At 31.7% G+C, this 72,089-nt stretch overlaps 1 long non-coding RNA gene across 38 annotated transcripts; it reads left to right on the plus strand.

Moving 5' to 3' along the window:
• The first annotated feature begins 19,015 nt into the window (after positions 1-19,015).
• Positions 19,016-57,287, plus strand: LOC127729697 (uncharacterized). 38 transcript variants are annotated; one of them, XR_007994768.1, is made up of 21 exons: positions 19,016-19,043; positions 33,814-33,893; positions 34,203-34,278; positions 34,635-34,710; positions 34,985-35,061; positions 35,368-35,444; positions 36,378-36,446; positions 36,745-36,820; positions 39,001-39,080; positions 39,389-39,464; positions 39,821-39,896; positions 40,203-40,279; positions 40,588-40,664; positions 42,024-42,103; positions 42,597-42,665; positions 42,964-43,039; positions 44,500-44,579; positions 44,889-44,964; positions 45,704-45,780; positions 47,096-47,164; positions 54,648-54,726. It is a non-coding gene; the product is annotated as an uncharacterized LOC127729697 (long non-coding RNA). The 38 variants fall into 38 exon arrangements; XR_007994772.1 differs by having other exon boundaries at positions 54,654-54,711; XR_007994770.1 differs by lacking the exon at positions 54,648-54,726 and adding an exon at positions 47,455-47,533.
• The last annotated feature ends 14,802 nt before the right edge of the window (positions 57,288-72,089 follow it).

Here is a 72,089-nt window from a genome sequence, read left to right on the forward strand (position 1 = left end):
CTAAAAACTTTTGGTTCCAATTTCAGCATGGAGATTCAGATTTTTGCCGATGGAGATTTTAATGAGGAGGACTTAGAAAACAGAGTAGAATTCTTTTATACACCAACTACAATGCAATGTCCAATTGATGGCTGTAATGCCGGTCGGTTTGGTTCAAAGGCTAAATACCAAAGACATTGAGATGAGAAACACTTGTTTTTAACTATTAATTACAGTTGCCCTGAGAAATTGTGTAAGGCAGTATGCAGAAGAAAAGCAGATATGAAACAACATCTTAAAAAAATTCATGACATCGGAAATACACTGAAACTGGAAACCCAATTAACAAGCTGTAAGAAAGAGGTCAGAGAAAACAAAGGATTTGTTGATCCTGGTGTTTTCATTTTTCGTGGCCGGACCAAACTATCAACCACTTCAACCTCTACCACATCTTTATCGACCAATACTGTTACCACTATGGGTAACACCAGTACACCATCTTTCACCATTACACCATCTTTTACCGTAAATGTTCCACCAAAATTTCCTGAAACACAAAGAAGACCGCCACTATTACCACTTCCAGACCTTCCTATAATTCCTGATCGTACACCTTTCTCAGTAACATCTAGAATTTCTCTTCAAGAGTATAAAAGCAGAAGCCAACCAGAAACAACTACAGAAAATGCCTATTCTGGGCATCCTGCTATGGTAGAGCCAAACAACCACTCTGGTTGTACCTCAATCGTAACAAGTAGTGAAATCCAGACAACAGAGCCAAACAACCAATCTGGTTGTAAGACAACGTTCACAAGCAGTGAAACCCAAACATCGTTAACAGATCTGCCTCCATTGGTATTACCACTGATTCCAGAGACCCGCCCGGAAGTCGAATCACTTCTCCGGTGGTTATGTAATTCCATGGATATGATAGGACGGTTGCGAGAGTCGGCAAAACAGAAATTAGAGGAAATCAAAGAGTCGGGAAGCAGACAGCAAGAAAGAGAAATCAGACGGAAATTAGAGGCAGAAAACCGAGAGCTTATGAGACAAATCGCTGAGAACAGGTGGAGGAATGAACTTTTCCAAGATATTGCCAAGCAATAGACAAACTTGATATTTAATATTGTGATGAGAACTTATTTATTATATTTATTGTTGCATAATTTTATTTAAATAACTTAATTTATTTCAGGTTGAACATTGTTATAGAAATATATCTATTTGTTGTTATTATTGAATATTTTATTACTTGTTGATATTATTGAATATTTTATTACTTGTTGATCTATATAAGATATAGAATTCTATGGTAGGCTAAATTTTGATTGCATATTGTGTTAACTTTAACTTTATTGCAGATAGACATTGAACAATACATACTTAACCAGTAATGTTATACATATATTGTTAATTACTTGTGTAAATTTAATAATTGTTTTAAATTATATGTTTTAGGTTATATTCCTGCCACTTTGGACTAATGTGTTTTTGCACATTAGGTCTTAAGAGGGAGGGAGTGTGACGGTAGTCATTTTGCTGTTAGTCCATAAACATTTCAGGGGTTTGGTTAACTTTTCTTTTCTTTTATTCTATCTCCGTTTTATTAATAATTCTTGTAGTTCCGGCCATTTTCTTTCCCCCGCCGGGCCACTTCCGGTGTCCCGGTAGCCAGGCCGGGATTATGACGTCAATTGGGGATAGAAATACGTAAGCTCTAGGGTTTGGGGGAGTGCACTTTTGGGATTAGAACGCCAGTTGATAGTTGACTTTATTTTTTATTCTACATTTTTATCTAAAACATAGTTATATCTTACTACCCAGGTAAGGACTAACGTAAACTTGACCATCGTATTCTTGATAGTTTATATTTATGACTTTAATACTGTAAATGTGAACTAAATACATGTTAACAGCACGTAATAAACATATATACTTTAATAATCGTCATTTTATTAGAGAACCTGGGAAAACTTTAGGCAAACGGGAACAGGTTAACACTTATCTGTTACAATTGTTTATATGATGCCCAACTGATTAGCATGATTGCCTTTTGTTACGTAGTCTTAAGGGATCAAAATCGGGATAAGACAAAACATGTCCGGCTGGCACAAATATTTTTTGGAAGCCCTGTTGTAAGGTGTACATCTCTGTCTGGCATTGTTCATCTGTCACTTCGATCTCATTTTCATGGTTCATTGGTCAATGTTTAGTTTTCTTGGAGAAATTATAAGCAATAGGTCAACTATATTAAGTGTATTGAATGATTGTTAGGTGTACATGTATTTCTCGTTTGGTTTATCTGACCTTGACCTCATTTTCTTGGATCGTGTTAAGTTTGTGATACTTGTAGTAAAGCTTTATAATTAGGACTATCAAATCAAAGATTAGTAAAGAAGGCGAGACATTTCAGCCTGTGCACTCTTGTTTTTCATTAAGCACTGTTAAAGTCAGAATGTTGCTCCCATAGGCTTGATGTAAAAAAAAAAAAAACAACATAAAATAAAAAAAAAAATCCCTACCTACCTACCCTTACTTATTTTTAAATGTAAATGTAACCACACATACTTTTTTATTTGGCCTTACCTCCTTTCCGAACATCCACTTACAGGACTTACTTTTTGTATTTGTTGTTAATTTGTTCTTGTCCTGAATATGCATGAAATATTTGCCACTGGACGTGAAGCAAAAAATGTACCCTTTGGCTTAGAATTTAAGCATAATAAATGGCTAGTGTTTTGACCTAAAAATTACTCTTGGCTACTGTCAAAGTTGTGTATCTGGAAAAGTTTTGACAAAGCATGGACTAGATAATTGAAATTCGAATACATTTTCTGTTTTAGAAAAAATGAAACTTAAGTTAAAAAATTCATGAAAATAATGGTGATAGTCTTTTTTTTCTAAATGCCTTCACATATTTAGCTGATGTTAACTATGTGAGTCTACAATGATGATGGTTAATCAGTCTTTTTAGCTTATCTGGCCAAAAACTGTTCTTAATAGAGGAATTCTGACGTGGGGGGGGGGGGGGGCAAAATGTTCAGAATATTGAGCTCTACCAATTGTTCCATGGTGTCAAAACTGTCATGCGAATTCTTATAGAAGTTTTTGCCCTTTAATGAATTTTTTTTTATCATTTTTTTCATATTTTCCTTTTATCTTGAAAACTATAACAGATGGAGAGAAACTTTAATCTGCAAAAAGGATCAGCAAGACAAGATCTATGAATAAGTATGCAGAGTTGAAATCGTCATTCAACCCCATAATAGATTTATTGCCCTTTGATGACAATTTTGACCATTTTTTTTTTGGCAATTTTGCCTTATATCTTTAACATTATAATAGATAGATAGAAACTTAAATAAGCAAAGATGATCGGAAAGACAAGATCTGCATTTAATACAATATGGAGGAAATTTTCTGACGTTTCCTTATTGGAGTTATTGCCTTTTAATGACAATTTTTTTTCTCTGTTTTTTTTTTTTTTTGTATTTGCCTTATATGATGTAATTAAATTATTATAGATAAATAGAGACTTTGAATAACAAAAATAATCAGCCAGGCAAGATCCACAAATAAGTCAAATTTTGTCGATATAGTGAGTCGACTGTCACTTTTCATAGGAGTGATTGCCCTGAAATGAAGATTTTTTAACCCTCTTTTGTGTTTTGAGCAAAAAGTGAAGAAGACAGAGGGAAACAAACAGACAAAATGATCAGCTATACAAGATCTTTTACTAGAATCCTTTCCACTTAATCTACTGGGGCAAACAGATTTTAACTTCTTGATTGAAAAATGTATCCGATGACCCGGCCATCCAACCAACATGGCCGCCATGGCTAAAAATAGAACAAAGTTGTTTACTATAGAAGGCTAGAGGATGATTGTAAAAATAAAAATTTTACAATTTGAAAACTAATTATTTTTTTTAATGAGGGGTCTTCAGTTACTATTGTAAACAGATATAAGATGTGGTATGAGTGCCAGTGTGACAAATCTCCATCTAAGTCACAATTTGTAAACCATTATAGGTCAAAGTACAGCCCGAGACTCAACATGGAGCCTAAGTCTACAATGGGATGACCTGATTTTTTGTCGAGCCTGCAACTTTTGTCGCAGAAAGCTCGACATAGGGATAGTGTTCCAGCGGCGGCGTTAGCTAAATTCTTAAAAGCTTTATATTTTAGAAGGTGGAAGACCTGGATGCTTCATACTTTGTATATAGATGCCTTATGTTAAGAAGTTTCCGTCTGTCACATGTCCATTGTCCTTGACCTCATTTTCATGGTTCAGTGACTACTTGAAAAAAAAGTTGTGATTTTTTGTAATGTTAATTTCTCTCTTATTATGAGTAATAGGATAACTATATTTGGTATGTGTGTACCTATCAAGGTCCTCATGCCCGTCAGCCAGTTTTCACTTGACCTCAACCTCATTTCATGGATCAGTGAACAAGGTTAAGTTTTGGTGGTCAAGTCCATATCTCAGATACTATAAGCAATAGGTCTAGTATATTTTGTTTATGGAAGGATTGTAAGGTGTACATGTCCAACTGGCAGGTGTCATCTGACCTTGACCTCATTTTCATGGTTCAGTGGTTATAGTTAAGTTTTTGTGTTTTGGTCCGTTTTTCTTATACTTTATGCAATAGGTCTACCATTTTTGGTGCATGGAATGATTGTAAGGTGTACATGTCCAACTGGCAGGTGTCATCTGATTTGACCTCATTTTCATGGTTCAGTGGTCAAAGTTAAGTTTTTGAGTTTTGGTCTTTTTTCTTATACTATATGCAATATTAAGTCAACTATATTTGGTGTAAGGAAATATTCTATGATGTACATGTCAGTGTCGCAGGTTTTATTTGACCTTGACCTCATTTTCACGGTTCATTGCTCTGTGTTAAGTTTATATGTTGTTTTTCAGTCTGTTTTTCTTAAACTATAAGCAATAGGTCAGCTATATTTGTTGTATGGAAGGATTGGAAGGGGTGGGGGGGGAGGTTATAATTTCTGCTTGATATTTTCCATTTTCAGAATTTTTAATTAGCTTTTCTATAAACCATCATCATATTGTTTCTTTCGGCATACTTATATTGGGTGAATGCTTCCCTGTCCAATTTTTTTGAAGGTCGTTCTAGGTTTAGTTTCTAAATACTCTCTCATTTTGAGCTGATTTATAGTATGTGAGTCTATTTTAAAGAGTAACAGATCAAGGTTAGGTTTGATATAGTTCCATTGATTTTTGCTGAAATTACGGGCTTAGTGGACTATGTGAAAATAACATGTATAGACACTTTTTTCTTAACTGGGTCAATATCTGCAATTGTTTTTCCATAGGTAATGGTAACGTTTTTTCCTGTAGCTCAGTCCATATCGTAAACTTGGATATGTATGATAGCTCGTTTCGAAGCTGTGACATTTTCACATATGTGGTTAAATTTTCGGGGTACGAAGTGAGATTACTTTTTCCGTAAATTAGCATACCCCGAACATCCTTTCGTGATGCGGCTCCTCGTGGTAAAAAATCCGTTTTTTAACACAATAAGTTCTTTGAAAATTTAATACTTTGAACACATTTAATAGCTCCATAGTTTTTACACATTTATTCTATGTTCCTCTACTTTCCTAATCACCACAAATGGTTAACAATGGTTAAGCTCAGTCATTTGTAAAAAATAGAAACATGTCCAATATCACTACACAGAGATTTTTTGTTTACACACAACTTTTGAGTTCCTCATTTCAAGGCGCATTAGGGATATTGACCCAACTATCACATATTGAGCTGATTTTCAGTATGTGAGTCTGCTTATGATGAGTTGCAGATCAAATTTATGTTTAGTTCTGCTCTGCTGATATTTGCAGAAACAAAAAGCTTTGGACTTACAATATTTTTTGAAAATAAGTTATACAGACATATTTTGGTTCTGCTCCACTGATTTGTGCTGAAATATTGGGCTTTGGACATTGAAAAATTTTATGTGAGCGGGGCTGTTCATGTTGTTCAGACATGTCTAGTATTTAAAAACATTTTTATGGCCCTGCAACAAAGTTGTTGGGTCATATAGTTTTACCCTTGTCCGTCATTCCATCATTCCATCATTCCATCATTCCATCATAAACCATTATATGCAATTTTTCGCTCACCTTTCTAAGACTTTTGCCATCACTTGGCATCCATCGTCGTCCTCAATAGGGTGTGGACTATTTTGAACATCTCCTCTGAAACTACTGAACCAATTCCAACTAAAGTTAAGCTGAATGATCCTTAGTGTATCTAGAAAAAAGTTTGTGGTATATTTTCTGTTTCGTCAATGCAACCATGGCTAAAAATGGAAAAAAGTAAAATCACAAAAATACTGAACTCCGAGGAAAATTCAATCGGAAAGTCCCTAATCACATGGCAAAATCAAATTACAAAACACATCAAACGAATGGACAACAACTGTCATATTCCTGACTTGGTACAGGCATTTTCAAATGTAGAAAATGGTGGATTGAACCTGGTTTTATAGCGCTAAACCTCTCACTTGTACGACAGAACATAGGGGTAAAATGCAGTTTATGGCTTATATCTCAAAAATTAAAGTATTAAGGGCAAATCTGACATGGGGTAAACATGTTCATTAGGTCAAGTTCTATCAGCCTTGAAATTTTCAGATGAATCTTACAACCCATTGATGGGTTGTAGCCACTAAATTGGTCATTTTAAGGAAATTTTGCAGTTTTTGTCTCACCTTGAGTGACGGAGTCAAAAAGCTAGACATAGGTATGCTGTTTCCGGCGATGGCGTCAACAATGTATTAGTTTGTGATTAGGTCTAGTTTAAGGTGAACCACTAGTGGTTGGTCAATGATATTTGGTATGCAGTTGTATTAGCACTGGCACATCTCATTTCAATGGAGATTATTTGGCTCTGCTCCCATAGTCATGGTCTATTGACTTTGAATTTTTTGCTTAGTTTGAATGTATTAGTTTGTGATTAGGTCAGTTCAAGGGGAACCATTAGTGGTAGGCCAATGTTAATTGGTATGCAATTCTATAAGCATTAGCACATCTCATTACCATGGAGAATATTTGGGCCTGCCCCCTCAGTCATGGTCTATTGACTTTGAAACTTTTGCTTAGTTTACCTGTATTAGATTGTGATTAGATCAGTTTAATATGAACCGCTAATGTTAAGTAGATGATATTTGGTATGCAAATTTATTGGCATTTGCAAGTCTTGTTTCCATGGAGATTATATAGGTCCCACCCCTCATCATGGTTCATTGACTTTGAAGCTTAAAATACTAAATCCCTGGGATGTGTTTTAGTTGATTTTAGTCTCTGATGCATGATTTCTTATTATTAACTGTTTTGACTTTTAACTAGCTGTCAGTAACTGCGAGTACTCTCAAATCGTACTTTCTTGTTTATTTGACCTGTTGATACAAATTGTAATGCTTTTTTGTTATTTAATGTTATTCAGGGTTATATCTGGTCTATATACCAGCTTTGATAAGTGTTTGTTATTACTATAAATTTTCACTTCGTACTATGAACATCAAAATTATTTATTTTGTAAAAATATTTCCTTTCTCTATTGGAACTGTACACGTATACCTAACAACAAAATTATTTTCATTTACCTGTGTTTAAAGTTATTGCAAATGGCTGATATTTTTGTTCGAGCATATTGTTTTTCTTAAATTGTTTAACATTTCATACCGATATAACAAGTTACTTTTATTATTCTTCCCTTAGTTTATTTATTTTGTATTAACATTGTATCATAGGTCAAATTTAATTGTTCAGTGTGTGTTCACTGGTGTTAATATGTCCTTTGATTGAGTTAAGCTATTTTAGTTGATATTTTATAGTGTGTCTTTCTATGTTGTGATGTTACACTATTGTTTCAGAAAAAGGGTGAAGGTTTGGTACCATTAAAAAGTTTAAACCCGCTGCATTTGTTTGCACCTGTCCTAAGTCAGGAATCTGATGTTCAGTAGTTGTTGTTTGTTGATGTGGTTCATAAGTGTTTCTCGTTTCTCGTTTTTTATATAGATTAGACCGTTGGTTTTCCCGTTTGAATGGTTTTACACTAGTAATTTTTGGAGCCCTTTATAGCTTACTGTTCTGTGTGAGCCAAAGCTCCGTGTTGAAGACCGTACTTTGACCTATAATGGTTTTTGACTTGGATGGAGAGTTGTCTCATTGGCACTCATACCACATCTTCTTATATCTATTTGGCATAGTTTACAAGTCAATGTTTGTGTTTAGGTTTGTTGAAAGGGAACGACTTGTGATAAGTCTATGGTATTTGGTATGCAGTTGTATTAGCATTGGCACATCTCATTTCCATGGAGATTGTTTTGCCATGTACCTTCAGTCATGGTTCATTGAATTTGAATATTTGCATAACTTACATGTTAAAGTATTGCTATTTTAATTTCAACATTTGCATTATCAAAAGTAAAAAAGGCGAGACATATCTCTGTGTTAACAGTTTATTGGTTATTATCTTGAATACTATTAGTTAGATAAAGATAAACTATAAACAGCAAAAATGTTCAGCAAAGTAAGATGTACAAATAAGTTGTATTATGACCAAAATTGTCAATTGACTCCTTAAGGAGTTATTGCCCCCTTAAGGAGTTATTGCCCTTTAAGGACAATTTTACACAATTTGATTATCATGTTTTCTAACTTTGAAAAATCTCCTGAAACTACTGAACCAAATTAAACCAAACTTAAGCTGAATGATTCTTAGGTTATCTAGAATAAAGTTTGTGTTTTATTTTCAGTTTTCTCAGAAAACAGGGCTGACATGTCTAAAAATTTATTTTCAGTTTCCTCAGAAAACATGGTCGCCATGGCTAAAAATAGAACATAGGGTAAAATGCAGTTTTTGACTTATATCTCAAAAACTAAAGCTTTTAGAGCAAATCAGACAAGAAGTTAAAGTATTCATTAGATCAAGGTCTACCTGTTATGAAATTATCTGCCAAATCGGGTATCTGATTTGTAGGTTATTGCCCCTGAATTGATGATTTATAGGAAATTTTGCAGTTTTCGGTTATCTTGAATATTATTATAGATAAAGATAAACTGTAAACAGCAATAATGTTCAGTGAAGTATGATCTACAAATAAGTTTATAAGACCAAAATTGTCAATTGTCCTCTTAAGGAGTTATTGCCCTTTAAGGACAATTTTTCACAATTTGTTCATCTAGTTTGCTTACTTTAAAAAAATCTTCTCATTTGAAACTGCTGAATCAATTTCAGACAAACTTGGGCTGAATGAGTTTCAGAGTATCTAGTATAAATTTTGTATTTTATTTTCTTGTACATCAAGAAACATAGCCACTATGGCTAAAATGGAACATAGGGGTAAAATGATTTTTTTTTGCCTTTAAGATGCTAAGAACATTTAAATGGCATTTCTAAGCCACTCATTAATATATATTGAAAAGCAAAAATAATCATTGATGAAAGATTTAAGGCAAAAATTACAGGTGAGCAATTCAGGCTCTTGAGAGCCTCTTGTTTCCTTAACGCCTTCAGATATTATGCTGATATTTGGTAGGTGAGTTAACCATGATGAGTTACAGATCAAGTTTAAGATTGGTTCCGTTCTGATGATTTTTGCTGAAATAACGGTTTTGGACTGAAAATTTTTGAAAATGAGTTATACAGATTTTTTTTTGTATATATGCCTTCAGATATTAAGCTGATTTTGACTTTTTTTTCAATACGCCTTCAGATTTTGCACTGATTTTACGTGAGTCTACAATGATAAGTTACAGATCAAGTTTTGTATTTCGTTCCGATATGCTGATTTTCATGTCACAGTTTCAACACATCTTGTTAGATCTGCAGAACAACCACTTCCTGTTTGCTTAAATTTAACCTAACTCATTGATCAAGGAAATTTTTTACCAAACTAGTATTGGTTTTGAGAACTGGATACTATTCATGCATGTTTGTGTCCACATATGTTGCTGAAATTCAACTTTTTGAGACGGGGCCATTCATGTCGTTCAGACACTGTGATTTAGTTTGTATTTTTCTTAAGCTTTGAAATATAAAGCAACTTAATTTATATACAAAATTATTATAGGAAAAAACTATAATTATCAAATAATTGTTCAGAAAACAATTTGACAAAGTGGCTTGGTACTTAAAATGCTTCATGGGGCCAAAAAATATATCTTTTGCATGATTAAAATTTGATAAATCTTCATTAATCAAGGCTTCTGAACAATTATTAAATATGATGGTACATGTATTTGTTGAAAAGTGAATAAATAATGAATCGATAATAATTTGTTCATGGAATATATTTTTTTGCAATGGAGATTATTTGGCTCTGCCCCCTCAGTCATGGTCTATTGACTTTGAATTTTTTGCTTAGTTTGAATGTATTAGTTTGTGATTAGGTCAGTTCAAGGGGAACCATTAGTGGTAGGCCAATGTTAATTGGTATGCAATTCTATAAGCATTAGCACATCTCATTACCATGGAGAATATTTGGCCCTGCCCCCTCAGTCATGGTCTATTGACTTTGAAACTTTTGCTTAGTTTACCTGTATTAGATTGTGATTAGATCAGTTTAAGATGAACCGCTAATGTTAAGTAGATGATATTTGGTATGCAAATTTATTGGCATTTGCAAGTCTTGTTTCCATGGAGATTATATAGGTCCCACCCCTCATCATGGTTCATTGACTTTGAAGCTTAAAATACTAAATCCCTGGGATGTGTTTTAGTTGATTTTAGTCTCTGATGCATGATTTTTTATTATTAATTGGTTTGACTTTTAACTAGCTGTCAGTAACTGCGAGTACTCTCAAATCGTACTTTCTTGTTTATTTGACCTGTTGATACAAATTGTAATGCTTTTTTGTTATTTAATGTTATTCAGGGTTATATCTGGTCTATATACCAGCTTTGATAAGTGTTTGTTATTACTATAAATTTTCACTTCGTACTATGAACATCAAAATTATTTATTTTGTAAAAATATTTCCTTTCTCTATTGGAACTGTACACGTATACCTAACAACAAAATTATTTTCATTTACCTGTGTTTAAAGTTATTGCAAATGGCTGATATTTTTGTTCGAGCATATTGTTTTTCTTAAATTGTTTAACATTTCATACCGATATAACAAGTTACTTTTATTATTCTTCCCTTAGTTTATTTATTTTGTATTTACATTGTATCATAGGTCAAATTTAATTGTTCAGTGTGTGTTTTCACTGATGTTAATATGTCCTTTGATTGAGTTAAGCTATTTCAGTTGATATTTTATAGTGTGTCTTTCTATGTTGTGATGTTACACTATTGTTTCAGAAAAAGGGTGAAGGTTTGGTACCATTAAAAAGTTTAAACCCGCTGCATTTGTTTGCACCTGTCCTAAGTCAGGAATCTGATGTTCAGTAGTTGTTGTTTGTTGATGTGGTTCATAAGTGTTTCTCGTTTCTCGTTTTTTTTTATATAGATTAGACCGTTGGTTTTCCCGTTTGAATGGTTTTACACTAGTAATTTTTGGAGCCCTTTATAGCTTACTGTTCTGTGTGAGCCAAGGCTCCGTGTTGAAGACCGTACTTTGACCTATAATGGTTTACTTTTATAAATTTTGACTTGGATGGAGAGTTGTCTCATTGGCACTCATACCACATCTTCTTATATCTATTTGGCATAGTTTACAAGTCAATGTTTGTGTTTAGGTTTGTTGAAAGGGAACGACTTGTGATAAGTCTATGGTATTTGGTATGCAGTTGTATTAGCATTGGCACATCTCATTTCCATGGAGATTGTTTTGCCATGTACCTTCAGTCATGGTTCATTGAATTTGAATATTTGCATAACTTACATGTTAAAGTATTGCTATTTTAATTTCAACATTTGCATTATCAAAAGTAAAAAAGGCGAGACATATCTCTGTGTTAACAGTTTATTGGTTATTATCTTGAATACTATTAGTTAGATAAAGATAAACTATAAACAGCAAAAATGTTCAGCAAAGTAAGATGTACAAATAAGTTGTATTATGACCAAAATTGTCAATTGACTCCTTAAGGAGTTATTGCCCCCTTAAGGAGTTATTGCCCTTTAAGGACAATTTTACACAATTTGATTATCATGTTTTCTAACTTTGAAAAATCTCCTGAAACTACTGAACCAAATTAAACCAAACTTAAGCTGAATGATTCTTAGGTTATCTAGAATAAAGTTTGTGTTTTATTTTCAGTTTTCTCAGAAAACAGGGCTGACATGTCTAAAAATTTATTTTCAGTTTCCTCAGAAAACATGGTCGCCATGGCTAAAAATAGAACATAGGGTAAAATGCAGTTTTTGACTTATATCTCAAAAACTAAAGCTTTTAGAGCAAATCAGACAAGAAGTTAAAGTATTCATTAGATCAAGGTCTACCTGTTATGAAATTATCTGCCAAATCGGGTATCTGATTTGTAGGTTATTGCCCCTGAATTGATGATTTATAGGAAATTTTGCAGTTTTCGGTTATCTTGAATATTATTATAGATAAAGATAAACTGTAAACAGCAATAATGTTCAGTGAAGTATGATCTACAAATAAGTTTATAAGACCAAAATTGTCAATTGTCCTCTTAAGGAGTTATTGCCCTTTAAGGACAATTTTTCACAATTTGTTCATCTAGTTTGCTTACTTTAAAAAAATCTTCTCATTTGAAACTGCTGAATCAATTTCAGACAAACTTGGGCTGAATGAGTTTCAGAGTATCTAGTATAAATTTTGTATTTTATTTTCTTGTACATCAAGAAACATAGCCACTATGGCTAAAATGGAACATAGGGGTAAAATGATTTTTTTTGCCTTTAAGATGCTAAGAACATTTAAATGGCATTTCTAAGCCACTCATTAATATATATTGAAAAGCAAAAATAATCATTGATGAAAGATTTAAGGCAAAAATTACAGGTGAGCAATTCAGGCTCTTGAGAGCCTCTTGTTTCCTTAACGCCTTCAGATATTATGCTGATATTTGGTAGGTGAGTTAACCATGATGAGTTACAGATCAAGTTTAAGATTGGTTCCGTTCTGATGATTTTTGCTGAAATAACGGTTTTGGACTGAAAATTTTTGAAAATGAGTTATACAGATTTTTTTTTGTATATATGCCTTCAGATATTAAGCTGATTTTGACTTTTTTTTTCAATACGCCTTCAGATTTTGCACTGATTTTACGTGAGTCTACAATGATAAGTTACAGATCAAGTTTTGTATTTCGTTCCGATATGCTGATTTTCATGTCACAGTTTCAACACATCTTGTTAGATCTGCAGAACAACCACTTCCTGTTTGCTTAAATTTAACCTAACTCATTGATCAAGGAAATTTTTTACCAAACTAGTATTGGTTTTGAGAACTGGATACTATTCATGCATGTTTGTGTCCACATATGTTGCTGAAATTCAACTTTTTGAGACGGGGCCATTCATGTCGTTCAGACACTGTGATTTAGTTTGTATTTTTCTTAAGCTTTGAAATATAAAGCAACTTAATTTATATACAAAATTATTATAGGAAAAAACTATAATTATCAAATAATTGTTCAGAAAACAATTTGACAAAGTGGCTTGGTACTTAAAATGCTTCATGGGGCCAAAAAATATATCTTTTGCATGATTAAAATTTAATAAATCTTCATTAATCAAGGCTTCTGAACAATTATTAAATATGATGGTACATGTATTTGTTGAAAAGTGAATAAATAATGAATCGATAATAATTTGTTCATGGAATATATTTTTTTGCAATATTAGCACGATTTAGATTAGTTCAGAGCTTTACCTCGTCTGTCAGGTGTGAAAAAACATGGGTAAAAACTAATCAACGATAATTTGTTAATATCTCCCAGGAGGATAAATTGATATGATCAGTCTAATTTTTATTTACGCTCAAATGTTTTAAAATTTTGGCACTCAAACATCCTATTTTTTTTTGCTCAAAAGTCCATTGCTGAACGAGATACGGCTAGTGTTTTTATACACCTGTTGACTGTCTGTCCCTCCGTCGTCAACATGTACTTGGACAATAACTGAAAAACGCTTTAACCAATTTGCATGAAACTTTGAAGAATTGTTTATTTCTATTGGAGTGAGGTCCCTTTAGATTTTTGTAAATTTTCGATTTTATGTTTCGGTGTTTTGGGGTTTTATTCATTAAAAATTGGGGATTTTCCAGTTTTTTTCAGACAATAACTCAAAAATGTTTTGAGGAGTTTTCATGGAACTTTGCTGAATTGTTTATATCTAATGACCTGTCTCAGCTCCCTTTTGATTTTTATAAATTTTAGATTTTACTTTTGAGTTTTATATTCATTAAAAAAGTAGGATTTTTTCCAGTTTTCGGACAATAACTCAAAAGTGCATGAGTAGTTATCCTGAAACTTTATATCTATTAAAATAAGCTCCCTTTTAGTTTTAATATGACAATGAGGAGTTCAGGAACATTATTCTTCGAAATAGCAACGGACGTATCATGGATCATGGCACAGCTCTTTATTCTAATTTTATAGGTTTACAGATTTTTGATTTGACTGATTCAGTTCAGTTGTTTGGGGGAAAAAAAAATTTACAGGACATAGATATGTACTGTATATAAATAAATGTATTTCAGCTTGTAAAAACCATGTTTTTTGCCAGTTTTTTATATCCAAAAGGAGGACACAATTTCATGCACCAATAAAACAAGAAAACCTCAATTTGTCTCATGGTCATCTTCTGTTACTTTTTAGCTCACCGTTCCGAAGGAACTGTAAGCTTTTGCCATCACTTGGCGTCTGTCTTGGTCCGTCGTCGTCCGTCTGGTGTGAACTATTTCAAACATCTTCTCCTCTGAAAATACTGAACCAATTCCAACCAAACTTAAGATGAATGATCCTTAGGGTATCTAGAATAAAGTTTGTGTTTTATTTACTGTTTCTTCTAATAACATCGCCGCCATGGCAAAAAATAGAATATAGGGGTAAAATGCAGTTTTTGGCTTATATCTCAAAAACCAAAGCATTTAGAGCAAATCTGACAAGGGGGAACCCATTGATAACCCATTGTTGGGTTGCTGCCACTAAATTGGTTATTTTAAAGAAATTTTGCAGTTTTTGGTTATTATCTTGAATATTATTAATGATAAAGATAAACTGTGAACAGCAAAAATGTTCAGCAAGGTAAGATCTAAAAATAAGTTCATATGATCAAAATTGTCAATTGACCCCTTAATGAGTTATTGCCCTTTAAGGACAATTTTACACAATTTGTTTATCATGTTTTCTAACTTTAAAAAATCTTCTTCTCTGAAACTGATGAACCAATTCTAACCAAACTTAAGCTGAATGATTCTTAGGGTATCTAGAATAAAGTTTGTGTTTTATTTACTGTTTCTTCAAAAAACATGGCCACCATGGCTAAAAATAGAACATAGGGGTAAAATGCAGTTTTTGGCTTATATCTCAAAAACCAAAGCATTGAGAGCAAATCTGAAATGGGGTAAAAATGTTCAAAAGGTCAAGATCTATCAGCCCTGAAATTTTCAGACAAATCGAAACCCATTGTTGGGTTGCTGCCACGAAATTGGTTATTATCTTGAATATTATTGAAGATAAAGATAAACTGTAAACAGCAAAAATGTTCAGCAAAGTAAGATCTACGAAAAAGTTTATATAACCAAAATTGTCAATTGACCCCTTAGGAGTTATTGGCCTTTAAGGACAATTTTACACAAGTTGTTTATGTTATTTAACTTTAAAAATCTTCTCAAACGAATCTAGTATAAATTTTGTATTTTATTTCCTTGTACGTCAAGAAACGTACACTATTGCTAAAATGGAACATATGGGTAAAATGCATTTATTTGGTTTTGAAGAAAATATGACAGATATAATGAACATTTAAATTTTTAAGCCACTCATTAATATATATTGAAAAGCAAAATTAATCATTGATGAAAGATTTAAGCAAAAAAATAACAGGTGAGCGATTCAGGCTCTTAAGAGCCTCTTGTTGTTAAGCTTGTGACTTCTGTAACAGAAAGCTCGACATAGGGATAGTGATCTGGTAGCGGGGTGAGCTAACTCCTAAAAAGCGTAATATTAAGGTAGAAGACCTGGATCCTTCATACTTTGTGTATAGATGCCTTATGTTAAGAAGTTTTCTTCTGTCCTATGTCCATTGTCCTTGACCTCATTTTCGTGGTTCAGCGACTACTTGACAAAAAAATGTTTTGACTTTTAGTATTCTTAATTTCTCTCTAATTATGAGTAATAGGATAACTATATTTGGTATGTGCGTACCTTGCAAGGTTCTCATGCCCGTCATACAGTTTTCACTTGACCGCAACCTCATTTCATGGATCAGTGAACAAGGTTAAGTATTCATGGTCAAGTCCTTATCCGAGATACTATAAGCAATAGGTCTGCTATATTTGGTGTATGGAATGATTGTAAGGTGTACATGTCCAACTGGCAGGTGTCATCTGACCTTGACCTCATTTTCATGGTTCAGTGGTCAATTTTAAATTATTGAGTTTTGGTCTTTTTTTCTAATGGTCAACTATATTTGGTGTATGGAAATATTTTATGATGTACATGTCAGTCTGGCCGGTTTTATTTGACCTTGACCTCATTTTCACGGTTCATAGCTCAGTGTTAAGTTTTTGTGTTTTGGTCTGTTTTTCTATTACTATAAGCAACAGGGCAACTATATTTGTTGTATGGAAGGATTGCAAGCTGTACCTGTCTGCCTGGCATGGTTCATCTGATCTTGACCTCATTTTCATGGTGCATTAGTCAATGTTTAGTTTTCTTGGTTAAGTCTGTATCTTAGAAACTATAAGCAATAGGTCAACTATATTTAGTGTATTAAATGATTGTACATGTATTTCTTGTTTGGTTTATATGACATTGAACTCATTTTCTTGGATCATGTTAAGTTTATGTGATAGTTGTAGTAAATCTTTATATTTTGAACTATCAACATAATAAATGATTAATAAAGAAGGCGAGACATTTCAGCGTGTGTACTCTTGTTGTCTCACATTAATGGAGTTAAAAAGCAAGACATAGGTATGCTGTTTCCTATTACGGCGGCGTCAACAATGTATTAGTTTGTGATTAGGTCAATCTATTGGGAACCACAAGTGGTAGGTCAATTATATTTTGTAGGCAGTTGTATTAGCATTGGCACATCTCATCTCCATGGAGATTATTTGGCCCTGCCCCTCAGTCGAAGTTGCACTTGCATTTGTTTATCTGGATCATATCTAAATTTATGGTCTAGTAAACAAAATCATTGTTAAAATTAGGAATAAGCTTAGTTTCCATTCTTTTCCAACATTTATATATATACAAATTTGATATTTTATTATAAAATATATATTAAATCCAATAACTAGCAGAAAATTTGAACAACCTAAGGTTTAGAGTAAGCAATGTAAAGGTAATGCAGCTATCTCTGCAATAACCAAACAGTATTCGATGTGAGAAATAACTCTAATCACATTGAGGTTATTACTTTGTGTGATAAACATTGATCATTGTTTTATCCAAAGTCAGCTAACTTTAATTTTCATGATTTGGTTTTGCATAAAATTACAAAATTGCCTTCTTAATAAATATTTTTCCAATCTTATTTCTGTTAAGTTGTTTCAAATGGGGGATGTCCATTATAAAACATTTAAAACTAGTTTAAGATTATTTTTAATTATATTTATTTCCATATTTAAGACATTTATTTCAATGAGTTATTTTATGTGTATGTTTTCTCTTAACATGTTTCTTTGTACAAAATTTTGATAAAAATGTTTTTTTTTCTATTTTTTTTTTCTTCAGCATTTCTTTAAAATGATAACATAACTTGAAGAAATTCAAAACTTTTCCAATATTACATTACCCATAGCCATGCTTACATCAATTAAAGATAACTTTTTCATTTTTCAGAAAACTGGTTATATGATGTAGGATGCCATTTCTTTTAACAAAACATTGTAACAGCATGGATCCCTATAAACACACTTAACTTCTAAGTGTATCCTACATCATAGACCATATATTACAATGTAATGTATTTTTACAAACTTGTAAATCAAATTTTGATTGAAAATAATTTTACTCATCTCTACTCTGTAGATACTATATATTGCACAAACACTACACCAGGACTGAAGACTTGTGACAAAATATCCAAGTTGAATGGGACTAGGGACCACTGGAACTAGCTCCTTCAAAGAACTTTTTCATTATTGACCTCTTAAGTGATGTCTTATGATGAAATCATGTTTTTGATAGTTGCATTGATTAATGTTCATGCATTAGAACATTGGATTGACTTTGACCCACGACTTGTTATAGTTTCACCAGAGTATAAATGAGTTTGCTCATTGAAAGTGTATAGAAGATTTTATTTTAATATTTAATCTGTTTTTCACCAATTTGTTTACATTTGATAGCAAGGCTAACGGCTGGTGCACCAAAATAGATTTTCATAATTGGCTTGTTTCTATTTCCAGTGATTTAAAAAAAGATTAAATTCTGAAAAATTGCAACAGCAAATAGTCTCTATTTAAAGCTGATATTAAGTTATCGTTTTTGTTAAAGATACAGCCTAAATATGTTGCACTCCTAGACAGAGAAGATGGATTCATGGCAGATAGGAAGAGTCAACATGTAAGTATTTGGTCATTACAATTGTACTTAGAACTATGTTAATATTTGGAAGTCAATAAAATCTGTTTTCACTGAAACAATAGCTTAAAATTTTATTACAAATTGGTCTAAAATATCTTATTCGAATTTCAAATGTGGTATATTTTAATAAGAATGAAAGAGTAATTGTAAATTAATTGTCCATAATTTAAGATTTGACATAAAACATGAATCACATTAATCTTTTTAATTTTTTTAACAGCCATTAAAAATTCTCTATCTAAAGCTGATGCTAATTTAATTTTTTCTTATGTAACAGATACAGCCCAGATGTGTTCCACTCCCACACAATAAAGAGAGTTTTATGGTAGATGGGACATTAGGATGTTTAACATGTAGGTATTTAGTCATTAAAATTGTACTTTAAATTAGACTATGTTTATATGTGAACACTGGCAGACCTATTTGGAAAATCACCGCGATTTTTGTAAAAACTCTGGTGTTTTTTGGCTAATCTCCGTGAAACGGATAATTATTAGAGGTTCATCGTAAATTTGCTGTATTACAGGATATTTTGCATGTTATCCGGAGATTTTCCGTGTCGGCGGGAATTAGCCGTTTGTCCGATAAAACTGGTGTGTATTGAGTCATTGATAGAACCACTGATGCGTGAGCGACGGTTATTAATAGGTCGTTGTATAATCCGTTATGCGTGAGCGACGGTTATTAATAGATCCTTGTAGTGTGGTACAAATTATGATATATAGATGTTTACAGAATTAAAAACAAAGTAACTATAATCATTTGAGATATAAGGAATTTTCAAAAATATATCATATAATGTTTCTGTAAATTTAGAGATAAACAGATTATATATATCTGAGGATTAGATGGTTACTTTTTTTTAATTATATGTCAGAGGCCGCAGATCATTTAATTGCTTCTAGAACCGTTTATTGAAACAAAAATAAAATGAACGGCCAGGGGAAAGTCTTTAGTAACCTTAGTTGGTATCCGGGGTCAACTGGGTTGAGTTCAATATCGTAGCAGCTACGTAGCGGCTATGTAGTTACTATCAATATCTATGTAGCAGCTAATCTATAGCTACACGTTCAATAGTAAAAATCTACATAGCACTACGTAGCCGCTACGATATTGAACGCAACCCTGGTAATACATAGAGTCAGACCGTCGTTGCATAATATGTATATGTATTTACACACAATGCAGTGCATTCAAACTCGATTTCGCAAACTCGTGGGTTGTCTTTTTAGACAAAAAAGTTCAATTAAAAAGATATGAAAGTTGCGTACATGTATACAAGGAATTGTATATTTAACGTCAATGCCTGTCTTGTAAACTAATCTGTTACACTTTGAAATGTAAATAAGTTCTATTTAAAAGATTGGACGGTTATTTCACATGAATAAAAGTTCTTCTGATCATTTTTGTTTTACAATGATTTTTGAAAGTGCGATCTTAAAACTAAGTTTGTCCGGACTTGCATGGAATATTTGCCACTGGAAGTTAAGCAACCAACAATCAATCATCTTAAAATAAAATAAATATGCCTGAGCGATAATATTCTTAAATTTTTTAATGTGAAACACAGTTTCTTCATTTATTAGAAATCACTTTCAGGTCTAATGGTAAAGTGAATATACATTCCGGGATGAGATTAATTTACTATAATTGGCAAAGAAAAAGAAATGATATTACGTTTCTTTTAATTAAAAATTAGACTGCAACAAATGTAGATCGAACATTTTTAATAATGAAATAATGCACGTCAAAAATTTCGCTCACAATAGAGATGTTAAAAATAGATTTTAACAATTGTGTCACTGCACGAGATTTTCCAACGGCGGGAAATATGTAGCTATAAACACAGGTGATGTTACTGACCGATTGTGGAATGTCAATTTAGGGTTAAATTTGATGTGTAATGATTGACATTATTGTGCGAGTTAGGTTGAGGCTCTAGAAGGTTCATTTCAATTGATAACCAAAATTATAAAATCAAGTTTTTTTTTCAAATCAACGTTCAAGTGTAAAATTTTGTGGGAGGGAAACTTTATTTTGTTTGTTTTTTAGGGGCACAGGGAGTTACCATAAAAATCTATAGGAACATTGAATAAAACAATTTCGAAGGTCACAACTTGTAAACTAATGAAAACAATGATAAACACTGCTGACAAGCGTAAACAGTTGTACATTACTTAGAAAATAGAGAGAGTGAAAAAAAAAGGACGTTGATGATGGTTACTGTTCATGTTAATTTTGAAAGATCGTGGTAACTGATTTCTGGGATGGTGGTACTTGCCAAAAGGTTGTATAAAAGGACAAACTAAGTACAATTTTAGCCGTGATATATGGGGCCCCTCACGCTTGAATTAATTTACGTTACGTATTTCGTCCTTTATTATGACCTACAGTTGATCATAGTTGAGTACTACGTATCGGTCAGGGGCGGATCCAGACACTGTGAAAAAAGGAAGGGTGTGCTAGCCAGGGTTTCTCAGAAAAAAGGGGGTGCTAGTACAGTTGGCCTAATGTATTTGAAGGCCAGGATTGGAAGATTATCAGACATTCTGTGGCTCAATTTTAATTTTATTTTCTAACTGTGAAGTGCTTCCTAAGCCGTGGCCTGGAGAACCATACCCAATTTTTTAAAAGGGTGTTCCAAAGGCATATTAAAATACTTCCAGCATTATACAGGTCCTGAGGTACAATTTCTTGGGGAGGAGATTTCAATTGCTGTTATGTGGGTTAATTTTTTGTTACTAGGAATTTTCGTTTTTTTTTTCATCAGATTTGCCCCAATTGTCTATTCTGTTAAGGTTTCACAAAAGTCAAAATATATAACACTTCATAAACATCTGAACTTTGCCTGTATTTTTCAACCTACAATGAATAAAGTCCTAAACTATAAGAAAATATCTTCATTTAAACATACTTAAACATATGCACACCGTGTAAATTGTAAATAAAATTGAAATTGTTATGTTGTGGCCAACCCGGTTCTTGGGGTGAACACCAAAATTTCCAAAAAAAATCTGGAGGCCTATTCTGATCATATTCTGATCCCCAATTTGATGAGAGAAAAAAATATTGTGGTCTGGCAGTTGACAAAAAAAATCGGAATTCCAGAATTCCCCATACCGTTTATTTCGAGAAAAAAATGTTTGGTGCATGGCAGTGGGGAATAACGTTGTGTTCCGAATTATTTCCGACTCAGAACAAACCCCTAACCCTTTGAATTTAAATGTTGCTCCTATATACCTTACTATCGTGAATTTTCAATGTTTCATGTATATTTCAGGTCAGATCCCAGGGCATACTATGTGTTCATAATTATAAAAACGTAGAAAATTCATGATTCATGTATGTGTAATATGTCTCAAGAAAATGGATTGAAGGCATATTAATTATCAAATTATTTATTTGTACAAAAAAAACACATAGGCAATGAAAACCGTGTGTGTGCCAAGAAAGGTCAATACGTAGGACTCAACTCGGAGGCTGGTTTAGGGGCAGGCTGTCCAGATCCCTCCTTATGGAACTACATATGGTTAATTTTGACTTTTATTTACTTGTTTCACTTACCCGAATAATTCAGTCGTTATATTCCGCTGATCTACAATTATTTCATTAACAAGTATATAGAAGAGATCGATTACGGAGAGAGACTGAATTTTTCGGGGTTAGTTCCACTCCGACCTTTTTTTAGTTTATACAATAAAGCAAGTCTATTTAATCCATTTCTCCGCTGTTTTCGTAATATATAGCACTTTCGTCATACTTAGGTTAGGTTTCAAAGAGATGATCATTAATATGAACATGTCGGGGTCTTTTAGAGCTGACAATGCGGTATGGGCTTTGCTCATTGTTGAAGGCCGTACGGCGACCTATAGTTGTTAATTTCTGTGTCATTTTTGGTCTCTTGTGGAGAGTTGTCTCATTGCCAATCATACCACATCTTCTTTTTTTATATATAATAACAATATCATAATTACAAATACTAATTCTCCTTACGTCATCCGAGAATACACGTGTCTTTTCTTTAGGCTAAAGCGCGAGTAGATGGTAAGATATATATATGGAATTTTGAAAGGACCTTGACTGGCTACACAGCCCTTGCACGATCTGATCGATGGTCAGAAAGATGACCGGACAAGTTCTAAGTGCACACAAATGGTCACATGTCATGAATATCCATGAACGTACAACGAACTAAATTTTATATACTGTAAATTCGGAAATTATTGCGAGGTTTTTATTAATGCGAAAAATGCTACTTGGTGAGTATCGCAATAATAAGAACTCGCATTCTGATAACTGAAACATAGATTGGTAAGCAGTTTTTTTCGAAATCGCAATAATTAAACTCGCATTTTTGTCCATGCTTGAAAAATCGCAATAATAAATGCACGCAATAATTTCTGAATTTACAGTATACGAATCCTTGCTGTACCACAGGTGTCCTTGTGTAATGAAATTTTAGGGTATTGGTGCATAGTCAAGTGATTAGATAAACTTGGATAATCAATGAGAGAGAATGAATGACCATTTTAAGTTAATCCAGGGACTTTCTATTGATTGTTGTTTGCTTTATGCTGCATTAGCACAAAAATGCTATATCGCGGCGAGAGCTTATATTTTTACAATTTAAGGTATATTTTTAAAATCAGACAAAAAGGTCCTTCAATAAACTAAAATTCTAGACTAAAGGGACTTTCTATACTAACGGGATAAGATAAGATAAAACTTTTTTTTATTAAATAATGAAAGCTTTTTCAGATAAAGGGAGTGTCGGACATAGTTTTAACTCTAAATGAAACTGTTCTTTTATTCATAAATAATAAAACATAAAATTAAAGGCATTTTAGACCCTTCCTACAAACGGAAAAGATGAGCATGAAAAATAAGTGAAAGGGGGGGGGGGGGGGGGGTAGGGCATAAGTGACTGGTTACGAATTAATTTTAATAGTAGTTCACCGTGCAAGAAGTTTTAAAGTACTTATGGAATAGTGTGACAGAAGCGGATTTAGAGGGGGCCAGGTACCCCTTTTCTTGAAAAAAAATTTGGTTGATTATACATGTATTGGGAATCACTGAAGCATGACTGAAGCGACCCCCTCTCAGGCAGTCAGTGCATATGAAATTTCTGGATCCGCCACTGGTGTGCTAGCTTATAAATGATATATTTTTTACTTCCTTTATTGTTTTTAATCCTTACTCCGTCTTTGTGAAATAATCGAGACTTCATCAGGTATACACTCGGAGAAATAAAATATTGAAGTGATTTGAGTACCGATATATGAAATGTCTCCTTGGTAGCTGGTATCCCTTGTGGGATTAATAAATTGAACTCATGTGTGCCGGAATAGGTAATTCATATATTTTATTTTTTATTATTTGTCAACTTATGGTACGGTAATAACTTTTATTTTTTTATTTTCCTTTTTTTTTTCAATTTCAATTTGCCTTTCGTTCTGTGAACAAAATAACACGGCTACACATTTTAAGACAAAACACACTTATAGTTCGACTAACACTTTGACTTATTGTACTCACTTAGTATCAGATAAACGAGATGCATGCTCCTTAAAATCATTTCAGATATTCTATGGAATTTTTAATTCACCAGTAAATCAGAAATGTCCATCTTAAACATTTCTTTTTTCATTGGATGTTATATCATTTTAAATATCTAACAAGGCACATAAAAAATTCTAGTTTTTTTGCGATGTCCAATATTACTTGCGATGATGCGTAGCTGCATGGAAGTTACTACATGAATTACATCATTTTGATTATCTTTGAAATCACTCACACGTGGCGGTGTACACATTACACTCAATATACGACTTAAAATACCTGGGGCAATTTATACTTCCGTTTATTGTCCCTTTACTAGCCAGTGATTGATTGATTGATTGTTGGTTGCTTAACGTCCAGTGGCAAATATTTCATGCATATTCAGGACGAGAACAAGTTCACAATAAATACAATAGGTAGGTTCTGTAATAAATGAAGGGATTAAGGTCGGAGAAATTTAGACTGCCACGGGAAATGAGGGTATATTGGATAGGGACAAAAATTTAGCCTTGCAACAGGTCACCTACGGACCCCTCAAAGAGTTGTTGCAAGGGTTCTTAACGTGCAAAGAGCGTGGCACTCTCTTTACACGAGGCATCGGATTTAACGTCCCCATTCTGACCGGACGTGGCTGCAAATTTGTACATCCCGCACAGCCAAACGGACGCCCCACTTTAGCACGGGTTTTACTGCCGGTCGGAGGAAGACCAATGGTGACCATACTTCTATTCCCCAGTCACCCTTGGGGGGTTTACTAGCCAGTGTACCTGTGTAAGGTTATAGATGTAATTTTACATCTATGGTAAGATGTATCTCTGACTCCAAAACAGTCGAGTGCGAATCCCGTATTTTGACAAAGAATGTTGGAGGACGAAAAGACAACATTCGAAATGAGATTTATGTATAAACTTTATATTATGCATATATACCATTGAAGCAGCCTCTGATAAATTGTCATCTAAGACGGTATAAATTAAAATTCTGTTGACATGGCACGAAGAGGAGTTGAGAAATATGCGACACATTTTATTCAATGTCCTCACAAAGGTAGTTTATTTTACATGTTCTCGGACATTAAATATATTTCTTGTGTGACAGTTTGCTGACTGTTAACACCATGTTCAATTGATCTTAATTGACAAACATTTTGATAAGGTTCCATCATTCGAAAATAAGTTATTAAAATCTCAGTAGGTTAAAAACTACTAAATTTTATCACACAGAATGCAACAAATAAAGGTTACAGAAATGGGCTCTACCACTTCACACTTTGGCAATTGAAAATAAAATCTAATCAGTCAAATTCTCAGTATCACAACTTCATTTAACTGCAGTAGATATTGTCTTTCAAGATAACTGAATAAAATAAATATTCTTTAAACAAGAGTGTAGGGAGTCTATTTCCTACCGACTCGCATGAACAATTTTCATTTTTTTTATATACTGCCTGAATGACATGACTCGAGAAATATTTGTCACTGGACATCAATTTAAAAATTAAAAAGAAAACAAAGAACTCGAAATTAAGGATCTGTATGACACCGTACGGCCCTTCTCAGACAGTGAGCAAAACTCATACCATATAGAATTTATAAAATGCCCCGACATGACATAATTTGGAAAAATTAAAAAGACAACACCTTTAAAAATTAAAAGCTCCTGACTTGCCAGGACAGTCATAGAATGAGGAGGGTTTAAACCTATTTGAGATAGCTCAACCCTCATGCGGTCACCAATCCTGGAATGTAAGACTGAGAAAATCCATATCCTTTGCTTTATAGGATAGGACTGGGCCTCCCCCAACCTGGACAGTGAGGTAATAACATGCACAAATTGTGAAAATTAAAGTTAAAATCAATAAGAATCATTGGATCTAGTGTAACGCAGTTATAAACAGTCAGAGAAAAATCATGAACTTGTGTGATACCAAAATATAGTACATAAAATCGAGAGAAAAAAGGCACGACCATAAGTATGCATTAAAGCATGCTATGTATGTAGCAGGGAATTTATGTTTTTTTTTGTTCACATCTCATCCTTTTTTTTTCATTCATTTCCAATGTTTGTCGACTTGATATATAGCCTGGTTAAGGATGTACTTATGTGATGTTTATGAATTTGTGTATAGCTTGTTATGTTTCTTTACAAAAGCTTCTCCGACTTATAGTATCTATCTATCTATACTACTTAAACGAGAAGACCTCATTTTGTTAGTCGCTTCTCTTCCTTCCACAATAAATTAATCATCATGACTCTGTGTTCTATAGGTTCCATGCATAGTTGCATTTGTCATCTATTCTTATGATTCTACTGTTTGGGTTATTTTAGGAGAAATCAATTTAGCAGTGATCGCCGTGTAGAAGAAACTTGGAATTGATAGTTTATATCAAATATACTTTATTGATAATAAATGTATGTTCATAGTATACAGAAACGCCAAAATAATAGTATTTAACAGAAAACAAAAAAAATAACGCACATTGGAGAAAAGGGAGAGGGCTTGAAAAAAATTGTCCCGTCTCCAGGAGTCCCTATGAATTTTGATACCTTTTCTGAAATTATCCAGATTTATAAAAAGAGATGGACCATTTTGTACATATACCATGGGGAAACTTCATGCAAAGCATTATTATTTATAGTTTAATTGTCGAGCCTGCGACTTTTGTCGTAGAAAGCTCGACATAGGGATAGCGATCCGGCGGCGGCGGCGGCGTTAGCTAACTTCTTAAAAGCTTTATATTTTAGAAGATGGAAGACCTGGATGCTTCATACTTTGTATATGGATGCCTCATGTTACGAAGTTTCAGTCAGTCACATGTCCAATGTCCTTGAACTCATTTTCATGGTTCAGTGACTACTTGAAAAAAAAGTTCAGATTTTTTGTAATGTTAAATTCTCTCTTATTATAAGTAATAGGATAACTATATTTGGTATGTGCGTACCTTGCAAGGTCCTCATGCCCGTCAGACAGTTTTCACTTGACCTCGACCTCATTTCATGGATCAGTGAACAAGGTTAAGTTTTCGTGGTCAAGTCCATATCTCAGATACTATAAGCAATAGGTCTAGTATATTCGGTGTATGGAAGGACTGTAAGGTGTACATGTCCAACTGGCAGGTGTCATCTGACCTTGACCTCATTTTCATGGTTCAGTGGTTATAGTTAAGTTTTTGTGTTTTGGTCTGTTTTTCTTATACTGTATGCAATAGGTCTACTATATTTGGTGTATTGGATGATTGTAAGGTGTACATGTCTAGCTGGCAGGTGTCATCTGACCTTGACCTCATTTTCATGGTTCAGTGGTCAAAGTTAAGTTTTTGAGTTTTGGTCTTTTTTTCTAATACTGCATGCAATAGGTCAGCTATATTTGGTATATGGAATGATTGTAAGGTGTACATGTCTAGCTGGCAGGTGTCATCTTACCTTGACCTCATTTTCATGGTTCAGTGGTCAAAGTTAAGTTTTTGAGTTTTGGTCTTTTTTTCTAATACTATATGCAATAGTTCAACTATATTTGGTGTATGGAAATATTTTATGATCTATATGTCAGTCACGCAGGTTTTATTTGACCTTGACCTCATTTTCAAGGTTCATTGCTCAGTGTTAAGTTTTTGTGTTTTCGTCTGTTTTTCTTAAACTATAAGCAATAGGTCAACTATATTTGTTGTATGGAAGAATTGTTAGCTGTACATGCCTGCCTAGCATGGTTCATCTGACCTTGACCTCATTTTCATGGTTCATTGGTCAATGTTTAGTTTACTTGGTTAATGTTAAGTTTATGTGACAGTTGTAATAAAGCTTTATATTTAGGACTATCAACATAATATCAATGATTAGTAAAGAAGGCGAGACATTTCAGCGTGTGCACTCTTGTTGAATTTAGTAGAAAAAGAAAATTTGGTGAAAATAAAACCAAGATTTTTTTAGAAAATCCACAGATTTTAAGACCAAGATTTTTATACGATTCCAATTTTTTTGGGGGGGATCGTATAATGGTATGATGTGGTTGTTGTCGTCTACGTCGTCCGAAGACACATTTGTAGTTTCTGGACTATAACTTGTGTGTAAGTGTATGGATCTCTCTGACATTGTACCACAAAGTTCCATATCACAAAAGGAAGGCTGGGATTGAGTTTGGGGGTAATTGCCCAATTCATGAAAGAATTCGGGGCCATAAAAGGGCCAAAAAACATTTTTTTTAGTTATTCTAGTTTTTCAGACAATAACTTGTGTTTAAGTCACTGTATGGATCTTTCTGAAATTGTACTACAAGTTTCCATACTACAAAGGAAAACTGGGATCAAGTGTTGAGGTTATTGCTCCAAAGGGCGGGGGGGGGGGGGGGGGGGGGGTGGTTGTGAGTTCAAAAAGTTTGCAGGTTTCCAATTTTTTTAAAGGGGTTTAATTTTTTTTCAAAATTTTTCAATTTTTAAAATATTTCAAAAGTTTCAAGAAGAAATCTTTAATTGCACAGTATTGCCCAATAGATTTGAAAGACCTTTACACATGTTTTGGTGAGGGGGAGGTCTTTCAATCCTAATTGTCTTTTAATTTGTAAGTCATCTGTTTTTCTCTATTCTTCATATTTTTTTCTCATTATTCTATATTCTTTATTTTCTTGGCGTCTATTTTTCTTTACTTTTCTGGTCCTATGTTGTGCACTTTTTGTCCATTTGTGTTCTCTATTCTTCTATAAATCCTATCCAGACCCTCACAAACATACATAATCAATAAGTTCCGCTCCTATTACCTAACCCCACTTGACATGGATATAGATAATTGTCATCCATGGGGTTTTCTCATCCGTTTTGAATATAACATTGCTATTAAAACGGGTACGTTATAAAAAAAAGAAGACGTGGTATGATTGCCAATCAGACAACTCTCCACAAGAGAAATAACACAGAAATTAACAACTATATGTCACTGTACGGCCTTCAACAATGAGCACAGCCAATATTGTATAGCCAACTTTAAAAGGACAACATACTAGGAGTCCATTACATCAGATATAACATATAGAGATGTATAAATACGCAGTCACGTATACGTCCGATGCTAAATTGTTGACTTTGTTGGAAGGCAAAATGAATAGCCCTATACCGACTGGAACTAGTATATATATAACTGAAACTAGATGAAAATCAAGGAATCTACACATGCTGTAATAGCAAATCTGAACGGAACCAAAACGCATGTTTGTAAAAAAATAAATAATATACAACTTACATTTCAGCAACTGTTATATTAGTAATTATTAATGATGTAGTTCGTGAATAAATTGTCCTACACAGTGGAACAAATGGACAGTCTAAGTACGTTAATGTCTGGATTAATATTTCTGCAAAGACGTTGTCATTTTATTGTTTCCATTAACCGACTTAAATAAAAATCAAATTATAACTTTGTAATGATTATAAATGTTTACCTTTTGAAATAAATTTTGGTTTATTGAATATATTTACGGGAAAAAAAGAAGAACTCAAATGTTTTATTTCCATGTATTTTATGACATATTAAAAAACATCTTTGTGTAAAAGAAAAATCGAATCACATCAAATTTTGATCGGCCGTAAAATAAACTTCACATCACTTTATTTATATCACAAATCAATTTACAAAAACTTCTCAACGATGTCATAATAGAAAGCACGAGTGATCTATCTGGCAGACCAACTTGTGGCTAATGATTGACAGGTATGATTAGATCTTGAGGCTCCTATGGGGAACGTGGTGTCGAAAGGAAAATAGAAGATTATTCAATTATAAATTTTAGAACTCGTACGAAATGTGATCTGATATGGAAAATTTTGAGTTCTTTTAATAGCACAAAGAAATAAGACGTTAGAAGGGTAACAATTGTGTAACTATAAACCAATGACTCGTATGTAATTCACGGGAAAGATTTTATCAAAAGTTTGTTGAAAACTTTCAATTTCAAACCTTCTTGGTTGGAATGAATATGTTCGATTTATATGCAAATAGGTCTTTATTACATAATATATTTAAATTATCTTCATTAATTACAATACAATATATAACATGTATCTATGATATCCTCCATAACGACTAAATATATGTACAGGTAAAATTAAATTCTGATCAATCGGGTAGATTGATTTACGACCTTCCACTGGTATTGCACAAGCAATATCACAGCAGGTGTTAAATACACTAGGACAAGTGTCAGATCAGTTTGACATCCTGCCCGATTACGGTATCTTCCGGAGACTCTATTAGTACAAGGACTGATTTTTTTTCTAAACATGACAATTGTGAAGAATTTTTTAAAGTGAGAACAAAGTTTCTGACCCAAACTATTGATTCACATTATGAATCTATCATGAATAGTAGATTAGTTTACGTTTTTTAACGTATATACGATTTCCATTCATATATTAAAACAATTGTAGTTGTCTATAGCAAAGATAACACGTGTATTCATCTTGTTCATTGGTCACATTAATATAGATTTTTCTTTAATGAACAATGACAACATTTGATATTTAAATCGTAAGTAGCTTTATTATCAAAAACACCGTTTTATCTCGACCGAAAAGGGAAATAGGATAGTTTTTTTTAATCTGACTGTAAACATTGTATATATCACAACGATCTATTAATAACCGTCGCTCACGCATAACGGATTCTATAATCATCTATGTACAACGATCTATTAATAACCGTCGCTCACACATCACTGGTTCTATCACTGACTCAATACACACCCGTTTTATCGGACAAACGGCTAATTCCCGCCGACACGGAAAATCTCCGGATAACATGCATAATATTCTGTAATACAGCAAATTTACGATGAACCTCTAATTATTATCCGTTTCGCGGAGATTAGCCAAAAATCGCGGTCATTTTCCAAATATGTCTACCAGTGTAATAAATATCAGTTTTCCCTGGAACAATAGCTTAAATAAAATCTTATTTCAAATTAGTTTACATATTTCTTTTGTTGAAATTTATAATCTAGGAAAGTAAATTTTAACATGAATGGGTAGTAATTAGGTCTTTTTTCTGTGGAAAGACCTATTGTATTTGTTCTGATTATTATTTTAATTTTTTTTCTTCTTCTTCCGCCAAACCCTTTTCTTGCAGTATACATTTGTGTTGCAAGATGTCGCTTAGATATTTTGAATATGATATCGAACAGTTATTGCGCTTTTTAAACTTATCTCTTTAAGGCGAAGAATTTTTTATTGTTAGAGTTATCTCCCCAAACACTGTTTTTCTTGTGAGTGTATCTCCCCCGTAACCAAAAAAGATAAGGACAAAATTCTTTTTCATATTTGTTGGTTACATCCTCAGAAATTTTTGGCCGATTTGGATTGAAGCAATCCGGTGAAATTTTATAGGAGTTATCTACCTTTATCAATTAAATTTGTCGTTATGTTTTTGTAACTCATAAACCGTAAGCTGTATAAACCAGTGTTCTCCCCAGGCCCTTAAAGGACCGCGGGCCCGCAATGTATAATTTTCTACCGTGGTGGTATCGTTCTTGCCGCGATTTATAATTTTTCTCCGTGGTGCTAAAATTTTCGGTAAAAAAATCGTAAATCGGTAAAGTTTTAAGCGACTTGTTAAACCTTTTCCGTGGGGTATAAAATTTCAAATGAAAATTGACCAGTTCAAACCAGTTCAAACAACTTGATTGTTTACACCACGTGATCGATTTACCTTTTGAGGTTAACCTTGATGATTGGATTTAATCGATGTACATGATTCTTTTGTGTTTTAATTAATTAAGAAATCATAATTAATGATCAGACTTGTGAGGGACAAGCAGACATTTGTTAATTAATTCTATTACTCCAGCCTTTGGTTATAAATAATTTGCGTATTTTAAACGTGTTGGAGTTACTTCCCCTGAATTAGCTTATTACAAATAAGTGCTCCTAAAATATCATCTATCATTGAAAATAGAAATAAAGTACAAATTTAATGCAAAATTATATAAGAATGTTACCTTAAGGATAAAAACTTTCTTTGAACATACCAAAAAAAATATATTGCAAATTATTTTTGATAATCATACTTTTATTAATGCACAGACATATTATTATAAATAGGTAGTATTTTCTAATTGGTAACTGATTTCGGTTAAAGTAGTCCCAGTCTTTAGACACTGATTGGAACTCAGCTTGATATGATATATGGGTGTACATATAGATGATAAAATTTACTTCACATGTCTATCTACCATGTAACACAATAAGATTCTAATAATAATTGTATTGTTGTTTAAAAGAATGCTAAAGCTATGGAAAATAGTTTTTAATTTACTAGAGGTTCTGCATTTAAATTTAATCTTGTTTACATTTAATTGTTATGGTGTAATCTAATAAAAATGGGGAAAGTGTAGTGTAACTTCAAGTATCAGGACAAATTGGCTTGATCAAAATATAAAAAGTGACTTAAGTTTAAAGACTAATAGTGCTTTCGTTTATTTATTCTAAAAAGAAATTAAAGTATACAAACTGATTATTGATTTACTTCTTTTTTTACCAGTAATTTTTTGACCCAAAGTCTACATAACACAGTAAACAAAACAAAGACAAAAAGGTAATGACACAAAAACTAACAAGAAAAAAAAAAGCAATGCAACGCGACACAACATGTTGTACAAATCATTTTGACACGCGTTACCCTGGTGCTATCCAAAAATCCTGGGGAGAACACTGTAAACCTATAGTCTTTATTTGAGGTCCTTGGGGCCTAACTTATAAAATGAGGTCAAGGTCATGTTCTAAATTTGGCTTTTGCTTGTTTTTGCATTTCCTCTGATATTTTTAACGTTATATATAAAGAACTAGTGCTAAATGTTTGTTTTATTGTGATGAAGATATGATACATTTGGTCTGAAACAATCCAGTGACATCCTATGGAAGTTATTGCCCCTGAAATGTTTAATTTTAAGGTAAATTGATTATTACTTCAGATTGGTACATGATAAAGCAATAAGGTCTTTTAGAAAATGTTAAGTAACATGTGACCTTGAAAAATATCAACCGGAAGTGACCTTGAGTGAACCGGAAGTAGTCATTTTTGCACTTATTTTATGTAAAAATACATAGAACCCATATATTTTCTGAATGGTCATACATTAACATATCATTTGAGACCGGAAGTGACATTTTATAAACTGGAAGTAGCATATCTCCCTTATTACTTGCATAAGTATATACAAACTATAAATTTTTGGAATAAGAGTGAATAAAGCTATCGAATGAGACCGGAAGTTGACAATTATCTCCGTTATTTCAGGCAAAAGTCTATAGAAACATATTTATTGAATCAGTATGAAGAAACCTATGATTGGATGCCAATAGTAGCTTTGAGTAAACCAGAAGTAGCTTCTCAATTATTTAGAAAATTGATGTGGAAAGACCTTCAATTGTTCTTTGTTTGAACAATTGGTTTTAAATTGTAAATATACTTGTGTCCAATTTAGGATTTGACATAAAATATGAGTGAAATTTATTTTATAATTGATTGCAACAGCCAATAGTCTCTATTTGAAGCTGATACTAATTGATGATTTGGTTTTGTTAGATACAGCCAAAATATGTTACACTCCTTGACAATGAAGATGGTTTCATGGTAGATTGATCACACATCTGGATACGTAGCATGTAAGTATTTGATATTTTAATTGTACTTTAAACTATGTTTATATGGTTTGCAGGTATCAAAAATCTGTTTTCCCTGGCACGACAGCTTAAATTAGATTTGATTACAAATTGGTTTTAAATTTCTTTTATTCAAATTTATACTCTTATGAAGATTATTTTAATGATCATGTATAGAAATTGTTTATATACTTGTTTTCAAATTAGGATTTGTCATAAAAAAAAGCATCATATTAATTTTAAATTAATTGCCACAACCAATATTCTCTATGTAAAGCGGATACTGATTTAGAATTTTTGTTTTTGTTACAGATACAGACTAAATATGTTACACTCCTAGACAATGAAGATGCTTTCATGGTATATAGCACACGAAGATACATATCATGTAGGTATTTGGTCATTATAATTGTACTTTTAACTCTTTTTATATGTGTTAGGTAACAAAAATCAGTTTTCACCTTGAACAACAGTTTGAAATTTTATTACAAATTTGTCTAACATTTCTTTTATTCAAATATTTACTGTAATAAGTTAAGTAATTGTAAATATACTTCGGCTGTTATCTGCTCTATGGTCAGGTTGTTGTCTCTTTGACATATTCCCCATTTCCATTTTCAATTTTAGTCTCAAATTTAGGATTTGACATAAAACACGCATCACATTAATTTCTGAATTGATTGAAACAGCAAATATTCCCTTTTTGAAGCTGATACTAATTTATAATTTTTGTTTTTGTTACAGATACAGCCTAAATATGTTACACTCTTCGACAATGAAAATGGTTTCATTGTAGATAGCACATTAGGATTTGTCACATGTAGGTATTTATTCATTACAATTTTTTTCTTTAAACTAGGTTTATATTTGTGAGGCATTAAAAATCAGTTTTCACTGAAACGACAGATTGAAGCTTTATAACAAATATCTTATGAAGTATATTTTAATAAGAATGTAAAGTTATTGTAAACATACGTCTCCAATTTAGGATTTGACATCAAACATGCATATCATTAATTTCTGAATTGATTGCAACAGCAAATAGCTTTGATTTTGAAGCTGAAACTAATTTAAAATATTTATTTTTGTTACAGATACAGCCTAAATATGTAAGACTCCTATACCATGAAAGATGCTTCCATTGCAGATAGCACATTAGGATTAGTCACATGTAGGTATTTATTCATAACAATTGTTCTTAAAACTATGTTTATATTTGTTTGGTATTTAAAATCAGTTATTCCTGGAACAACTCTTTGAAATTTTATTAGAAATTGGTCCTTCATTTTATTTATTGAAATATTCACTGTAATGAGATATATTTTAATAAGAATTTATGGTGATTGTAAAAATTCTTATCTCCAATTAAGGATTTGACATAAAACATGCATCACATTAATTTCTGAATTGATTGCAACAGCAAAAAGTCTGTATTAAAAGCTGAAATTAATGTATATTTTTTTTGTTTTCATTACAGATACAGCCTAAATATATAAGACTCCTATACCATGAAAGATGCTTCCATTGCAGATAGCACATTAGGATAAGTCACATGTAGGTATTTGGTCATTACAATTTTCCTTAAAACTATATTGATATTTGTTGGGTAATAAAAATCAGTTTGTTCCTGAAACAACAGATTGAAGCTATATAACAAATTGGTCTAAAATTTCTTTCATTCAAATTTATACTCTAATGCTGAATATTTAAATAAGAATGTATAGTAATTGTAATTATAATTGTAACATATTTAGGCTATATCTGTAACAAAACCAAATTATCAACAATTTACTTTTCTCTAATTTGGGATTTAACATAAAACACGCATCACATTATTTTTTGAATTGATTGCAACAACAAAAAGTTTGGATTTAAGCAGAAACTAATTTATAATTTTTGTTTTTGTTTTACAGATTATACAGCCTAAATATGTAACACTCCTATACCATGAAAGATGCTTTCATTTTAGATAGTACATTAGGATGTTGCTCATGTAGGTATTTGGTCATTACAATTTTTCTTAAAAACTATGTTTATGAGTGTTAGGTAATAAAAATCCGTTTTTTCCTGAACCGTTTGACAAAAAGATGCTTTATGTTAAAATGGGTCTCGTAAAAGCAGACCTCTGCAGAGAGCAAACTTTAGATTTTGATATAACATTGATGAATGTAATGGGCGCTAATCTTGTAAAAGCAGATCCCCCAGCAACGCTGATTACATAGTATGATAAAAACTTGTGTTTATGGTAAAATGTATTTAGTTTTTTTGTCTGGCTCTATTTCATTATCAACCAATTTGAAACTTTATTACAAATTGGTCTCAGAAAATTTTTCTTCAAATTAATACTCTAATGAAATATATTCTTATTGGAATGTATAGTAATTATAAATATTCTTGTCCAACATGCAAAAGATTAAATTCTGAAAAAATTGCAACAGCAAATAGTCTCTATTTAAAGCTGATATTAAGTTATCGTTTTTGTTAAAGATACAGCCTAAATATGTTGCACTCCTAGACAGAGAAGATGGATTCATGGCAGATAGGAAGAGTCAACATGTAAGTATTTGGTCATTACAATTGTACTTAGAACTATGTTAATATTTGGAAGTCAATAAAATCTGTTTTCACTGAAACAATAGCTTAAAATTTTATTACAAATTGGTCTAAAATATCTTATTCGAATTTCAAATGTGGTATATTTTAATAAGAATGAAAGAGTAATTGTAAATTAATTGTCCATAATTTAAGATTTGACATAAAACATGAATCACATTAATCTTTTTAATTTTTTTAACAGCCATTAAAAATTCTCTATCTAAAGCTGATGCTAATTTAATTTTTTCTTGTGTAACAGATACAGCCCAGATGTGTTCCACTCCCACACAATGAAGATAGTTTCATGGTAGATGGGACATTAGGATGTTTAACATGTAGGTATTTAGTCATTAAAATTGTACTTAAGACTATGTTTGTATGTGTAAATTTTAACATGAATGCGTAGTAATTAGGTCTTTTTTCTGTGGAAAGACCTATCGTATTTGTTCTGATTATTATTTTAATTTTTTTTCTTCTTCTTCCGCCAAACCCTTTTCTTGCCGTATAAATTTGTGTTGCAAGATGTCGCTTATATATTTTGAATATGATATCGAACAGTTATTGCGCTTTTTAAACTTATCTCTTTAAGACGAAGAATTTTTTATTGTAAGAGTTATCTCCCCACTGTTTTTCTTGTGAGTGTATCTCCCCCGTAACCAAAAAAGATAACGACAAAATTCTTTTTCATATTTGTTGGTTACATCCTCAGAAATTTTGGCCAATTTGGATTGAAGCAATCCGGTGAAATTTTATAGGAGTTATCTACCTTTATCAATAAAATTTGTCGTTATGTTTTTGTAACTCATAAACTGTAAGCCGTATAAACCTATCGTCTTTTTATTTGAGGTCCTTGGGGCCTAACTTAGAAAATGAGGTCAAGGTCAAAGGTCAAGGTCATGTTCTAAATTTCGCTTTTGCTTGTTTTTGCATTTTCTGATATTTTTAACGTTATATATAAAGAACTAGTGCTAAATGTTTGTTTTATTGTGATGAAGATATGATACATTTGGTCTGAAACAATCCAGTGACATCTTATAGGAGTTATTGCCCCTGAAATGGTTAATTTTAAGATAAATTGATTATTACTTCAGATTGGTGCATGATAAAGCAATAAGGTCTTTTAGAAAATGTTAAGTAACCTTGAAAAATATCAACCGGAAGTGACCTTGAGTGAAGCGGAAGTAGTCATTTTTGCACTTATTTTATGTAAAATTACATAGAAATCATATATTTTTTGAATGGTCATACATTAACCTATCATTTGAGACCGGAAGTGACATTTTATAAACCGGAAGTAGCATATCTCCCTTATTACATGCATAAGTATATACAAATTATAAATTTTTGGAATTAGAGTGAATAAAGCTTATCGAATGAGACCGGAAGTTGACAATTATCTCTGTTATTTCAGGCAAAAGTCTATAGAAACATATTTATTGAATGAGTATGAAGAAACCTATGATTGGACGCCAATAGTAGCTTTGAGTAAACCAGAAGTAGCTTCTCAATTATTTAGAAAATTGATGTGGAAAGACCTTCAATTGTTCTTTGAACAATTGGTTTTTATACGCCCGTCAAATTTTTGACGGGACGTATTATGGTTTACAAATGTCCGGCCGTCTGTCTGTCTGTCCGTCTGTCTGTCTATCCGTCTGTCTGACCGGCGTAAACATGTTGCACCGTAACTTGAAAATGACTTATCCAAATTTCATGAAACTTAACATAGTTGTTTCTTATGATAGTCAAACGATCTGTATACTTTTTGGTGAAAATAAGATTAAAACTTTTTGAGTTACGGGACTTAGTAACTAAAACAGGTGTGTGTTTTTTTTCACATGTCGCGCCGTATCTCAAAAACAATTTATGATTATTGCTTAAAACTTTACACTCTTCTTAGTTATATTAACCTCAAGATCTGTATACTTTTTGGTGATGATTCAAAATTTTATTTTTGAGTTGAGTATTTTGTTAAAAAAGGGGGAGGGGTTTTTCACATGTCGCGCCGTATCTCAAAAACGATTTATGATTATTGCTTAAAACTTTACACACTTCTTAGTTATATTAATCTAAAGATCTGTATACTTTTTGGTTTTGACTCAAAATTTTATTTTTGAGATATAAATTTTTTTTTTTTAAAAAGGGGGGGTTTTCACATGTCGCGCCGTATCTCAAAACGATTTGATTATTGCTTAAAATTTTACACACTTTTTAGTTATATTAATCTAAAGATCTGTAAAATTTTTGATTTTGTTTCAAAATTTTATTTTAGAGATATTGAGTTTTTTGTAAAAAAAAAAGGGGGTTTTCGCATGTCACGCCGTATTGCATAAAAATTCACACACAAGACGACGGGCTTATCATGCGCTCATGGCACAGCTGTTTATTAATTGTAAATATACTTGTGTCCAATTTAGGATTTGACATAAAATATGAGTGAAATTTATTTTATAATTGATTGCAACAGCCAATAGTCTCTATTTGAAGCTGATACTAATTGATGATTTGGTTTTGTTAGATACAGCCAAAATATGTTACACTCCTTGACAATGAAGATGGTTTCATGGTAGATTGATCACACATCTGGATACGTAGCATGTAAGTATTTGATATTTTAATTGTACTTTAAACTATGTTTATATGGTTTGCAGGTAACAAAAATCCGTTTTCCCTGGCACGACAGCTTAAATTAGATTTGATTACAAATTGGTTTTAAATTTCTTTTATTCAAATTTATACTCTTATGAAGATTATTTTAATGATCATGTATAGAAATTGTTTATATACTTGTTTTCAAATTAGGATTTGTCATAAAAAAAGCATCATATTAATTTTAAATTAATTGCCACAACCAATATTCTCTATGTAAAGCGGATACTGATTTAGAATTTTTGTTTTTGTTACAGATACAGACTAAATATGTTACACTCCTAGACAATGAAGATGCTTTCATGGTATATAGCACACGAAGATACATATCATGTAGGTATTTGGTCATTATAATTGTACTTTTAACTCTTTTTACATGTGTTAGGTAACAAAAATCAGTTTTCCCCTTGAACAACAGTTTGAAATTTTATTACAAATTTGTCTAACATTTCTTTTATTCAAATACTTACTGTAATAAGTTAAGTAATTGTAAATATACTTCGGCTGTTATCTGCTCTATGGTCAGGTTGTTGTCTCTTTGACATATTCCCCATTTCCATTCTCAATTTTAGTCTCAAATTTAGGATTTGACGTAAAACATGCATCACATTAATTTCTGAATTGATTGAAACAGCAAATATTCCCTTTTTAAAGCTGATACTAATTTATAATTTTTGTTTTTGTTACAGATACAGCCTAAATATGTTACACTCTTCGACAATGAAAATGGTTTCATTGTAGATAGCACATTAGGATTTGTCACATGTAGGTATTTATTCATTACAATTTTTTTCTTTTAAACTAGGTTTATATTTGTGAGGCATTAAAAATCAGTTTTCACTGAAACGACAGATTGAAGCTTTATAACAAATTGGACTAAAATTTCTTTTATTCCTATTCATATCCTAATGAAGTATATTTTAATAAGAATGTAAAGTTATTGTAAACATACGTCTCCAATTTAGGATTTGACATCAAACATGCATATCATTAATTTCTGAATTGATTGCAACAGTAAATAGCTTTGATTTTGAAGCTGAAACTAATTTGAAATATTTATTTTTATTACAGATACAGCCTAAATATGTAAGACTCCTATACCATGAAAGATGCTTCCATTGCAGATAGCACATTAGGATTAGTCACATGTAGGTATTTATTCATAACAATTGTTCTTAAAACTATGTTTATATTTGTTTGGTAATTAAAATCAGTTTTTTCTGGAACAACAGCTTGAAATTTTATTACAAATTGGTCCTTCATTTCATTTATTGAAATATTCACTGTAATGAGATATATTTTAATAAGAATGTATGGTGATTGTAAAAATTCTTATCTCCAATTAAGGATTTGACCTAAAACATGCGTCACATTAATTTTCTGAATTGATTGCAACAGCAAAAAGTCTGTATTAAAAGCTGAAATTAATGTATATTTTTTTTTGTTTTCATTACAGATACAGCCTAAATATGTAAGACTCCTATACCATGAAAGATGCTTCCATTGCAAATAGCACATTAGGATAAGTCACATGTAAGTATTTGGTCATTACAATTTTCCTTAAAACTATATTTATATTTGTTGGGTAATAAAAATCAGTTTTTTAACAGATTGAAGCTATATAACAAATTGGTCTAAAATTTCTTTCATTCAAATTTATACTCTAATGCTGAATATTTAAATAAGAATGTATAGTTATTGTAATTATAATTGTAACATATTTAGGCTATATCTGTAACAAAACCAAATCATCAACAATTTACTTTTCTCTAATTTGGGATTTAACATAAAACACGCATCACATTATTTTCTGAATTGATTGCAACAACAAAAAGTTTGGATTTAAAGCAGAAACTAATTTATAATTTTTGTCGAGCCTTCGACTTTAGTCGAAAAAGCGAGACATAGCGATCCTACCTTCCGTCGGCGTCGTCGTCGGCGGCGTCCACAAATATTCACTCTGTGGTTAAAGTTTTTGAAATTTTAATAACTTTCTTAAACTACCTTGGATTTCTACCAAACTTGGACAGAAGCTTGTTTATGATCATAAGATAGTATCCAGAAGTAAATTTTGTAAAAATAAAATTCCATTTTTTCCGTATTTTACTTATAAATGGACTTAGTTTTTCTGCCGGGAAATATTACATTCACTCTGTGGTTAAAGTTTTTAAAATTTTAATAACTTTCTTAAACTATCCTGGGTTTCTACCACACTTGGACAGAAGCTTGTTTATGATCATAAGATAGTATCCAGAAGGAAATTTTGTAAAATAATAAATCCATTTTTTCCGTATTTTACTTTTAAATGGACTTAGATTTTCTGCCAGGAAACAACATATTCACTCTGTGGTTAAAGTTTTTAAAATTTTAATAACTTTCTTATACTATTTTGGATTTGTACCAAACTTGGACAGAAGCTTGTTTATGATCAAAAGCTAGTATCTAGAAGGAAATTTTGTAAAATAATAAATCCATTTTTTCCGTATTTTACTTTTAAATGGACTTAGATTTCCTGTCAGGAAACAACACATTCACTCTGTGGTTAAAGTTTTTTAAATTTTAATAACTTTCTTATACTATTTTGGATTTGCATCAAACTTTAACAGAAGGTTGTTTATGATCAAATGCTAGTATCTAGAAGGAAATTTTGTTTTCTTCAAGTTAACATTACATTCAGTCTGCAGATAAAGTTTTTAAACATTTATTAGATTCATAAACTATCCTGGATTTTTACCAAACTTGGACAGAAAGTTCTTACAATCAAAAGATAGTATCAAGAGGAATATTTTTATTGATTTACTTCCTCATTTTTGTTGAGCCTGCGATTAACAGAAAAAGTAGGCGAGACACTGGGTTCTGCGGAACCCTTACGAATTTTTGTTTTTGTTACAGATTATACAGCCTAAATATGTAACACTCCTATACCATGAAAGATGCTTTCATTGTAGATAGCACATTAGGATGTTGCTCATGTAGGTATTTGGTCATTACAATTTTTCTTAAAACTATGTTTATGAGTGTAAGGTAATAAAAATCCGTTTTTTCCTGAACCGTTTGACAAAAAGATGCTTTATGTTAAAATGGGTCTCGTAAAAGCAGACCTCTGCAGAGAGCAAACTTTAGATTTTGATATAACATTGATGAATGTAATGGGCGCTAATCTCGTAAAAGCAGATCCCCCAGCAGAGCTGATTACATAGTATGATGAAAACTTGTGTTTATAGTAAAATGTATTTAGTTTTTTTGTCTGGCTCTATTTCATTATCAACCAATTTGAAACTTTATTACAAATTGGTCTCAGAAAAATTTTCTTCAAATTTATACTCTAATGAAATATATTCTTATTGGAATGTATAGTAATTATAAATATTCTTGTCCAACATGCAAAAGATTAAATTCTGAAAAAATTGCAACAGCAAATAGTCTCTATTTAAAGCTGATATTAAGTTATTGTTTTTGTTAAAGATACAGCCTAAATATGTTGCACTCCTAGACAGAGAAGATGGATTCATGGCAGATAGGAAGAGTCGACATGTAAGTATTTGGTCATTACAATTGTACTTAGAACTATGTTAATATTTGGAAGTCAATAAAATCTGTTTTCACTGAAACAATAGCTTAAAATTTTATTACAAATTGGTCTAAAATATCTTATTCGAATTTCAAATGTGGTATATTTTAATAAGAATGAAAGAGTAATTGTAAATTAATTGTCCATAATTTAAGATTTGACATAAAACATGAATCACATTAATTTTTTTAATTTTTTTAACAGCCATTAAAAATTCTCTATCTAAAGCTGATGCTAATTTAATTTTTTCTTATGTAACAGATACAGCCCAGATGTGTTCCTCTCCCACACAATGAAGATAGTTTCATGGTAGATGGGACATTAGGATGTTTAACATGTAGGTATTTAGTCATTAAAATTGTACTTTAGACTATGTTTATGTGTGTTGGGTAATAAATATCAGTTTTCCCTGGAACAATAGCTTAAATAAAATCTTATTTCAAATTAGTTTACATATATCTTTTGTTGAAATTTATAATCTAGGAAAGTAAATTTTAACATGAATGCGTAGTAATTAGGTCTTTTTTCTGTGGAAAGACCTATTGTATTTGTACTGATTATTATTTTAATTTTTTTTCTTCTTCTTCCGCCAAACCCTTTTCTTGCGGTATAAATTTGTGTTGCAAGATGTCGCTTATATATTTTGAATATGATATCTAACAGTTATTGCGCTTTTTAAACTTATCTCTTTAAGGCGAAGAATTTTTTATTGTAAGAGTTATCTCCCCAAACACTTTTTCTTGTGAGTGTATCTTCCCCCGTAACCAAAAAAGATAACGACAAAATTCTTTTTCATATTTGTTGGTTACATCCTCAGAAATTTTTGGCAAATTTGGATTGAAGCAATCCGGTGAAATTTTATAGGAGTTATCTACCTTTATCAATAAAATTTGTCATGGTTTTGTAACTCATAAACTGTAAGCTTTATAAACCTAGTCTTTTTATTTGAGGTCCTTGGGGCCTAACTTAGAAAATGAGGTCAAGGTCATGTTCTAAATTTCGCTTTTGCTTGTTTTTGCATTTTCTCTGATATTTTTAACGTTATATATAAAGAACTAGTGCTAAATGTTTGTTTTATTGTGATGAAGATATGATACATTTGGTCTGAAACAATCCAGTGACATCTTATAGGAGTTATTGCCCCTGAAATGTTTAATTTTAAGGTAAATTGATTACTACTTCAGATTGGTACATGATAAAGCAATAAGGTCTTTTAGAAAATGTTAAGTGACCTCTAAAAATATCAACCGGAAGTGACCTTGAGTGAACCGGAAGTAGTCACTTTTGCACTTATTTTATGTAAAAATACATAGAAACCATATATTTTTTGAATGGTCATACATTAACCTATCATTTGAGACCGGAAGTGACATTTTATAAACCGGAAGTAGCATATATCCCTTATTACATGCATAAGTATATACAAATTATAAATTTTTGGAATTAGAGTGAATAAAGCTATCGAATGAGACCGGAAGTTGACAATTATCTCCCGTTATTTCAGGCAAAAGTCTATAGAAACATATTTATTGAATCAGTATGAAGAAACCTATGATTGAACGCCAATAGTAGCTTTGAGTAAACCAGAAGTAGCTTCTCAATTATTTAGAAAATTGATGTGGAAAGACCTTCAATTGTTCTTTGAACAATTAGAACAATTGGTTTTTAATTGTAAATATACTTGTGTCCAATTTAGGATTTGACATAAAATATGAGTGAAATTTATTTTATAATTGATTGCAACAGCCAATAGTCTCTATTTGAAGCTGATACTAATTGATGATTTGGTTTTGTTAGATACAGCCAAAATATGTTACACTCCTTGACAATGAAGATGGTTTCATGGTAGATTGATCACACATCTGGATACGTAGCATGTAAGTATTTGGTATTTTAATTGTACTTTAAACTATGTTTATATGGTTTGCAGGTAACAAAAATCCGTTTTCCCTGGCACGACAGCTTAAATTAGATTTGATTACAAATCGGTTTTAAATTTCTTTTATTCAAATTTATACTCTTATGAAGATTATTTTAATGATCATGTATAGAAATTGTTTATATACTTGTTTTCAAATTAGGATTTGTCATAAAAAAAAGCATCATATTAATTTTAAATTAATTGCCACAACCAATATTCTCTATGTAAAGCGGATACTGATTTAGAATTTTTGTTTTTGTTACAGATACAGACTAAATATGTTACACTCCTAGACAATGAAGATGCTTTCATGGTATATAGCACACGAAGATACATATCATGTAGGTATTTGGTCATTATAATTGTACTTTTAACTCTTTTTATATGTGTTAGGTAACAAAAATCAGTTTTCCCCTTGAACAATAGTTTGAAATTTTATTTCCAAATTTGTCTAACATTTCTTTTATTCAAATACTTACTGTAATAAGTTAAGTAATTGTAAATATACTTCGGCTGTTATCTGCTCTATGGTCGGGTTGTTGTCTCTTTGACATATTCCCCATTTCCATTCTCAATTTTAGTCTCAAATTTAGGATTTGACGTAGAACATGCATCACATTAATTTCTGAATTGATTGAAACAGCAAATATTCCCTTTTTAAAGATGATACTAATTTATAATTTTTGTTTTTGTTACAGATACAGCCTAAATATGTTACATTCTTGGACAATGAAAATGGTTTCATTGTAGATAGCACATTAGGATTTGTCACATGTAGGTATTTATTCATTACAATTTTTTTCTTTTAAACTAGGTTTATATTTGTGAGGCATTAAAAATCAGTTTTCACTGAAACGACAGATTGAAGCTTTATAACAAATTGGACTAAAATTTCTTTTATTCCTATTCATATCCTAATGAAGTATATTTTAATAAGAATGTAAAGTTATTGTAAACATACGTCTCCAATTTAGGATTTGACATCAAACATGCATATCATTAATTTCTGAATTGATTGCAACAGTAAATAGCTTTGATTTTGAAGCTGAAACTAATTTGAAATATTTATTTTTATTACAGATACAGCCTAAATATGTAAGACTCCTATACCATGAAAGATGCTTCCATTGCAGATAGCACATTAGGATTAGTCACATGTAGGTATTTATTCATAACAATTGTTCTTAAAACTATGTTTATATTTGTTAGGTAATTAAAATCAGTTTTTTCTGGAACAACAGCTTGAAATTTTATTACAAATTGGTCCTTCATTTCATTTATTGAAATATTCACTGTAATGAGATATATTTTAATAAGAATGTATGGTGATTGTAAAAATTCTTATCTCCAATTAAGGATTTGACCTAAAACATGCGTCACATTAATTTTCTGAATTGATTGCAACAGCAAAAAGTCTGTATTAAAAGCTGAAATTAATGTATATTTTTTTTGTTTTCATTACAGATACAGCCTAAATATGTAAGACTCCTATACCATGAAAGATGCTTCCATTGCAAATAGCACATTAAGATAAGTCACATGTAAGTATTTGGTCATTACAATTTTCCTTAAAACTATATTTATATTTGTTGGGTAATAAAAATCAGTTTTTTCCTGAAACAACAGATTGAAGCTATATAACAAATTGGTCTAAAATTTCTTTCATTCAAATTTATACTCTAATGCTGAATATTTAAATAAGAATGTATAGTAGTTGTAATTATAATTGTAACATATTTAGGCTATATCTGTAACAAAACCAAATCATCAACAATTTACTTTTCTCTAATTTGGGATTTAACATAAAACACGCGTCACATTATTTTCTCAATTGATTGCAACAACAAAAAGTTTGGATTTAAAGCGGAAACTAATTTATAATTTTTGTTTTTGTTACAGATTATACAGCCTAAATATGTAACACTCCTATACCATGAAAGACGCTTTCATTGTAGATAGCAAATTAGGATGTTGCTCATGTAGGTATTTGGTCATAACAATTCTTCTTAAAACTATGTTTATGAGTGTTAGGTAATAAAAATCTGTTTTTTCCTGAACCGTTTGACAAAAAGATGCTTTATGTTAAAATGGGTCTCATAAAAGCAGACCTCTGCAGAGAGCAAACTTTAGATTTTGATATAACATTGATGAATGTAATAGGCGCTAATCTCGTAAAAGCAGATCCCCCAGCAGAGCTGATTACATAGTATGATGAAAACTTGTGTTTATGGTAAAATGTATTTAGTTTTTTTGTCTGGCTCTATTTCATTATCAACCAATTTGAAACTTTATTACAAATTGGTCTCAGAAAAATTTTCTTCAAATTTATACTCTAATGAAATATATTCTTATTGGAATGTATAGTAATTATAAATATTCTTGTCCAACATGCAAAAGATTAAATTCTGAAAAAATTGCAGCAGCAAATAGTCTCTATTTAAAGCTGATATTAAGTTATTGTTTTTGTTAAAGATACAGCCTAAATATGTTGCACTCCTAGACAGAGAAGATGGATTCATGGCAGATAGGAAGAGTCAACATGTAAGTATTTGGCCATTACAATTGTACTTAGAACTTTGTTAATATTTGGAAGTCAATAAAATCTGTTTTCACTGAAACAATAGCTTAAAATTTTATTACAAATTGGTCTAAAATATCTTATTCGAATTTCAAATGTGGTATATTTTAATAAGAATGAAAGAGTAATTGTAAATTGATTGTCCATAATTTAAGATTTGACATAAAACATGAATCATTAATTTTTTTAAATTCTTAACAGCCATTAAATTTATCTTAAGCTGATGTTAATTTAATTTTTTCTTATGTAACAGATACAGCCCAGATGTGTTCCACTTCCACACAATGAAGATAGTTTCATGGTAGATGGGACATTAGGATGTTTAACATGTAGGTATTTAGTCATTAAAATTGTACTTTAGACTATGTTTATATGTGTTGGGTAATAAATATCAGTTTTCCCTGGAACAATAGCTTAAATAAAATCTTATTTCAAATTAGTTTACATATTTCTTTTGTTGAAATTTATAATCTAGGAAAGTAAATTTTAACATGAATGCGTAGTAGTAAGGTCTTTTTTCCGTGGAAAGACCTATTGTATTTGTTCTGATTATTAGGTCTTTCCACTTTTCTGTGGAAAGACCTATTGTATTTGTTCTGATTATTATTATTTTCTTCCGCCTAATTTTGTTCTCGCGTAAAATTTTTGTTTCACAAGATGTCGCTTAGATATTTCTTATATAGTATCATACAGTTTATGCGCTTTTTATTTTCACCCATTCTAAGCCAAACAATTTTATTTGGAGGAGTTATCTCCCCGAACACTGTTTTCCTAGTGACTGCATCTCCGTAACCGTAAAAGAAAGCGCCAAATATATTTTATAAAATTGCTCGTTATATCCTTTGCATGATTTGTCATATTTAACCAAAGCGATATGAACACTCCATATGAGAGTTATTTCCCCTTATGCATTTGATATAAGTGATATGCATTTCTATCTTGTAAACCATAAGTGATAGAGACCTAGGATCTTTTGATTTGAAGTCCTTGATCCAAAAATAAGAAAATTAGGTCAAGGTCATATTTTAAAATTTGATTTTGGCTTATTTTCAATTCTTTTCAAAAATCGTATAAGATATCGACAACATATTTTTACTAAATTGTAAGTTGCGACATGTCTTAACACATGAATTTTGGTTGAAAGGGTACGCTAACATTAAATTGGAGTTTTCTCCCCTCTTACATTAAAAATTAGGAATATAATGATATAACTCATTAACCATATTTAATTAAGACCTATGGTCTTTTGATTTGAAGCCCTTGGTTTATGACCTTGAAATTGAGCTCAAGGTCATATTTGAAATTGACGTTCTAGATTTTGACCTTTGCTTTTTCCTCATATGTATACATGATAAAGCCATGGGACTTTTTGCATTACGTTGCAAGACACTTGACCACTGAAACTCCTTATGAGGGTTATTTCCCCTTCTGTATTTGACATAAGGGATATATAAATGCATAGCATGAATGGTAAGTGATAGAGACCTAAGGTATATTGATTTGAGTTCCTTGGTTCATTTAAATGAAATTGAGGCCAAGGTCAAAGGTCAAGGTCAATTTCTAAATTTTGACTTTTCCTTGTTATTTGATCTCCTCTGTCACTTTTAAAATTACAAATTAAAGAACCAGTGCAAAATGTTTGCTTAATTGTGATTTAGATATGATACATTTGATCTGAAACAATCCAATGATATCTTATAGGAGTTATTGTCCCCAAAATGATTCAATTTAAGGTTAACTGATTATTACTCCAACTTGGTACATGATAAAGCCATATGGTCTTTTGCAAACTGTTGGTTGACATATGACCTTGAACAATATCAACCGGAAGTGACCTTGATTAAACCGGAAGTAGCCATTTTTGCACTTATTGCATGGAAAAGTACCTAGAAACCATATATTTTTTGAATGGACATACATTAACCTTTCATTTGAGACCGGAAGTGACATTTTATAAACCGGAAGTAGCATATTATCTACCTTATTACAGGCATAAGTATATACAAACTATATATTTTTGGAATCAGTGTGAATCTTAGACCGGAAGTGACATTTTCTAAACCGGAAGTAGCTAATTATCTCCTTTTTACATGCAAAAGTATATATAAACCATATATTTTTGGAATCAGTGTAAATAAAGCTATCGTATGAGACCGGAAGTGACATTTTCTAAACCGGAAGTTGGCAAAAATCTCCCTTATTTCAGGCAAAAGTACATAGAAACCATATATTAATTGAATCAGAATGAAGAAACCAAAGCTTGGACACCAATAGTAACTTTGAGTAAACTGGAAGTAGCTTCTCATCAATAATTTAGAAAATTGATGTGGAAAGACCTTCAATTGTTCTCTGAACAATTGGTTTTTAATTATTGTCGAGCCTGCGACTTTTGTCGCAGAAAGCTCGACATAGGGATAGCGATCCGGCGGCGGCGGCGGCTTTAGCTAACTTCTTAAAAGCTTTATATTTTAGAAGATGGAAGACCTGGATGCTTCATACTTTGTATATGGATGCCTCATGTTACGAAGTTTCCGTCAGTCACATGTCCAATGTCCTTGACCTCATTTTCATGGTTCAGTGACTACTTGAAAAAAAAGTTCAGATTTTTTGTAATGTTAAATTCTCTCTTATTATAAGTAATAGGATAACTATATTTGGTATGTGCGTACCTTGCAAGGTCCTCATGCCCGTCAGACAGTTTTCACTTGACCTCGACCTCATTTCATGGATCAGTGAACAAGGTTAAGTTTTGGTGGTCAAGTCCATATCTCAGATACTATAAGCAATAGGTCTAGTATATTCGGTGTATGGAAGGACTGTAAGGTGTACATGTCCAACTGGCAGGTGTCATCTGACCTTGACCTCATTTTCATGGTTCAGTGGTTATAGTTAAGTTTTTGTGTTTTGGTCTGTTTTTCTTATACTGTATGCAATAGGTCTACTATATTTGGTGTATGGAATGATTGTAAGGTGTACATGTCTAGCTGGCAGGTGTCATCTGACCTTGACCTCATTTTCATGGTTCAGTGGTCAAAGTTAAGTTTTTGAGGTTTGGTCTTTCTTTCTAATACTGCATGCAATAGGTCAGCTATATTTGGTGTATGGAATGATTGTAAGGTGTACATGTCTAGCTGGCAGGTGTCATCTTACCTTGACCTCATTTTCATGGTTCAGTGGTCAAAGTTAAGTTTTTGAGTTTTGGTCTTTTTTTCTAATACTATATGCAATAGTTCAACTATATTTGGTGTATGGAAATATTTTATGATCTATATGTCAGTTACGCAGGTTTTATTTGACCTTGACCTCAATTTCAAGGTTCATTGCTCAGTGTTAAGTTTTTGTGTTTTCGTCTGTTTTTCTTAAACTATAAGCAATAGGTCAACTATATTTGTTGTATGGAAGAATTGTTAGCTGTACATGCCTGCCTAGCATGGTTCATCTGACCTTGACCTCATTTTCATGGTTCATTGGTCAATGTTTAGTTTACTTGGTTAATGTTAAGTTTATGTGACAGTTGTAATAAAGCTTTATATTTAGGACTATCAACATAATATCAATGATTAGTAAAGAAGGCGAGACATTTCAGCGTGTGCACTCTTGTTTTAATTTTTTTTTTCTTCCGCCAAACCCTTTTCTTGCAGTATAAATTTGTGTTGCAAGATGTCGCTTATATATTTTGAATATGATATCGAACAGTTATTGCGCTTTTTAAACTTATCTCTTTAAGGCGAAGAATTTTTTATTGTTAGAGTTATCTCCCCAAACACTGTTTTTCTTGTGAGTGTATCTCCCCCGTAACCAAAAAAAGATAACGACAAAATTCTTTTTCATATTTGTTGGTTACATCCTCAGAAATTTTTGGCCGATTTGGATTGAAGCAATCCGGTGAAATTTTATAGGAGTTATCTACCTTTATCAATTAAATTTGTCTTTATGTTTTTGTAACTCATAAACGGTAAGCCGTATAAACCTATAGTCTTTTTATTTGAGGTCCTTGGGGCCTAACTTAGAAAATGAGGTCAAGGTCAAAGGTCAAGGTCATGTACTTAATTTCGCTTTTGCTTGTTTACATAGAAACCATATATTTTTTGAATGGTCATACATTACCCTATCATTTGAGACCGGAAGTGACATTTTATAAACCGGAAGTAGCATATCTCCCTTATTACATGCATAAGTATATACAAATTATAAATTTTTGGAATTAGAGTGAATAAAGCTATCAAATGAGACCAGAAGTTGACAATTATCTCTGATATTTCAGGCAAAAGTCTATAGAAACATATTTATTGGATCAGTATGAAGAAACCTGATTGGACACCAATAGTAGCTTTGAATAAACCAGAAGTAGCTTCTCAATTATTTAGAAAATTGATGTGGAAAGACCTTCAATTGTTCTTTGAACAATTGGTTTTTAATTGTAAATATACTTGTGTCCAATTTAGGATTTGACGTAAAATATGAGTGAAATTTATTTTATAATTGATTGCAACAGCCAAAATATGTTACACTCCTTGACAATGAAGATGGTTTCATGGTAGATTGATCACACATCTGGATACGTAGCATGTAAGTATTTGGTATTTTAATTGTACTTTAAACTATGTTTATATGGTTTGCAGGTAACAAAAATCCGTTTTCCCTGGCACGACAGCTTAAATTAAATTTGATTACAAATTGGTTTTAAATTTCTTTTATTCAAATTTATACTCTTATGAAGATTATTTTAATGATCATGTATAGAAATTGTTTATATACTTGTTTTCAAATTAGGATTTGTCATAAAAAAGAGCAGCATATTAATTTTAAATTAATTGCCAAAACCAATATTCTCTATGTAAAGCGGATACTGATTTAGAATTTTTGTTTTTGTTACAGATACAGACTTAATATGTTACACTCCTAGACAATGAAGATGCTTTCATGGTATATAGCACACGAAGATACATATCATGTAGGTATTTGGTCATTATAATTGTACTTTTAACTCTTTTTACATGTGTTAGGTAACAAAAATCAGTTTTCCCCTTGAACAACAGTTTGAAATTTTATTACAAATTTGTCTAACATTTCTTTTATTCAAATATTTACTGTAATAAGTTAAGTAATTGTAAATATACTTCGGCTGTTATCTGCTCTATGGTCGGGTTGTTGTCTCTTTGACATATTCCCCATTTCCATTCTCAATTTTAGTCTCAAATTTAGGATTTGACGTAAAACATGCATCACATTAATTTCTGAATTGATTGCAACAGCAAATATTCCCTTTTTGAAGCTGATACTAATTGATAATTTTTGTTTTTGTTATAGATACAGCCTAAATATGTTACACTCTTCGACAATGAAAATGGTTTCATTGTAGATAGCACATTAGGATTTGTCACATGTAGGTATTTATTCATTACAATTTTTTTCTTTAAACCAGGTTTATATTTGTGAGGCATTAAAAATCAGTTTTCACTGAAACGACAGATTGAAGCTTTATAACAAATTGGACTAAAATTTCTTTTATTCCTATTCATATCCTAATGAAGTATATTTTAATAAGAATGTAAAGTTATTGTAAACATACGTCTCCAATTTAGGATTTGACATCAAACATGCATATCATTAATTTCTGAATTGATTGCAACAGCAAATAGCTTTGATTTTGAAGCTGAAACTAATTTAAAATATTTGTTTTTGTTACAGATACAGCCTAGATATGTAAGACTCCTATACCATGAAAGATGCTTCCATTGCAGATAGCACATTAGGATTAGTCACATGTAGGTATTTATTCATAACAATTGTTCTTAAAACTATGTTTATATTTGTTAGGTAATTAAAATCAGTTTTTCCTGGAACAACAGCTTGACAGTTTATTACAAATTGGTCCTTCATTTCATTTATTGAAATATTCACTGTAATGAGATATATTTTAATAAGAATGTATGGTGATTGTAAAAATTCTTATCTCCAATTAAGGATTTGACATAAAACATGTATCACATTAATTTCTGAATTGATTGCAACAGCAAAAAGTCTGTATTAAAAGCTGAAATTAATGTATATTTTTTTTGTTTTCATTACAGATACAGTCTAAATATGTAAGACTCCTATAGCATGAAAGATGCTTCCATTGCAGATAGCACATTAGGATAAGTCGCATGTATGTATTTGGTCATTACAATTTTCCTTTAAAACTGTATTTATATATGTTGGGTAATAAAAATCAGTTTTTTCCTGAAACAACAGATTGAAGCTTTATAACAAATTGGTCTAAAATGTCTTTCATTCAAATTTATACTCTAATGCTGAATATTTAAATAAGAATGTATAGTAATTGTAATTATAATTGTAATATATTTAGGCTGTAACAAAACCAAATCATCAACAATTTACTTTTCTCCAATTTGGGATTTAACATAAAACACGCATCACATTATTTTCTGAATTGATTGCAACAACAAAAAGTTTGGATTTAAAGCGGAAACTAATTTATAATTTTTGTTTTTGTAACAGATTATACAGCTTAAATATGTAACACTTCTATACCATGAAAGATGCTTTCATTGTAGATAGCACATTAGGATGTTGCTCATGTAGGTAATTGGTCATTACAATTTTTCTTAAAACTATGTTTATGAATGTTAGGTAATAAAAATCCGTTTTTTCCTGAACCATTTGACAAAAAGATGCTTTATGTTAAAATGGGTCTCGTAAAAGCAGACCTCTGCAGAGAGCAAACTTTAGATTTTGATATAACATTGATGAATGTAATGGGCGCTAATCTCGTAAAAGCAGATCCCCCAGCAGAGCTGATTACATAGTATGATGAAAACTTGTGTTTATGGTAAAATGTATTTAGTTTTTTTGTCTGGCTCTATTTCATTATCAACCAATTTGAAACTTTATTACAAATTGGTCTCAGAAAAATTTTCTTCAAATTTATACTCTAATGAAATATATATTCTTATTGAAATGTATTGTAATTATAAATATTCTTGTCCAACATGCAAAAGATTAAATTCTGAAAAAATTGCAACAGCAAATAGTCTCTATTTAAAGCTGATATTAAGTTATCGTTTTTGTTAATGATACAGCCTAAATATGTTGCACTCCTAGACAGAGAAGATGGATTCATGGCAGATAGGAAGAGTCAACATGTAAGTATTTGGTCATTACAATTGTACTTAGAACTATGTTAATATTTGGAAGTCAATAAAATCTGTTTTCACTGAAACAATAGCTTAAAATTTTATTACAAATTGGTCTAAAATATCTTATTCGAATTTCAAATGTGGTATATTTTAATAAGAATGAAAGAGTAATTGTAAATTAATTGTCCATAATTTAAGATTTGACATAAAACATGAATCACATTAATTTTTTTAATATTTTTAACAGCCATTAAAAATTCTCTATCTAAAGCTGATGCTAATTTAATTTTTTCTTATGTAACAGATACAGCCCAGATGTGTTCCACTCCCACACAATGAAGATAGTTTCATGGTAGATGGGACATAAGGATGTTTAACATGTAGGTATTTAGTCATTAAAATTGTACTTTAGACTATGTTTATATGTGTTGGGTAATAAATATCAGTTTTCCCTGGAACAATAGTTTAAACTTATTTCAACTTAGTTTACATATTTCTTTTGATGAAATTTATAATCTAGGAAAGTAAATTTTAACATGAATGCGTAGTAATTAGGTCTTTTTCTGTGGAAAGACCTATTGTATTTGTTCTGATTATTATTTTAATTTTTTTTCTTCTTCTTCCGCCAAACCCTTTCCTGCGGTATAAATTTGTGTTGCAAGATGTCGCTTAGATATTTGGAATATGATATCGAACAGTTATTGCGCTTATTAAACATCTCTTTAAGGCGAAGAACTTTTTATTGTAAGAGTTGTCTCCCCAAACACTGTTTTTCTTGTGAGTGTATCTCCCCCGTAACCAAAAAAAATAACGACAAAATTCTTTTTCATAATTGTTCGTTACATCCTCAGAAATTTTTGGCTGATTTGGATTGAAGCAATCCGGTGAAATTTTATAGGAGTTATCTACCTTTATCAATTAAATTTGTCGTTATGTTTTTGTAACTCATAAACGGTAAGCCGTATAAACCTATAGTCTTTTTATTTGAGGTCCTTGGGGCCTAACTTAGAAAATGAGGTCAAGGTCAAAGGTCAAGATCATGTACTAAATTTCACTTTTGCTTGTTTTTGCAATTTCTCTGATATTTTTAACGTCATATATAAAAAACTAGTGCTAAATGTTTGTTTTATTGTGATGAAGATATGATACATTTGGTCTGAAACAATCCAGTGACATCTTATAGGAGTTATTGCCCTTGAAATGTTTAATTTTAAGGTAAATTGATTATTACTTCAGATTGGTACATGATAAAGCAATAAGGTCTTTAAGAAAATGTTAAGTGACATGTGACCTCGAAAAATATCAACCGGAAGTGACCTTGAATGAACCGGAAGTAGTCATTTTTGCACTTATTTTATGTAAAAATACATAGAAACCATATATTTTTTGAATGGTCATACATTAACCTATCATTTGAGACCGGAAGTGACATTTTATAAACCAGAAGTAGCATATCTCCCTTATTACATGCATAAGTATTTACAAACTATAAATTTTTGGAATTAGAGTGAATAAAGCTATCAAATGAGACCGGAAGTTGACAATTATCTCCGTTATTTCAGGCAAAAGTCTATAGAATCATATATTTATTGAATCAGTATGAAGAAACCTATGATTGGACGCCAATAGTAGCTTTGAGTAAACCAGAAGTAGCTTCTCAATTATTTAGAAAATTGATGTGGAAAGACCTTCAAAGAACAATTGGTTTTTAATTGTAAATATACTTGTGTCCAATTTAGGATTTGACATAAAATATGAGTGAAATTTATTTTATAATTGATTGCAACAGCCAATAGTCTCTATTTGAAGCTGATACTAATTGATGATTTGATTTTGTTAGATACAGCCAAGATATGTTACACTCCTTGACAATGAAGATGGTTTCATGGTAGATTGATCACACATCTGGATACGTAGCATGTAAGTATTTGGTATTTTAATTGTACTTTAAACTATGTTTATATGGTTTGCAGGTAACAAAAATCCGTTTTCCCTGGCACGACAGCTTAAATTAGATTTGATTACAAATTGGTTTTAAATTTCTTTTATTCAAATTTATACTCTTATGAAGATTTTTTTAATGATCTTGTATAGAAATTGTTTATATACTTGTTTTTCAAATTAGGATTTGTCATAAAAAAGAGCATCATATTAATTTTAAATTAATTGCCACAACCAATATTCTCTATGTAAAGCAGATACTGATTTAGAATTTTTGTTTTTGCTACAGATACAGACTAAATATGTTACACTCCTAGACAATGAAGATGCTTTCATGGTATATAGCACACGAAGATACATATCATGTAGGTATTTGGTCATTATAATTGTACTTTTAACTCTTTTTATATGTGTTAGGTAACAAAAATCAGTTTTCCCCTTGAACAACAGTTTGAAATTTTATTACAAATTTGTCTAACATTTCTTTTATTCAAATATTTACTGTAATAAGTTAAGTAATTGTAAATATACTTCGGCTGTTATCTGCTCTATGGTCGGGTTGTTGTCTCTTTGACATATTCCCCATTTCCATTCTCAATTTTAGTCTCAAATTTAGGATTTGACGTAAAACATGCATCACATTAATTTCTAAACTAGGTTTATATTTGTGAGGCATTAAAAATCAGTTTTCACTGAAACGACAGATTGAAGATTTATAACAAATTGGACTAAAATTTCTTTTATTCCTATTCATATCCTAATGAAGTATATTTTAATAAGAATGTAAAGTTATTGTAAACATACGTCTCCAATTTAGGATTTGACATCAAACATGCATATCATTAATTTCTGAATTGATTGCAACAGCAAATAGCTTTGATTTTGAAGCTGAAACTAATTTAAAATATTTATTTTTGTTACAGATACAGCCTAAATATGTAAGACTCCTATACCATGAAAGATGCTTCCATTGCAGATAGCACATTAGGATTAGTCACATGTAGGTATTTATTCATAACAATTGTTCTTAAAACTATGTTTATATTTGTTAGGTAATTAAAATCAGTTTTTCCTGGAACAACAGCTTGAAATTTTATTACAAATTGGTCCTTCATTTCATTTATTGAAATATTCACTGTAATGAGATATATTTTAATAAGAATGTATGGTGATTGTAAAAATTCTTATCTCCAATTAAGGATTTGACATAAAACATGCATCACATTAATTTCTGAATTGATATGTTTTTGTTACAGATGCAACTTATATGATGTTTTGGTAGTAGAAGGTGCAGCATGGCAGCATAAGATGTTAAATTGAGAATCGTGAAGAGACAGTTTTAATTCTTTAGAGAATAAACAAGATTATAGTTTATAGATGTATAGTTTATAAATTTTTTAATGTTCAAAATATCAGATGAGAATTTACCAAGTGCCCTAAATATGTCTACAAGGATATGACATTCATAATTAAGAATGTATTGTAAACCTCTTTTTCAATATTCATATTAAAGAAAGTAGATTTTCAATTTAGATATTTACTTATTTACCTGAATTGTTTATTAAGTAATTGGAACAATATGACTTTATTTAGATTGTTTGAAATTCAAGTTCAGAATGTATATACATCAGATAGTTTTTGTTTGCCAGCAAATTCAATTGTATAGCCAAAAGATCAATTGTTGGTTGTAAATAATGCCAGCTCTAAATAAGATCTTAAAATAGAAACTTCAAATTTGACAAGTTACCATATCTACATATGAATAAATTAGAATAGTCTGTAAATATTTTGTATTTTCCTTTTTGCTTCATCTTTTGAGTAACCAAATAAGAACACCCAATTCGGTGAAATACTTTTTCTTGTTATTTATATGATTGCTTTTGTACGGTAAAAACAAAAATGTATATGCAGTTTTGTTAAATATATTTAAATTCAAAATTCAAAAAAAAATTCAATTTCAAATTAGCACAAACAAAATTAACTTTAACTTATGGTTTAGTTCATGCACCCTTTAATGTATATCTTAAAAGTTTTGTTGTGGACTAAGCAAATATCAAATTATCATTTCAGAAGTACATTTTGCTTGCATGGTATCATCTTCACTAATATTTAACATAGTGGGTTTCGGAATTTCTGAGGTAGTTCTTATTGAGGTGTTTCTTGTTGTTTTCTATGGAGGAATCAGTGATTTCTATGTCTTCAGGATATGGTTTTGTCATTCAAAGGGAACTGTCAATGTAATTCTGAAATGATATACATTTGGTATTTTATTGTCATTGAAAAAGAAACAATATTAGTGCATGAACATTTGAACTGTGAATATATAATATTTAAACTTTATAATTTATAATTTTTAAATCGATTTTGGAAATTTATTGTATCAAAATTAAATTTGTATTTGACACAGTTTGATGGATGGAAATTGAAAACTAGAAAAACTTAATTTATGTTCTAAATTTAAGCACAAGTGAAAACAAAATTCCAAATATAAATTTCTGCTTCATTAGAATTTTTGGTTAAATGGATCTGCAAAATCACTGATACATGTAGCTAACAAACATGGTTAATCCACTTAATTAGATAGTGTCGTTAAGTGTATTCTTATGGATCCTGTTGATATCCTATTAAAATCATTGATGTATTATAAATCCTATTCCTAAACATGTCAGACGCCAGAAACTCCCCTTTGTTATAGAGGGATCGCCCTTGCATCAGTGTCTAACAAATTGTACTGTAATATACTGAACTATAGATTAGCTCAAAGATATATTTTATGGTATAAACTAAATAAAATTGGTGCTGCACAGACTTTTTGTTCTGCTATTAAGTCAATTTATTTCTAATGTTCTGTAAGAATAAACGGTCATTTGAGACTGGTTTGATGTAAACACTGGCTTGAAACAAGGATGTCCCTTGTCGCTCATTTTGTTCAACTTGTATATTAATGATTGAGTAACATTTCTTAAGTCCTTTGACTGCAGAATAGAAATTGGTGATGAAAAAATGTATTTTATTATATGCTGATGACGTTGTTATTATAGCAAACGATGAAAAAGAGTTACAACTTTTGTTAAATGCTTTTTGTACATGATTTGAAGACAATTGATACACACAAGAGTAACATTGTACAATTTAGACCACCATCTATACGTAGATATGATGTAATTTTTAATTATAATGGTCATACTATTAAGTCTTCTAGTAATGATACTTATCTTGGTCTCGTTTTAAACAAGCATTTAGACTATAATATCACTGCAAAAGCCGTTGCATCTTCAACAAATAGAGCTTTAGGGATGGTAATAGCCAAGTGTAAACTTTTAGGTGGTGTTTGTTTCGATGTATTTGTAAAATTATATGAAAGTTTGGTTTGTCCTATAATAGAATATGAAAAGGTATATTGGGTGTAAAGACACACATTCCTGTATAAATTCCATACAAAATGGGGCCTGTAGATTTTTTTCTAGAAGTAAAAAAATATTCACCAATTGCTGCAGTTACTGGAGACTTGGGTATAATTGTATTTTCCCGCGTTTCGTATAGCGAAAAAATAATGTATTGATGGGTACGGGTCGTATGAATATATAATAGGGTCACTTATAGTGACTAAGGGGTGTACTTTCTGGTAATAAAGCATAGGGTCACTTTCTAGGTGTCGTGAAACGAGTGAACACTCAACTTCCATTTTTGATGTATATACATTGATAATTTTATTTTATATTGCATTTTGATTTGCCAATACACATATGTTTTAAGGTGTAGGTCAGAGCACCTGACCCTGGAGACGGGATTGCGCACTTGGCATCCACTGACACAGGTTTCTAGAGCTTTTTGATCGATTATATCGTTTTTTTTATCTCTAGTTGTTCCTGGCCGGCCCTGACTGTCTATGAAGGGGTGCATTTAGTCAAAAGTTGGTTTTGGTGTATTTAGGATAATCATGGAAGTATTATATTTTACTTCCATGGAATAATATATACATAGGAATTGTATGATTTTGAATTATATATGCATTGCAATGATAATGGTCTATTGAATTTGTGAATATTTATAATACAATCTGGCGTCCAACGAGCATGACAGGATGTCGGCAAACTAAGATTATGTTTGCGTTGTTTATATTTGGCACGAGTATGTAGTTAATACCACCTATTTTTGACAAGCAGTGGAAAAGTATTATTCGTTTTTGGTGTAGATTAAACAACATGAGCTCAAGTCGGATAAATGCAAAAGTTCATTAGTGGGCTGATAGAATGAGTATTAAGCATAAGTGTGTTGAAAACTGGAACTTTTTAGTAAGGAAAACCTTCTCTGAACTGAATTCAAGTCATTTATCGTGTCCTCAAAATATGGACACTAATTATGTTGTTAAACTTTTAATATCAAAATGTATTTCAGTCACAGAAGTGCTTTTCTCAAATTTAGATGTGGTGTTGCTCCACTAAGGATTTAAACTGGGAAATATGAAAATATTGTTTTAGAGTGTGCCATATATGTTATAGTTTTATTGAAGACGAAGCACATGTTTTATTAAGATGTCCTCTTTGTGAAGATTTTAGAAACCATTGATATTATGTTGCTGAAACTTATAATGAACATTTTAATACTTTAGATGATAACCAAAAGTTTTTATTCTCAGATGTAAATATGATACATGTGTGTTCCAAAACCTGTTATTTGATTTTAAAAAGGCGTAGAAATTTTATATATGTTAAATACATGTAGTACTTTATTTCATATTGTTTACTGTATAATATCTATGCATTTTAATAGTCTCTTATAATTCTGTATAGAATGGCTCATTTAATTTAGTATTGTTTTACAATGTATAAATATTGATTGTAATTGTCGAGAGATGAGACATTCATAAAACATTGAACTAATTGAATTGAGTTTGTTATATATATATATATGTATATATATATAGTATTACAATCAATATTTGTGTATGCCTCGCACAAAAGATGCTAGCAGGGCCGTACTGGACATCTTCAGTTATCAAGATTTTTTTATAACAAACCCACTGAGATCTGGTATCCAGGAAATTAAAATGAATCAATTTTTTCTAATTACACCTTACTCATGATGCAGATCTGTCTTCATCTAATACTATGATGATGTACTACAGTGGCATAAAAGTAGTTACGATAGGTTTAGAAAGTGTCATTTTGGTATTTGTTATCATGGTGCATTAGAATTGGATTTCCCCACGTTTTAAGGAATAACATTGAAAAATAATTTATAAGCCAACACTTCTAGCCAGCAGTCTGTTTTGAATAATAAGGATTTCTTTAATACTGTTCCAATGTATACCTCCTTCGACAATCTTCCTAGCATTGGGTATTGGAATTTTCCAATTTTTTCCCCACTACATTTTCAGTTTTAAATTTGATTCGCTGTGTCAACTCTTTTTAGTTGGTTGTTCCATGTCGACGGGGACGTCGATGATAGAATTTTTGCCATTATTTGATATTTCAAATAAAATACAATGTAAGAGCAATTACGATTTACTTTATGTATTTTTGCTTATCCTTGTATGCATGTGTATTGTTTTAATTAAGATAAAATCCAATGTCCAGGTTATCAGCAATATGAATATATTATTTGTTTTGTTTAAGCCTAAATATTTGGTAAGATTCGTAAATGAATTGTTTTTGACAAAACCAAGAATTTGCAAATCCTTGACAAAACCTATGTTTCAGCTCATTAACCCCTTCAATGGTGATGCTTCATCCATTCCTTTCTGTCTCAAGTTTGCTTTCCACTCTGATTAATTACAATTTCCCTAATGTCATGGACAACAATAAAATTCAGGTCAAGTTCGATTTTGTCTTAGTTACCTTTAGAGGTGTAATATTACCATTAGTCTTTGTTAAATTTGCACTCTTCTAAAAATTTATCTGTGTTCCAAATAAAGAAATACTTGGCTTTAGTCAACTTGGCTTTAGTCAAGTTTTATTCTTTCTAGCTGTATGGCTACAGACAAAATTTCAAATAACATGTCATTGCATATATACGATGATTACCATCACTGGAAGTTCACCAATCAAATGTTCTCCCATTTTTTCCTGTGTACAAGCTTTTGTAACCATGTAACCTCAAGTTTCCTAAATATTCTATAGAAACACCAAACCAGAGGTTCTGACGATCCTGTTTCGCTCACCTGGTTCTACTTTGGTTGTGAAAATCATGTAAAAATAGATTAAAATCATAACAGATACCCTAATAATAATTGAGGCCAAGGATGGTTTAATATTTGCCCCGTAATTTAACCAAAACTCATGGTGGCCATCTTGAACAGTAAATCGGCAACAAAGTAGCAAGTCCCCCATTTGCAGCCATCTTGGTTGATGGATTTGCTACAAAGTAACAACACTTGGTCAGCACCTCATAAGTAACATTCATGCAATGTTTGGTTTCATTACATTCAGTGGTTCTTAAAAAAAAAAAGACTTGTAATTATTTCACATAGGGTCCTTTGTTAAACTAAGTTCCCCGCTGGTAACCATCTTGGATGATTGATTGGCTACAAAGTAACAACACTTGGTTGGCGCCTCATTAGGAACATTCATGTCATGTTTGGTTTCATTCCATTCAGTGGTTCTCTAAAAGAAAACATTTGTATGTATTGTCCATATGGTCCTATGTTAAACAAAGGCCCCTTTGGCGGCCATCTTGGATGATGGATCAGCTACAAAGTAACAACACTTGGTCAGCACCTCATAAGGAATATTCATGCAATGTTTGGTTTCATTCCAAGTAATGATCCTTAGAAGAAGTTCAAAATGTGAAAAGTTACGACGACGGACGCCAAGTGATGTGAAAAGCTCACTTGGCCTTTTAGGCCAGGTGAGCTTATAAAAAAAGAATGGTGCTTTGAAACACCAAAGCTATGTTTATGACTCAGAATTTTTTTTTACTGCAATGAAATGTTGGATGAATTTCTTTCAACTGGCATATTCAAGGGGAAATTTTTTTCGAACCTTCTTCGGATGCAGCCGGATGTGACGTCTGATGTGACGTACTATAATTTGGTGGTATTACACCTGTATTATGGGTTTCATCTTTTCTAAGTTAATACTGCATGCTCACATCTTTTGAAATGAACACATGTCTAGTTTGCTTTTGATATGGTTTTGACATTTATCCTTCAAAAGACCTGCCTTGGAATTGCTTAAAAACTACATTTCTTTGCATTCTGGATGGTGATTATAATACCACTTGATCCAATCCTTAGAAATTTGTTCAGTTTCATTGATCATCGAGTACAGGTCAATGTCCACATAAATGGTTTTGACATTGACAGTACACGAGTGCCCCTTAGTTACCTTATTTATTTATTCTCATCACTGTGTGCGTCGTTGTTAATTTTAGAAAAAAATTATCTCTGAAACTGCTAGGCCATATTTAACCAAACTTGACCAAACTATTCATTGGGATATCTAGTTGAGTGCTTTCCAACCAACATGGTCGACATGGCTTACAATAGAACATAGGTGTCAAATGCAAATCTGTTTTATCTTTAAAACTCTTATAAATAGAGAAAATCTTCATTTTTGCCTATTATCTTGAAAACTAAAATAAATGCACTAGAAACTTTAAAAGCAGAAAATACTAGCAAGTTCTACAAATAGAAAAGTCAACATGGCTGAAGTTGTCTAAGCAATTTCTTATTTGAGTAATTGCGACCCTTTTCGGATGATTTTTACTACATTTTGTGGGCGGTTTGTTTATATCGTAAGACTCTTCACAGAGGTGAGAATATTTGTATTGCACCTTTTTGTATGTCCCAAATAGGAGGCATTGTTCTTTGAACCACAAAAATAAACCTTGTAGCCTCCAGTTTCTATAATTTTTATATAGAAATAACCTTGCGTCCATTTGTTTCCGCCTGTATTCTTTGTTTCTTTAATTCTTAATAATATATGGAAATAGATTTGAGTCCACTTGTGTCCGCTATTTATATATAAATTTATCGCGGTGTCCAGATTTGTACTAATTTGTTTACCCCATACATATACGTGTATCCTGGACACAAAATGCATGCTAACTATATTTTGCATCGAAAATAAGACATATCTAGCCATTCATAACAAAGGATTTTAAAACTAGTGTATTCAGATTCTTTTCAAAGGTCAGTTTTATACCTCTTTCAATTTTCTATTTTTACGTTTGTTCGGTTTTAGGGGTTGAAAATGGTTTCCAAAACAGAACTTCTGTCAAAAATTATAATTATTTGTTTATGCCTTTTCAATCCAATTGCGTAATGCGCGTGTTTTTAATCTTAAATTCTAATTCGTAAACTCAAACGAACATAAAATATTTATCAAGTAACCAAACTCTCACATGAGAGACACCACTTGCAGAGACAAGCGCTCATTTTATTATGAGTATTATAATGTGGAAAGTTCGTGTAAATACACCGAAATTAAGCAGCTGGTACTGTTTTCAACATACTAGTGGTCTACAAATCTAAAATAAATGAAATAAATTATTATATTATTTAATTGGCAAAATACTACCTTACACTTTGACTGCAATGGCTCGAATGACTTGAAACCAACTTAATACACTCGTGCATGAACTCAATATCCAAATCGAACCGACCTTACTATAAATAACCAAACACGTGTCAACTATAAACAAACAACATTTTTACATGTTCGATTTTTGTACAACTTTGATAAATACATTGTCAGAAACATTAGTCATTTTGCATAGATATACTTTTCATTCGCAACGTCTCCAAAACCACCGAATGAGATTATCTTCCAAGAATTATCATTGCTATCTTACATGTAGATCGATTAATGAACCCGATGTCTTATCAAATGTTCAAAGTTCAAAATACTTTATTTAACCTCAGACACATTGAGTGTATAAGAGGACAATAAACAAACATTATATACATAAATGATGGCAGACGAGACTGTAAAAATACAGAGAACATGCACTCAGATCGAAAATGTATCATGTTTCAACAAATTATTTAGTGCTGTAAAAGCACAATCTGAAACATGATTTTTCTAAAAAAAATACTTCAAGATTTTTTTTCAGGAACAAGAACAGATTTTTGTATAGTCGAACATGACATAATGATAACATATTTTTCATTTTTATCTCATTTGGATTTGTACTATTATAGTAACTAGGTACATATTTTTTCGAAGTTGTTCAAGTGGTGAAAATGCACATTGGAATAAATAATCAATTCACTCCAGATTCCGTTTTTTCAAAGGTTACAAATTCTTTTCTCTTTAGGTATCGTGGCCCATCTTTCAGTTTCTACAGGAAATCTAATATTTGCATATCTCAATCTAGTAATTTTCCTTATCGGAAGTCGATATTTTCCCGTAGCAAAATTTGAAAAATTAGCGAATTGAACTGAATGACTGAACCGAATTATTTTGACGATTTAATTAGTAAAATTAACCACGCTAATCTCCATTTTGTGTAAATGAAGTATACATTTTGTAAGAAATTATGAAATTTTGAATATCGGTTAGCTTAAAACTGTGAGTTTCAAGATTACCGATTGGTAATATTTCAGAGTTTGAATACTTAATGCATGTGTATGCAATATAATTGAATATTGTGCAGTAATTGGCATTTTGCCTTTTGTTTCATCACATTTCATTAAAATGATTACATGTATACTTTAACGACCTTCATGTCGTAATAGTACACTTTTTTAGATATTTAGGCCATATCCGCTATGACTTCGCATTTCAATATAACAGTAAAAAATGCCTAAAACGTAGAAAACGAAAAAAAAATGAGATGTTATATGTTATATGACTCTCTGACATGGTGCTAGCCTGTCCACACTGAGGTTGTAAGTTCGAATCCCGCACGTGACAGGTGCGCTCGACTCCGATCTTAATTGACTAGGATTGTCAGTTTTCCAACTGAGGGTCGTTTGTTCTCTCCGGGAACTCCGGCTTCCTCCACCAATAAAAACTGACCGCTACGAAATAGCAAAATAGGATTGAAATTGGCGTTCAACACCAATCAATCAATCAATCTGGCATGGTGCGCCTCGCCACTTGATTAATTTTGTTTGTATAACCCTTTAGTTTGTTTTCGATTTTCGAGATCTACACAAATATGAGAGTAACGGTGGTATATGCATTCGGGATCTCTGCTCACAGTTTTCAAGTCTGACACTTCCAATTATGATATTGTACAGCACTCCTTGATCCTTAAATTGTTTAGAAGGGGTTTTAAAATATGATTTATGTACTAAAATAATCGCCCATCCTATCACCGGAATTTCCCTGTTTTTTAAGATAATATTAAGGAACTTATATTATACTGTAATCGGCTTTCCATTCATCGGTCAATTAAGTTTTCTGGAGAACTGTCATTAGGCATTATAGTAAGAGGTAGGGACAGTATCCCCTGAATTTGATTCACATCATGATCGTTTTATAAAAGTATTTCAATCTTCACTTATTCCATAGCAGCAGAGCCCAAGTATCTACTTTAAGGTTCTTACAATATTATATAAAAAGATGTGGTATGGTTGCCAATGAGAACTATTCACAAGAGACCAAATAACACAGAAATAAACTATAGGTCATCGTACGGCCTTCAACAATGAGCAAAGCCCATACCGCATAACCAATTTAAAAGGCCCCTAACGGACAAATGTGATAATCCAAACGAGAAAACTAACGGCCTAATTTATGTACAAAATAATGAACGAAAAGCAAATATGTAACACACCAACAAACGACAACCACTGAATTACAGGCTCCTGACTTGGGACAGGCACATACAGAATCTGGCGGGGTTTTAAATATTCAATTTTCAATTAGTATTTGACAAGAGCTTTAAGATCTTGACCATACGAGTGAAATAAATACAAATGTAGAGGGGAAATCGCCCTATCTTTCTATTGACAACACGCTTCGGCGGCAGATTCAGCCAGCGATTTTTAACAGGAGGGGGCAACCATATGTCCCCATTCAAAAGCATTAATCGAAAAAAAAGCGGGTTCCAATACCTGGACCCCCCCTTTTTTTTTGGGATCCGCCACTGAGGTTATTCTTATTATTTGGCAAAATGGATGTTACACGAACCAGTCGTTTTCTTGACGTCCAAAATATTTGAAAACTTCAATTTTAGTAATTCATCCGACTACCCCACCGTTTTCTGAATGACTGGAAAACGTAATGGATGAGGTATGAGTATTTTTTTTCTTAGGAATATTCGGACACTGTTAATGAATTGGGAGGATTTTGTAGGAATTTTTTTTTCATTTCTAGAAGTGAATATATTTACCAAGCTATGGCAAACAGACAAGAAAGTTACTTAAGTTAAAACTAACACTATTATGATTCGAATAAAATAAACAAAAAAAGTGTAAAAAAACAACGAAACTGTGACCATCACAGAATTGCATACTAAATAGACTACACGAAAACGACGATTGATAACTTCAAATAGTACCGGTTGACAAAATTAATCAAAACAAGATAAGTAAAAATCTTATTTAAAGTCGGTAACATACATGATAAAATAACATATGGCTATTATTGGCTTTAAAACCGACATAAAATGATATAAAACACGTATACAATAAAACAATATAATACCTTCAAACTTTAGCACATAAATATATAAACATGGCAATTAATGCGATAATAATATAAAAACGATTCAGTATTTCTGACTCTGCTAGTTTGTGCGTGTAATAGAACCCTCTTTCTGAGACAGTCGTATCATTCGATCTTATATTAAACAAAGGTGAAAGATACCAAAGGGAAACTCAAACTCACAAGTCGAAAATAAACTGACAATGTCGAATGACGAAACGACAAACAATAGTACATAAAAACACAACATAGAAAACTAAAGACTGAGCAACACGAACCGCATCAAAAACCTTGGGTGATCTCAGGTGCCCTGGAAGGGTAAGCAGATCCTGGCACCCGTCGTGTAAATTAGAGAACATAATCATAGCGACAGACAACAGGAAAAAAAGTATAAGTTAACATACAAGGTTTGACAATTTGGTGGCATAAAAAAAGCATTAAGACACAACTGGGCTCGTGTTTGCCTCCCGGTAGTAAATATGATTCTTTGTACAATTTGAATGAAGCCAAACTGAAGATGAAACATGATCTTTTTATCCAAAAGTCAATATTATTCCTTTGACTTTTTAAAATCTGAGGTAGCAATCAAGAATAGCATTTATTCTGATAAGTTCAAAGTCGCGAGTTGGCAAATTGTTAAAAGTTAGTTCCCTACACAGCAAAAAATGCAACGCATGTATACCACATGTTTTTGAAAACGTATGGTAAACATGCGTTTCACCATATGTTTACCATGTGTTTTGAGTAACAGGTGGTAAACATGTGTTTGAAACCATGCGTTTCCCATATGTTTGAAAACATGTGGTAAACATGCGTTCCTGAACGCATGTGAAACACATGTTTACAAAACACATGAGAAACATACGTTTGACCACATGTTTACCATATGTTTTAAGAAACACCTGGTAAACATGTGTTTGAAAACATGTGGTTAACATATGTTTTTAAAAACACCTGGTAAACGCATGTTTTGAGTAACACCTGGTTAACATATGTTTGAAAACAGGCTGTTAACGTATGTTTTGAGTAACACCTGATAAACATATTTATGTTCAAAAACATATGTTTTCATATTTTATATTACTATATTACTAATATTAAGGGGGCAACCATTTAACTTCAAAAAGAGGGGGGGGGGGGGGGGGGGGGGGGGGGGGAGGTATGGGTTTTTTTCTGAGTCTAAATTTTTTTTTTCGCGCAAAGCGTGAACAAATTTTTTTAGTTTTCGATGCTATCAATCAAATTATTAACACTATAAGGTATGGCAGAAATCTGTTTTCAAAATATAGAATAATGTACCATCATAATATGCATTTCTTCTTTTTTAGTGTGATTTAAAGCAAATGATATAAACTGTTTCTATTTTACTTGTGTTTTATGCAAGCATTTGATGGGTTGAGATGGGTTTACCGTTATACCTGCCCATCTAATGCCCCTCCAATCCGCCAAATCATGCTACTAGAACAATTGTAATTCTTGGGAGTTTGACAGTCTGGCAATAGCAACCAAGTACCGTCATATGCATGTGATGTCATAATTTAGACACCTCTTAATTACTTCTTTAAAATTTCGTATGTGGAATAAATGTCCTTCTCAATTTCTCTTTTCTATACAACTCGCCCAACTCAAACACTCTCACTAATTATCACAACTTGCATCACTTTATCCAATTACCACCATTAAAAAAAAGAAATATAACAAACTCGAAGAAATGTGTTTACTCATTAAATTGTTTTCTTCTTGTCTTGGTAAATTCCTCCTTTCTCACAGCACCCGTGTCACACAGAGACAGAACTCGCACTACTGAAGAAATGGTTTAAATGATCAGAGAGACCAGTTCTATGGAAGAACAACTTATAAACTAATCAAAACTATCAACATAATGCATCAGTGCATAAAACCAGTTTGGGAAACACGAACCCAAGCTGTGTTCTCACCATAAACATTTCAAGTAGTCTTCAACCCGCACTCGAACGGGTTTTTTTTCTAGTATATATGAAACTTTGGACAGATTTCTCCAGTCTATGTGTGAAAAAAAAAACTATTTTGGGAAAGATAAAACATTACAGTACAGGGCTTGTGTTAACTGTTAAATCGAAAGAGGATACCAATTAAAGTGATAAATTATAACCATAAATCCAATAAAACGAGAAGAGCCAAAAGATGAAGATGAAAAACAACAATAACTACAGAAAACTGATGATTGTGCAAAACGAACCCCCAAAATAGATGGATGAACACATGTACTCTGGAAAGGCAAACAGTTCCTGCTCAACATGTGGCAAACTAGGTTTTAGTATGATTACAACGTATCAAAATAAATAAAATTTTGATTTGATTTGATTCGCCATATACACTGCTACTTTTGCATAGGTACTATTTCTGTACTAAAAATCTGTAGTACTGTAAATTTACTTTAAATATATAGTACTATTTTGTTACTTCAAAATTATTGTAATATTTATGTACCTGTATTTTACAGTACTTTGTTTGTACTTAAAATTTAAGTACTCAATTTGTACTTAAATTGTGTAGTACTAAATATGTACCTAAATTATGAGGTACCCATTTTGTACCTTAATATTATTTTACTTTTTTTGTACTGTAGTTCCTATGTACTTTTTAAGTACCTTTATTGTGCAGTGCTTGATACGTACTCAAATTGTACTTTAATTGTGTAGTACTGAATATTTACCTCAAATATAAGGTACTCTTTAGTACCTGAATTTTAATGTACGTTTTTGGTACTGAAGTTTCATTGTTCTAATGAAGTACTGTTGATTTTAAGTACTAAATTTTTACAATTAATTTCAAGTACTTAATATGTACAATCAATTAATAGTAAATATTTTTTACCATACATTACAATTATTGTATATGTACAAAAAAGACTCAGTTATTTTCTTGTTATATATTACCAATTTATTTATCTCTTGCAGCTTACCATAACTAGAAACATGATCAAGACTTACTAACTTTGTTGACTCTATTCCTCAGTGAAACAATAAAGTAATGTATCTTTAGGGTATTTACTTCAGAGTATATGGATCTTCTATTTATTCTAAAGGGGGTCCTGGTGGCCAAGTGCTATATTTAGGAGTCGGACTACTGTATCAATAGCCTCGACATAGCCTTTTTATAGCTGATGTGACGTAAAGCAATCACCAATCAAAACAATCTTAACTGACAATTCACCAACAAAATCAGACCGCCACGAAATAGCATAGTAGTGCTGAAAGTGACGTTAAACAATCAGTCGATCAATCAATAATTATTTCAAGGGGGTAAGTGTAATTCTGTACTCACTATAAGTCTATTGAATAACAACAGTTCATGCATAAAATGAAAAGAGGTTTTTTTCCTTAAATTTTGTCCATTTGGTTGTTAACCCGTGTGTAAGTTCAGTAGCCAACGCTTTAATACCGCTGGGACCTTATATAACACATTTGCTATAAGTCATATGGTACTGACACGACTTGTGACGTAAATTTACATTAATTTCCTGTTAAATTTCTGAAATCATTAGAATCTACAGGCTATATCACTTTAACCTGCTTAAGTAAAGTTTGCCTGGGATATATTTAGCTCTTCTTTTTTTTATCAGATAGCTTTATGTATTAATTATTTGTGGTTGTAAAATTTTTAAGGTTTGGGTGTTCATGATGAAGGTCAATCTAGAAAAGCCCTTGGGACTATCAAATTTACCCAGTGTTCTTTTTTCTAACACTTGTTTGATAACTCTGCTTGTGATTGCTGACACACAAGGGTTACATGTGGGTCTCATTGTGGTCTAAGCGTGACCCGGGATTGCCGATTTTTTGTAAGCGTGACACGTGAAAGTCAAATTATTGTGCCGTGAAAACGGGAAATGAAGTCTAGCGGGACACGGGAAATTACAAAAAAAAATGAGAATTGCTTACGTACATAGTGTAAGCGGGATACGGGAATCTGACAAAACAGTAAGCGGGATCCGGGATCAGAACCCCCCAATGGGACCCCCTTACATCAGCTGACATGATTTATAACATTCCTTTACTAAATCATATGTTGATTTATATGGAAGCACTGGTTCCAAATCCCAGTTTAATGTGACCTTAAATACACAGACTTTTCTTTTTTTTTTTCTGTCTCGTTTTGTCATAAAGCTCTGGATGTGTTTAAGTATTTAGCATCCCTGTTGATTTTTTTTTCCAACGGAATGTAGG

This window comes from Mytilus californianus, unplaced genomic scaffold (assembly GCF_021869535.1).
Source record: "Mytilus californianus isolate M0D057914Y unplaced genomic scaffold, xbMytCali1.0.p SCAF_2, whole genome shotgun sequence".
Lineage (NCBI taxonomy): Eukaryota > Metazoa > Mollusca > Bivalvia > Mytilida > Mytilidae > Mytilus > Mytilus californianus.